At 35.7% G+C, this 72,089-nt stretch overlaps 3 protein-coding genes across 4 annotated transcripts in view; 2 read left to right on the plus strand and 1 right to left on the minus strand.

Annotated features, from left to right (window-relative positions):
• Window positions 1-11,246: 11,246 nt before the first annotated feature.
• On the plus strand, window positions 11,247-44,986 carry LOC131156140 (uncharacterized). Of its 2 annotated transcripts, none has more exons than XM_058109587.1 (6): window positions 11,247-11,552; window positions 16,176-16,254; window positions 16,333-16,391; window positions 18,711-18,760; window positions 44,116-44,243; window positions 44,571-44,986. In XM_058109587.1, the coding sequence occupies exons 2-6, from the start codon at window positions 16,235-16,237 to the stop codon at window positions 44,773-44,775; spliced, it is 462 nt and encodes a 153-aa protein (XP_057965570.1). In that variant the 5' UTR covers window positions 11,247-11,552; window positions 16,176-16,234; the 3' UTR covers window positions 44,776-44,986. The 2 variants fall into 2 exon arrangements, with proteins under 2 accessions (XP_057965570.1, XP_057965571.1); XM_058109588.1 differs by having other exon boundaries at window positions 11,265-11,552; window positions 44,119-44,243.
• Window positions 44,987-62,362: 17,376 nt separating this feature from the next.
• Window positions 62,363-64,186, plus strand: LOC131156141 (T-complex protein 1 subunit delta). Its single transcript, XM_058109589.1, has one exon. The coding sequence runs from the start codon at window positions 62,453-62,455 to the stop codon at window positions 64,052-64,054; it is 1,602 nt and encodes a 533-aa protein (XP_057965572.1). The 5' UTR covers window positions 62,363-62,452; the 3' UTR covers window positions 64,055-64,186.
• A 4,834-nt stretch (window positions 64,187-69,020) lies between these two features.
• LOC131156142 (ADP-ribosylation factor 2-like) overlaps window positions 69,021-72,089 on the minus strand; it is an 11,074-nt gene continuing 8,005 nt past the window's right edge. The window contains exon 5 of the mRNA XM_058109591.1: window positions 69,021-69,617. Within this exon, the coding sequence (XP_057965574.1) occupies window positions 69,527-69,617 (91 nt within the window). The 3' untranslated portion in view covers window positions 69,021-69,526. The remainder of the gene's footprint in view (window positions 69,618-72,089) is intronic.

Here is a 72,089-nt window from a genome sequence, read left to right on the forward strand (position 1 = left end):
ATGCACCAAATATCTTATGAGTTTCTACTGCATGCAATTCACAAGTCACTAAAACAACCATGCAGATGACATTCTGTTCAATCGGCATGCACTCCTAATCAACTACGAGCATGCATTTCATAATATTGCATTGATTATGCAGTTAACGTTTCAGATTAATCATGCCTACACAATATATTCAACTGTATATTCGTTGAGGCTCAATCGACGCTCGCCTCAACGTAAAGCATGTTTAAAACGCATTGAGGCTCAATCTAAAATACCATATTCGAAAAAGGGTAACACATTACATGCTAAGGCCACCGCATTTTTACCAAAAAAAAAAAACACTTTTTGCGCCTTTTTAGTTGAGGCTTATGCATCTTGGGTGTGTGATTCTCAAGTTAGAATTTGTTAGAAAATTTGAACTACATATTTGTATAAAAGAAATTTCATAATATGAGTTTATTTCAAAATAATAATTCATTTTCAATTAAAATCCAATCAATAATTCATTTTTTTCTAATACCAAATTTAAAACATTAGATTGCAGCATACTTGTCAATTATGTACATATTCAAGTTGCATTTTCCATAATTACAAAAAATTACATACATAGATTTTTAAATTATATATAATTTCAAATAATAGGTATAACTAATACTATGATTACATATCTAAACCAAACTAATCATGTATATAGATAAATGTGTAATTACATACATATTCAAACCAAATTATCCATAATTACAAAATTATGTACATAGTTTAATTTCAAATGTTAGATGTGGTATATACTTTAATTACATACCCATATAATTACAGACATTTAAATCAAATCAATTACAATATGCATATTAATTGGTTTGAGTATCGAACCAAACCAATTATGTTCATATAGGTATGTAATTACATATGTATTTCAAATAATCGGTCGTAATTACCTAATTACATATATAGATTTCCAAATTATAGTTTTAATTATACAAATAATTACATAATTACATAGTTTATTTTTAAAGGAGAGACACCAATACCATAACTACATTCATATTCAAACCGAGCTATCAACATTTACATAATGATGTAATTATGTATAAAGATATATAAATTATATTACATAATATAATAAAAGCCTTTTATTATCCACTTGATTTTTCTCCTACTACATTTTATTTCTACGTATGAATCGTTCATGCATGCTGATTTTTATCTCCAAGGTTAATTAATCAATCATTTTTGTCGCATGCTTTTGAAAAATTAATATAAATCTCTGTTTTAACTTATATTAAATTTAAAAATTTTACCATACACAACTGCAGACAAATTTGCATTATAAAAGTATCTAAGGAATTAATAAATTACAATTAATAAATATCCTACTGATCACCCAACAATATGTGTGTGTGTGTATCATATAAACACAGTTGTAGACAGATTTGTATTTTTTTTTTCATTTTTTTGTAATTTAATAAAAGACAAAAAATGAAATAAAAGCCTTACCTCAATGGGGTTTCGGATGCAGCTTCCAAACAACAAATCGAAAGCAAAAAACTAAATTGTGAATCTATAATTCCAAATCTTCAATATGTACTGCAAATTAATCTAGAAGATTCAATGAAAATAAAATACATTTAGGGTAAAATACATACCTCATTTCTCCAAGTTTTATAGCTTATTCACTCTCAAACAGTCACCTACCGAACAGTCTGCCACGACCAACGGCCACCTGCTGGCCTCCTGCTACTGCTGCCGTCCTCCTCCTTGCCAGAAGTTCTGCTCTCTCTACACCGTGCGCTCGCTAGTGAAGCAAAGAAGAAATGAGGAGTTGAAGGTAGTCAAGGCAAATCTCGCTGGGTCAAGCATCAAGATTTGCCATGCGTCACATATTGATCGGTCATTCCATTTTTCAGGCAAATCTCGTTGATTGGTCCAGCGAGATTTGTTTAAATTTTACTGGATCAATCAACGAGATTACGTGAGCATCATTCTGAAAAATATTTTTTAAAATAAAATATTATTTAATATATTATTTAAAAATAAATATAAAATCGGAAAAAACTCTTCCCAAATAACTTTCATATCTTTTTTTCTTGGTTTGTGCACATGAAGAAAGTGCACGTTGCCAATATTTTTAATTCGAAATTAAAAACCAGAACAACCAATTAAATTTGTAAGATATGTAAGATATTTTGATTAGGAGCACACCTGACACCGCGTAACAGCTATGAAGGAGATATAAGACGCAGGAATACTAAAAACAATTAAAAATTATAATGGTAGGCTGCCGGTTTCCCCATTTTTTTTCTTTTAATAATCCATCTCGGCAGATTGCGCGTCTCCCCCAGCTGTATAAATACCTGAACGGTGCTCGCCCACTGGAAACCGATCTACTGCGCGCTCCATCTGCAAAATGATAAAACTTCCGACCTTGTACGACTTCCCGGCCTTCTTCTTCCTCCTCTCTGTGCTCGCCGCGATCACCATCGTCGTCCCAGTGCAGCCCCGCACTGCGCCCTCAGACATCTCAGCCCTCAAAGACATCAAAGCCTCCATCACAAGAATCCGTCCCTCCTCCTGCCTCGCCTCCTGGGTTTTCTCCAATCAGGCCGCAGACCCTTGCTCTGCCCCCTTTTGCGGCATCGTCTGCGACGAGACCTCCACCCGAGTCACCCAACTCAACCTCACCGCCCAGCATTACCACGGCACTCTCTCCCCATCCGTCTCCAATCTCACACATCTCCAGGTCCTCGACCTCTCCTACAATTCCTTCAAGGGCTCCATCCCCTCTCTCTCCTCCCTCTCTAAGCTCCAAACCCTTTCCCTCCCAAACAATTCCTTCTCTGGCCCAGTTCCTACTTCCATACCCGACCTCAAATACCTTCAATATCTAGACATTTCCGCCAATAATCTCAGTGGGTCTCTCCCAAATCGCTTGAGTTCTCTACTCAACTTGACTATTCTAGATCTTAGCTCCAACAGTATCGGAGGGACCATACCGTCAAATTTGACTACTTTGCCTCGGTTGATGTCTCTGTCCTTGTCGCAGAACAATTTGACAGGCCCAATCCCGCCGGGATTCGAGAAGATGAAAAATCTAAGGAGGCTGTCTTTGGACGGGAACTTCTTGACCGGGACGCCGCCGCACGGGCTCTTATCGGCTATGCTTTCCGGCAGCATAGGAGATAACTGCCTGCAGAACTGCACGCAAAGAGATTCACGACTATGTGTTCCTAAACAAAAGGACCCTTCGAAATGTCCTAAAACACAGCCAGCTAGGGCAGCAGTAGGAGAAAGTTTTGGGCGGTACTGGACCACGTCAAGGGCATGAGTGCGAGTCAAAGCACCATTCCTGTCTCAACACATGCATAAATGATCTCATTTTCCATCTAAATTTAGAAGATAAAGAAGGTAACGAGATCTGGTAACACTAGTGTTTGACGTGATGATTCGAGATTATCTAAAGTTTTATCATACTACAGCGCGAAGTTGCTAGTGAAAAATAAATTGAAAGTTTACTTAATAACAGTTGTTAGTCCTGTCGTGGAAAAGTAGATCTATTTATTAAAGCAGGTGACTCATTTGTGATTCTGCTCATTTAAACATGATTTAGCACATTTATCAATGTATTTTCAAAAACAAAACATGCTAGAATTTCGTTTGAATCAAGATTTTTTTTTAAAAAAATTAATTTTTCATTGTAATTTCTTTCTATATCAAATATTATTAAGAATATATATAATTTTCTTTCTCAATTTCTTGATAATCATAAGTAAAATATAAATTTCTCTCTATTTTATTTTCCATTTCTTTAACATTTTTCAAGTTTCTAACAGGATATAATGATGTCCCACTTGTAGCTCAACTTTCAATAAAATATCATGAATAGTCACATGGTTGTGGGCTCTTGTGTGAGATTTATCACCATGTATATTTTGCAAAAAACAACAAACATTACCATTAAAAGAAAGAAATATTTTCATTTTTTTCTCCTCCATTTTTTTTTTATTTCATGATAAATCTTTGTGATCAATGACAGAATGCTAAGGTTTTTGTACATGTTGAATAATTATAACAAGGTAGAACCAATCAACATACAAATATATGCATTTTATGTTTTAACCATATTTTATCAAAATATAGATATGCAAGGTTGAACAAATTAAAGCATGTTTGCAGTCTAGATAGATAGACTTGTACCTAATATTAGTTCTAATGAAGGTAATATTGTTACTCTTTAAGAATTTTTAATTGTTAATTTTGTAAGAGTCAAAATTACTAAAAAGGAATTTGATGACAAAGGAAACTAAATTTTGGGGAAATATATTTTCGAGTTGTGAATTTAAATTTATTTTAATCGTTGTACTTCTAGTTAGTACAATTGTTAATGCGAACGCATAGCAGAAACCACACAATTGAATCCGGAACAAGCAATGCAAGCACTCAATGATGAATATACGGAAACAAATAATCACTCACAAAGAGAATCAACGAAAACAATAATTAAAAACACAATATTTACGTGGTTCGACAATGTGTCTACGTCCACGGAAGCAGTGACTGAATTTTCACTATCACAATGTGAAACCTACATGAAGGGTTACAAAATATGATTACAAACGAACCCTAATACTTACAGAAGTCTTAGAACCTATCTAAATCACTCATGTAGTAATCTCCGGAGGAAAATCCTCTAAAAATCTCAATCTATTGATTTCACGATTCAAATTTCGTGATCTGTGCCGAATGAAACCGTCGACGGTTTTAGCCAAATCGTAGACTGTTTAATATCGAGAGATGAATCCTACAGACTGAAATCGTCGACCATTTGATACCGAGAGCAAACCTTCTCTGATATTGTCCACCAATCTGTCGATAGTTTGATCCTACAACTAGTCTTTTTATTCTTTGCATCACTAAACTTTCCCCGGTGCATGTGTTCCACTCAAATATGAGCTAGATCTCCAATAATCTCCACATTGGCCAATATTCACCACTTAGGAGAAAACCGAAAGCATACCCGCTGCTCCACCTGGGGCATTAGATTGGGATCGTCTCTCGTCTAATACTTGGAGACGTTGATCAAGTCCAAGCAATGCTTGAACTTGTCCGTTGTGACTGGCTTCGTTAACATATCAGCTGTGTTGACAGACGTGTGAACCTTCTCAAGTAGAAGTTCACCTGAAGCAATCAGTTCGTTGATTCTGTGAAACCGCACATCAATGTGTTTTATCTTCGTATGATACACTTGATTCTTTGCCAAGTAGATGACACTCTGACTATCACACTATAGTCAAACTCCACCTTACTGGACACCCAACTCTCTGACCAATCATATGAACCACAATGCTTCCTTAGCAGCCTCAACCACTGTCATGTACTTCAACTCAGTATTAGATAAGGCAACGAGCGACTGTACCATAGACCTCCAACAAATAGGTCCTCCCACAACAGTGAATACGTACCCTGTGGTAGACCTCATGTCATCTAAGTATTTTATGTAATCAGCATCCACATACCCTACCACTGTGGATCACTCTTTTGTCTAGTGAATATGATGTCGTATTCGGTTGTACCCCTCAAGTACCGAAGAATCCACTTGATCGCATCCCAATGTTGTCGACCCAAATTCGAAAAGAACTTACTCACCATGCTGACAGCATGTGTCAATTTCGGCCTTGTACACACCATGACATACATAAGACACCCCACTAGACTCGCATAGGGGACCTTGGACATGTCATGAACCTCATCGTCCATCTTAGGGCACTGGGCGATAGACAGCCTGAAATGACTCGCCAACAGTATGCTTACCTGTTTAGCATTAGCTATGCTAAACCTCTCCAACACTTTCTTCACATAGCCGCCCTGAGACAACCATAGTCTCCTTGCAACTCTGTCCCTATGAATCTTGATGCCAAGAATCGTCTTGCCAGCACATGAGCCTTTCATGTCGAACTCTTTTTCCAACATAATCTTCAACTTATTCACATCATTCATGTCTTTAGTAGCAATCAGCATGCCATTAACATAAAGAAACAGAAATATAAAAGAACCGTCCTCAAGACTTCTCACATAGACGCAGAAAATCGTACTCACACCTCATGTAGCCAATATGGATCATATAGGCATAAAAAAATTTTGTACCACTGCCTCGAAGACTACTTCAGCCCGTAAAGGGACTCCTTCAGTTTACAAACTAAGTGCTCCTATCTAGGTTGGCAAAACTGTGTCATGTAAATCAGCTACTCCAAGTCACCATGGAGGAAAATCATATTTACGTCTATTTGCTTTAGATGCATGTTATATTGCGCCACCAGTCCCAACACTACCCTAATGAAAATGTGCCTGACCACAGGGGAGAAGATTTCATCATAATAAAATCCTTTCCTCTATAAGTATCCCTTTGCTACCAAGCGAGCCTTGTACTTATCTCTTTCATTTTATGAAACTACTTCTTTATTCATGTACATCCACTTGCATCCAATTGTCCGCTTCCCAGTTGGAAGCTCCACCAAGTCTCATGTCTGGTTCTTATACAATGATTCCACCTCCTCCACCATAGTGCCTATCCAATTGCCCTTCTCCTGGTTGTGCACGACCTCCTGAAAGGTAGTAGGATCTCTACTGTTAGTGATAAGTGTAAAAGACACTAGATTGTCAAATCTGTACCTGGAGGGTGGTCTGACGATGCGTTTGGGTCTATCTACAGCTAGACTACAATGCGGCTACTGGTCATCCGAGCTAGAACTCCCTGTGTTCTGAACATTGTCATCTCCACCCTGAGTTTCTTACTCCAACTGCATCGCCGACTAATCACTAGAACTCCCTACATTTCCACCTTGAGTCTCTAACTCCACCTGTTTTTCTATTTCCTCTTGAGTATGCCGCAACATGGCTTTCTCATCAAAAACCACATCTCTACTGATCACCACTTTGGTTGTCACTAGATCCCATAGTTTGAACCCTTTCACGTATTTATGATATCCCAAAGAGATGCACCGTCTAGACTTTGCATCAAGCTTTGATCTCTCATCACCAGGAATGTGTGCATAGGCTAGATACCCAAATACTCTCAATCTGGGGTATTCTACCTCATTATCTGTCTGCACCTTCTCATCAACTTTCCCATTTTGTGATGCCTTTTGTGATCTATTCACCAAGAAACAAGTCATACTAACCGCCTTGGCCTAGAAATTCATAACGAGCCCAGCATTCAACCTAAGACACCGAACCTTTACAGTTAGGGTCCGGTTCATCCTTTTCGCCACACCATTTTTTTACGGTACTATAAAATGTCTCTTTATGCTATGCTGCTTGCAAAACTCTATGAAACTCGAGTTCGTGTACTCAACTCCATTGTCTATCCTGAGGAACTTAATCTTTCTCCCGATCTAATTTTCCACCTCAGCTTACCACAATTTAAACTTGGCAAACATTCTGACTTGTGCTGCATGAAGTACACCTAGGCTTTCCATGAGTAACCATCGATGAAACTCACGAAATACACATGTCCCCCTTGTGATGCTATTCTCATCGGCCCCCAAATGTCTAAATAAATGTAGTACAATATTCCCTCTGTCTTGTGCGTGGCTGTCGTGAGTTGAACCCTATTCTGCTTCCCAAGCACATAGTACTTGCAGAAATCCAGCTTACATGATTTGACTCCCTTCAAAAGATTTCTCTTATGAAGTTCTTTCATTCCACACTCACCCATATGCCCTAAATGCATATACCACAAAACGGTACTGTCAGACTTAGACTCTGCGGCTGCAGCTCCATCTACAACCGTAGTTGTAAAGCCCCAGACCTGCCATGCGGGGCCCGATGCGTTAAGAGACCAACACGTGTCTTTGATACCATTCACACAGCGAAAACAATAAATATTTTCAATAGAAAATACTAGAGAGCTATATTTACATGCATTGTTCCATAATAATTACAACCAAATCCTTCATATTATAAATCCAGAATTAATACATATTAAGCATAACTAAATACATATTCGATATGCTATATTTAACTCACAAAACTACTCTGCCCTGGAGCTATCTAAGCTCGATCACCTGGGTAACTTGAAAAGATTTAGCATATGATGGGGTGAGACATCTCTCAGTAAGGAAGAAATAGTTTATAATAGTGTGTGACTAAAGTATTTATAATACAATTTAAAATATCCATCTTAGGTGTATACACAGTCCACAAGTAACCCAAGTTTCATGCCCATAATCACATAATGGTCAACGTCATTATCATCCATTCGCATAATCATAACCATCAGTATTTTATTGTTAATTTCCGAGAATAGGGAAATCTACCCGCCCATATAAGTAGGTTCCCTCTACTCTAGTACTAATATTAGGGCACTCACCTTTCTTAGTAAGTCATTAGGTTATGTATCTAGGTAAAGATACCGAGAATGGGGAAGATCACCCGCTCATACAAGTGACTTCCTTCTACCCTGGTATCTATAAATAATTACCAGAGTACTCGCCTTCCTCAGCAAGCTCTCGGGTGGAAAACTCTACTTTACCAAAAATAATTAATTAATTAAAAGTCATACACTGCTAACACAATCACTTCACGGAATTTCACAAATACACCCACATCATAACTAATCCACATAGGATCCATACAACACATATGTCCACACAGGACTAGTCCCCACAAGACTAATCAAACCACGACATAAATATCCATATAGGACTGGTTCACACAGGACTAATCAAGCACACTGCATCAATGTTCACACAGGACTGGTCCACACAAGACTAATCAAGCACAATATAAATGTCCACATAGGACTGCTCAACTACAACATCAACGTTCACACAAGACTGGTCCACACAGGACTAATCAAGCACAATATAAATGTCCACACAGGACTGCTCAACTACACAGATTACAAAACAAACACTCCGCTCATGATAAATAGGTAAACAACCTCCTCATACCACTACCAATGTTTACCTTCCAGTATAAACGTCCATATAACGACCTGTGTTTAAAATTATACCTATATATATATATATATATAAATATAATTTCATATGCAAAACTAGTCATTTAAAATTATAAAAAGACCATTATAAATATTTCCCCTTACCTAATTCTTGAAAAGCCTCCTAAAATAACCAGTCCTACACCCATAGGGTTCCCCGTTCAACGCCCTAAAAACAACATCTCTTAGAACTAAACTTCAGTATTTCTTCGCATATAATATTTCCAACAACTAGGGTAAAGCCAAATTTTACATAAAAAGCCTTACCTTAAATCTGGGATGAATTCCTAACTAGTCCCACAGATGATCCACTCCAGCAGATTTGTAGAGAACTCTTCGAGGAGTGTCGGAGTGGCCTCAAATTGTCGAACCGGTGAAAATCCGGCCTGAAATCGAAGAGAGAAGGTGATAGTGCTGAATTTTAGAGAGAGAAAGAGAGAAAACATATAGAAAATTCCTATAGAAATGAAAGAAATCCACTATTTATACGTAGGGACTCGTCGACGAGACACGTCGATTCGTCGACGAGTCCTGTACAATTAGTTTGTCTCAGAAATAGTATTTGAAGAAGGTAGTACAAAGTTTTGGCATGTCTGAGCAGTCAAAACCAGTAAGCACTCCTCTTACTCCTCATTTCAAACTTAGTGCGGGTTTATCTCCTAAATTAGACGAGGAACGTAAGTATATGCCATAGGTTCCTTATGCAAGTGCTGTTGGTAGTCTGATGTATGCAATGGTTTGTACTAGACTTGATATTTCACAAGCTGTTAGTATGGTAAGCAGGTATATGCATGATTCGGGTAAAGGATATTGGCAAGCTGTGAAATGGATTTTGAGATATATTATGAATACGATTGATGTTGGTATAGTATTTGAGATAAATAATACTATTGATCAACATGTTGTTGGATATGTGGATTCTGATTTTGCAGGTGATTTGGATAAACGTCGATAAATTACTGGATATGTTTTTACATTTACTAATGGTCCAGTGAGTTAGAGGTCTACCTTACAGTTTACCATTGCCTTGTCTACAATAGAAGCAGAGTACAAATCAGTTTCAGAGGCTGCTAAGGAAGTTATTTAGTTGTAGGGTTTACTTGAAAATTTGAGAATTGTTCAGAAGCACATTGTTGTATTCTGTGATAGCCAGAGTGCTATTCATTTGGCAAAGAACCAAGTTTACCATGCGCGAACGAAGCACATCGACGTTTGGTTTCATTTTATGCGGGATATTATTGATGGAGACAAGATACTTCTTCAGAAGATTGCTACACCTGAAAATCTTGCAGATATGTTGACCAAAATTGTGACAACAATCAAGTTCAAACATTATTTAGACTTGATCAATATCCTACAAGTCTAAATATTTTTGGAAGGCGCCGATGATGTTGAACTCCAGAAAATGTTAGTGATTGAAAAATTTGTTGAATTTATCGTCAAGGTGGAGATTTGTTATTTTTTGTCCCATATTGGTAGAATAGTTCCACATTAGTATAAAATGTTGTTTTGAATTTTTTATATTATTTGTCTCACATTTGAGAGAAATGTTTTTTAAACTTGAGGTTGAAGTTATATAAAGAACTCAACTCTTCATTTATAAAACACATCTCAAAGTTGTACTTTGTCAAGAAATAGTGGATTGATCATCGGCACCCGAAGACGTAGGTAATTTTATATCGAATCTCGTTAATTTTTTGTCTTATTCTTTTTATTGTTTTATTATTAGTTTCTGCATCACTTTAATTTCTTATATATTCAATATCAATAGTTGTAGTATTGGTGTTTGGCACAAGTGGGGCGTCCAACACAACACACTGATGGTTGTACCCATAGGTGGGAGACTATGTAAGGGTCACCTGCAGCCGTTCCTCACCCTCTGCTCGTTGTGCATTTACTACTCGTCATCCTCTCCTCTCGAATTTGTGTGTTCAGAGAGGAAGAAAAAGAGCCCTTTTAAGCCAACAAAAAAATGTTGGATGAACATAAGGTTTATTATTAAAAATAGTGATAAAACACGGTATTGCATAGTGTGTCTAGTAAACTTTAATCGCTTTGACTTGCCATTTCATCTATCAGCATGGTGCATATTTAAAATCATTTGTCTATTAGTTTTTTATTTATTTAATATATGTGGGATGGACCATCGATTTTTGAGACGCATCAATTTGGATAAAAAATTTGGTTCAAATTGTTTTTAAATAATTTCTAATAAAAATATTAAAATTGGAAAAAACAAAAGAAAAAAAACTCCTATTTGAGTATCGAGTTGTTACTTCGTGGATCGGGCCCGCCTACCTGCGAAAACCCGAAATAAAACGCAGAAGACGAGCAGCCCAACGCCAATAGGTTCGTCGAAAGACTGAAGATGGAAGCCTAGCTCCCATCGTTCCACCATTTAAACCTCTCTCTCAGCCTCCAGTCACTATAAATCTCAGCCTTCGACCTCTCTCCCAGCCTCGGCTCGCCGGACATCTAGACCTTCCTCCGAGCCTTCAGTCGCCGACTCACCGGATATCGCAGCACGCATTCGAAGCCTCTTCGCTCCTTTCCTCAACGGCTCAACGTAACGGTGAGTCCCTCCCTATCGGATTTTCCCTTCTCCTTACGGACCGTACCTGCTCTTTAGTAGGTCACATTATATAATTGAGTCGAAGGATTGAAGAAATTGATGTTTGAAACCTTCAGATGGGACTTTTATGTTAAAATAAGAACTACTGTGTGCCTTGGATGGATTAGGAAGATCAGAACACTCGTCAAAAATGCTTCAGAAAGTAGTAGTGCTATTACTTCCATATTGATTGGTGCGAAGGATTTAAGGGATTTTCTATTCCAACTCTGTTTCTTGAGTTCTCTAATACTAGTGTCGTTAATGATTATGCACTAATTGAGCATGAATAATGTCCATTACCTCAATATTTCCATTTAAAAGAAAAATATGCGTATACGAATATTATATATATTTAAAAAATTGGTGTCTGAGGTCCTTTGACACTTGACTAATTCACGGGATAATGAACTCACTCGCTTCGTTAATCTTCTCAATTTAAATATCAAGGTATTATCTTAAATGAAAAGCTGTAGCTTTCGAGACTCGAACCCAGGTGTTTTTAACCAGGAGAGCCTTGAGTGTATCACCTGATATATATATATAATTTTATAATAACTAACTGAAGTATCCTAGTAGTGTCGTATCATTGTTTCTACAAAATCGCCATATCACTCTATTGGTATTGTGTCCAAGGTTGTTAGAATCAAGATCCTACCTAGGATCGTTGGCAGGGTCCTCAGGATCATATCGTAGGATCAGATTGTGGATCGTAAGATTCTACTTACAATGTAATGTAAATTTAAAATTTATATATTTGGCAATTTATGACAACTCTCAATAAAATAATCCTAAAAACTTGATAGTAAGTTTAAGAAATCAAAACAAATTTTAGGAATGTAGTTACCTATCACCTAGCTGGTTTTCCCTTCAACAATTTTGACCCTAAAAAAGTCTGAACAGCCTAATGCAAAATGTTCTACAAAAGGTATCCTATTGCTAGCCTATTTATTTAATAAATAAAAGCAAAAAGAATGAAGAGAAGAAGGAAGAAGGAATTGCTAAGCTTAATTCAATGAATTGATGTAAATTTTTCAGTTTCTATGGTTTTGTCATTCGCCCGTAAGAAGAAGAGGAGGAGTAGCAAGGAAATAAAAAAAAAGGAAGGAAGAGGAAGAATATTTTGTTAGTTGCAACGAAAAGAAGAGGAAAAAGAAAGCTATATGCTCTCTGCTTTGGGAAAAAAATAGGTCTCTAGCTTGTCGATAATAAGAGAAAAAGAAGAGGAAGTAAGTAAAAAAAAATCTACAAAGATAATGCATAACTGCTACAAGTTTGCAACTTTAAGCCCTTAGCCTGACTGTGCAGTTCCCTATTTGTTGAAGCTCTCTGCTTATCTCAAAGCTCTTAGCTGGCCTCTACTATTTCTAGAAGAAGGAACAGTCCAAGCCTAGTGATAAACAGCCTTGGATCTGTCTATCAAGAACTCTAAGCTCCCAAAGAGCTTTCCATTTTGAAGGAAGACAGTGATCAGCTAATGTTATTGACTTCCAAGTGCAGAAGCTGTCAAAGTAATACAAGGGTGAGTCACAAGATCGAATTCACGGGGACAATGGGAAATATGCAAGCATTAAGGTATCAATTATAACACAAGAAATCAAATTATCATTTATGCTGACAGGAATTTCTAAAACAAATAATTAGCTAATTCGGATGCTTTTGGTGTGGTTTCGGTCGACTGAAATAACAATGTCAGTCGCCCGAGTTTTTGGGGAATAAGTCAGAATGGTTTTGGTTGCCCGAGCTGGAACTTTCGGTCACCCAAACTAATGCGTTAAAGGGTTTAAAATAATAAAAAGATAAAAATGAATGAGGTTCACACACAAGTAGGATCTGAAGGTGATGATGAGTCTAAAAATCTAAAATTACCAATAACGAAGCAATTCAAAGGGAATGTGTAGAAATTGAATTGCACTTGTAAAAGATAATTAGTCAAACACTTGAGATGCAAATTTCGTCCATTTCCGATTTGGAAATGGATGTTCCTTTAATTTCCCATTCTCTCAATCACTTTCTCATTCCGAGAGATTATGTCTGGATAATATAACATTCAGCCCGCAATTTTAGTATAATCCAAAACACTCAACAGATTGTATAACAAATCTAAACAATGAAAGAAAACCATCAAAATATTTTCACTAGTTCAAGCATCAATTGTGCCTTAATGTCTACAATTAATCAAGAACAAAAACATAGAATTTTAATTTTTTCTAAATATGAAGTGAAATACAACCCTGCAAGTTAAACATTAAAGTTCCAGGAAAATGAGGAAATCCAACCCAAAACGGTCATGGGTTACTCCTTAAATCTCAAGATAAAATTTAGCCTAACATGTTTGAAATTTGAAACTTCCAGAACAATTTAATCCATAAACAAATATTTATTACAATAAAAAGGAAAGGAAAATACAAAACAAAGGAACAAAGGAAGAGAGGGAGAGAGGAAGAAAGGAAAAGAATCCAGCTTTACCGAAGACAGCTGCTGCTGTTTCGGCCGAATGGTGCTGCCGAATGCGTCTGGCCGAGTGCTGCTGTTCCTCCAATTTTCTGCGCACAATTTTTGTGCTGCCTGAACACACTGCTGCCCTTCACGGCTGCCTCTCCTTGTGTTCTGCTGCCCTATTTATTCCCCAAAAAGAAACCTAGAGTGCACCTTGCTGGGCTGTTCTATTTTGAGCCCAGCTGAGAGCTGCATGGCTGGCCGAATACAGGCTCCTGTCCCCTTGATTATTCCCCCCAAAATAAACCTTATTCCACCAAAGCTGCTGCCCTAATCCTTTTGAGTGCTGGCCCACTTGTGCATGGCTGCTGCCCTCTCTTTGTTTCCTTCAAGCCCTGCTGCATGTGCATACACCAATGCTGTGCACGGCCTGCTCCATGCCGCCCCTTCCTCCTCAAAGACCCCTTTGCTGAATATACCTTGCTGGGCAGTTCTTTTTGGGCCCAGCCGAGAGCTGCATGGCTTTCAATGCTGATTCCTTGCTCGCCCTCCTTTTTGCTGTGCTTCCACTTTTATTTCTACACGCCCATGCTCACATCTAGTTGCTCATTTTATTTTATCATCCAACAAAAAAATACCCTGCAATAATTAAACATAAATACTCGTAAATTTAAGGGCAAAAATGGAATAATGGTCCTAATGTTATCAATTAAGCTCCATTGCTAAAATAATGTGCGTAACTAGGCTTTTAATCGAAATTGCAATAACCAATAAACACATTTAAACACCGAATTATGCAATTTTGACACTCAATCAGAGAGCTTCCAAGAGATGCTCAACTGCTCTTTGGACTTGAATCGAACAAATCCTAGAACATGCTCATTATTTGGCCCTAGTTTTAATGCATTTGAGCCAACTATACCAAATTTTGTGTCTATTGCAAAAGTAAAGTGTTTGGGTCAATATATATATTTTTGGCCTTTTTCTTTAAAATCCTAACTATGAAAAATTCTTATTCAATTGCAAAAGTAAGATCGGTAGGATAGCAAGTAGGATCACAATCCTAAGATCCTAACAATCCAGATATGATCCTACTAGGACCCTACTTTATTAAGATTCCACTTAAGATCTATACCGAATAGACAAGTATGGATCGTAAGATCGTAAAATCGCATGATCCATATCAGGATTTTGATAGTCAGTCATATCCATGTGCTGTGTTAGTATTGGTGCTCCCTAGGTGCATACTTGGCCATGTTGGGCTTTTGACTTTTTTTTCTGTGCTTTTAGATACCTCCTCTTTATTTTTTTCCTTTTTATTTTTTTTAATAAGCAAATCTTCTATTTATTGGTGCTGCTTTTGCACATAGATTAGGATCTCTGTTAGATCTGCATTGTTGGCCTTGCTACTTTTATTTTGGGTACTCTCTTTTGCTCTTTTGATTTGCTCTTTGCGACATGGGCTCATTTTTCTTCTTTGGGTGGTTTCATCATGCTCTATTGGTTTTTCTAGGATGTTTCTGTGTCAATTTTATTCACGCATTGTTTACCTCTCATCAATAAATTTCATTTTTCTGATTTTTTTTTATAAAAAAATCTTGAATTGTTTGGTTAATTTTAACCGATGAAACCCCTGGACATGATCGTAAGTGAAAATTCTCAAACAATAGGGAATAGTAAATTCATATTTTTGTGCAGAATTATAGACTCTTGGTATTTAGTTATTATGACATTTTTTTGTATATTATTTGTTATATGCCTTGTATTTTATTAACTAATATAAAGTAATAAAATTTGTTTCACACACATGACATTATGGTGACATCCCCAGTTCAACCACTTGGTTGACCCACTGGTTCACCCAATTTGAGTGACCCGGTGGCTTCACAAGGTTGGTCACAAGTTCTAGTTTTTAAAACCAGTGATCAAAGATTATTTCCCGACTGAATTGTTGCATGTGAGCTGAGAAGTAATTTTACATTGTTGAATCACTTTTACTCCAAATCTGTCCCAAACAAGCTCCTAGTTGCTTTGCAACTTCAATCTGATTTTCACCCTCTCCAAAACTCTCATCCTTTCTCTCTCTCTCTCTAAACCTATCATGTTTTTTCTCATGTTTTTATTATGTGTGGGTTTCACATTTTTCAGGCCTAGAAAAATTCTTTATTGTGGGTTTGAGTGCATAAAATACCAAAATCTCTTCCAAAATGGGATCAACAAGACCAAGGTAAAACGGTGTGATACTGATACTGGTATTCTTGTTTACTTATTTGCATTTTTTTTCTTATATAATTTTTTGATTCAGGCCAGAATCATCCACAAAAGCAGAAAGAAAATTTGAAAAGAAGCTCCAGTTTTATGCAAGTAAGTTTGATTTTTTACTTTTTCCAAATATTTAAGAGTGAATGAGGTTTCTCTGTAGAATGAAAGTGAGTGCATATGCTATATTTATTTGGAATATGTGCATGAAGTATTGCTTTAATCACTGAATGGAAGAAGTTAATATTTGCTATCTATGTTTGTTAATTTGTAGAATTTGTAAATCTTTCTTGCCATAAATTGGAAACATCTAGTTCCTGATGCTACTATGAAGGTTTAAAAGTCAGATGAGTGATATTGTATTCCCTGCTAGTTAACATGTACAACATTTTGTTAAAACACTTCTTCTGTTGAGTTTTGAGTGCTTACTAGGGACTTGCATGCTTAACATCACCATCATAATTGATGCAGTTAGTGTCTGTGCGAGTAGTTTGTTTCTATATTTTTGTTCATTTATGTTCTTTCTCTTCCCCTTTGTGAGTTATTGTATTCACGTGAAACGGTTTTTACTTTGTGATGACTGAACTTTTTACCTGATTTGAAGCTCATTCTGGGGGCGTTTGCAGTTTTGAATCTGTCATTTACATGCATACATATGTAAACACAAGCAAGCACATATTTTGTGAGTTTATTTGCCCAGTGGTCATGGGCATATTGCAGGACTCCTTCGTAATAAGTGGTCTCGGGTTTGATTCCACATTGAATATGGGCTGGCATGCCAAGAAGGGCTCATCCCATCCCCTTGTAGGGTGAGGGTGCAGGTATCCCAGGTTTACCTTCAAGGATGGGTTCTAGTGTGGCCCTCTGTTATGAAAAGATTGTCGCTAAACATATAAATATATATATCTATATATGATTTGTAATAAATTTTTGTTAATCATAACTATAGTCTGAACTTGCATTATGAGGGGGTTTGTGTAATCTGATTGCGATAGTTTTTGAGCTAGGGGTGTTTGTGGATCATGTTGGTATTTTTGGGCTCAAAATTCTGACTGAGCTGACTTGGTGGGCTTGAGAAAAAACCCAAACCAAAGTCAAACCTTGGATGCAATTTGGATTTGTTTGGTGCGAGGGTCGGTTAGGTTGGGTTTGTCGTTTAGTTTTCATTTTATTGAGAAACCAATAGCGTGGAAGAGTATGCGTTGGATTGAAATTTTGTATAACATCTGCAAGATCAGCAGGAAATAAGAAGTATTTGATCTATAAACACAGTTGTCGTTTGGAGTAGCAATAGGGTCAGCTATCAAATCTAATGTTGCAGGTAGTGCAATCTGGACTATTTCTAACTCAGACTCATCCATTGAAAACAAATATAACAAACTTAATTAATAGAGCTGAGTCTCTAATGGCTCAAAATATGTTGATTAAACTAGAAAGAGTTTCACTAAGGAGCCTTCGCCTCAGAGCTGTGGTCACTACATCCAGCATTGCAGCCTCCAGATTTCTCTCCCTTTATTTTTGTTTTTTTGTTTTTGAACTTTCCTGCTATTATATTTGGTTGGGTTTTATTTAAAAAAAAATAAAATAAAAATTTGCCATTATATTTGGTTGGGTGTTTGCACACTAATACCGTTATGCGACCCACATGTTCATTTTATTTGAAATTCAATCCAATACCAAACCCCAACACTTTGAAAACCATTCTCTATGTGCGGTTTTGCTTGGGTTGGGTGAGTTGGAGTTGGGTGATTCTGTGAACACACCTGTCTGGAATTGAAGGAGTCAGCTAATTGAAATCATAGTTTTTTTTTATTATTTTTAATATAAATTTTTCTTTTCAATTTTTATTGAATACTATGGCTTTTGCTTCATATCTCAAATAATTGTATTTGAGATCAATCATGGGCCTGTTTGCATTTTTATAAATGTCAGCCCTTATTGCTATTTGGTCCATCTATCAATGGACAGACCGTACCCCATTTCTCAACAAAGAAAGAGGGATAATATGCAGAGACATAAAAGGTACACATTCCTGCATGCACAGATGTTTCTGTGTCTTTGATGTGAGTCAAGTGGTAGAGAGAAGCAGTAATCCATCTCAAATTGGCTTGATGCAGAGGCTTTATTAACTAAATGTGAAGATATAGTTTGCCCAGTTGCCCTTTTATTACAATATCCGGTTTTGGGAACAATTTTAATTTTCTCTAGGATAAACTCTTTGCATATTCATTTATAATTCTTTTTGGCACATAGGAGTGGAAAGCCTGATCTTTCTTGCCTCAAATGTGTATTTTCATGCATCTCAAACTGTAACATGTAAAATACATTTTTCAATATGTATTCTTTATGCAATTTGTGAAGCTGCCTATGACTAATTTTCTTCTTCTTCTTCTTCTTCTTCTCTCTCTGCCTTTGCCCCCCCAGAGGTCAGAGATACTGTTGCTTCTTTAAGTGCGAAAAAGGCAATAAGTAAGGTGAGAACACTGCTTCAAATTGCTTTCCTTTATCAATCACAATACTGTAATTACTTTGGTTGAATATGCTACATATATATATTCCATATGAGAAAAAGGTTTATAATGGTAAAGAAGTTGTAGTTATGATGGAAGAGCAATACCCTCATCTCATATATTGATGTACTTAATGTTTCAAATCCATTTGATGAACAACAGTGTTAAATTAATTTGGTAATTTTGAACTTTTTTCACATGGATTGTTGGATTTGGAGGTGCATGTTAAGATTCGTATTCATTTTGTGGCAAGTATATTCTTGTTAGATATTGAATTGTGATTTTGAGTAGTGTACTTGCTGCCCTTGGATGCTTGCTATTGCTTTATGAAGGCCAATTATTTTGATAATAGAAGAAAGTATATGAGTGTTGATGGTTATTTGGTCATTTAGCATTATTAGTATGTGTTCGAGTTATGTTAGAATGAGTTAGTAAGGGTATTATGGTAATTTGCATTGCACTTGACCTATATTATAAATAGTGGGAGAGACCAATTATTGATTATTCCACGTGGTATCAGAGCAAGATCCAACCTAAACCCTAATTGCATGACCGCTGCTAAATCAAACCCTAAACATTGTAATACCACGCAACCTGCTCTATAGAAGGATCATCAGCATTCCCAAAGTCCAGGTTCTAGGAGCAGGTACAGGAGTTGCTGGAAAAAACTGCAGTCACTGGAAAAATCCTGGATGCTGCTTTCCTCTTCAAAACCTCAAGATACACCTCATATTTTGCAAAACTAACCACATAAAAGCCACAGAACATGCTGATCTGCCAGCCTGCAAATTTAACAGCCAGAGGAGCCTTCATGCGCCGACCGAAAGCTAGCAGTGCTGACCCCACCTGCAGGCGCATGAGAGTCTTTTGAGCTGCCATTTGCTCTGATTTCCTCCCAAATGTTTTGAATCCTTCCCCATACTATAGGACCAACTTGTTTGTCATCTTTTTTTTGTCCAAAGATATCACCTTCTTAGTTGCTCATGTGCAGCATTCTGGGAATGATTATTTGCTAATGGCCAAAGCTGTTGGTCATTATTTTTTATTGAATTCATTGAGGCCTGAAACAGTGGTATTGCTTGTGTTGGGATGGTTGTGACATGCTACTGTATAGAGGGCTGTTTGGTACTGTTAGAGCTGTGTGCTGATTTTTCTGACTTGCTACTGTATAGAGGCTGTTTGGTACTGTTAGAGCTGTGTGCTGATTTTTCGTGGCTGTGTAAGTTTTTTTGGTGCTGTGGAAGCCATATGTTGGTTTAGTTGTGACCCATAAGTGGTGGGTCCCCTTATTTGTGGGTGCTCCAATTGGTCCAGTGTTGTGTGTTTGTTTCTTGGGGCTGTGTCCAAGTCTCTTGGAGCAGTGGCAGGGTTTATACATTGTTTTTGTAGGACTGTGGTAGTGCTATGTCAAGTTGTTGGTGACTCTTTTGTGTTGGAATCAGTGGTTGACTTCTTTGCATTTCTTTCGGTTGGTTCGGAAGTTCACTTGTGGTTGTCTTGATTGGTCTAGAAGTTCACTTTTGGAATCCCAAGAGCATTTTGTTCAATTTCTATTTCTTATTTGCTGCTGTGTTGAGGTTGTGTGTGTGTTGGGATGGCGTCCCCAAATCCCAAAAGTGTGTTTCCCTCTTTAAGCATTTGTTCAAGTGAACAACGTACTATAACTGTCTCGGAGGAAGAGTATTCAAGGTCCCTACAGTATCAAGCATCCCAACAAGCATCTCATCGCATTGCATCTTTTGCTCGGAAGGGTAATCCTATAGTTTTGTATGTCATTTGGTATTTCTCCCACTAATGCATAGATTATCGACTGTATTGCTACTGGCAGTGTGATAGGTGTAACCAACTTATTTTTTGCCCTCCAATATCCTAAAGATCTACCTCAAGTTACCCTTGCTGATGGGCCCATGGCTACAATTAAGGGCATAGGAACAATGAATCTTACTCCTTCCAACTCTCTTTCTTTTGTTTTGCACATTCTCAAGTCCCCTTTCAATCTTATGTCAGTTAGCAAGCTTACAAAGGCACTAAATTTTTTGTAATATTCTTTCCTGCTTTTATGGTTATTCAAGATTTTAAGATGAAGAAGACAATTGGCATAGGACGTGAGGCTCATGGACTTTACTACTTTGAGTCGCTCTTTTCTCCTATTGCTTGCATAGTTGCTGCTACACCGCTTCAAATCCATTGTCGCCTTAGTCATCCGTCTTTGGACATATTGAAACATATAATTCCTACCTTGAGTTTTGTGTCTAGTCTTGAGTGTAAGTCTTGTCAGTTGGGAAAACGTCATCACATTCCCTTTGCTTCCTGGTCAACAAATGGGCTGATAGTCCTTTCATGCTTGTCTTTTATAATGTTTGGGGTCCTAGTTGTGTCATGTCGAGTTTGGGGTTTCGGTTCTTTGTTTCATTTGTTGATGACTACTCCAAGGTGTCTTAGTTGTATTTAATGAAAGATTGTCCCAAGTTGTTTAATATCTTTTGTGCCTTCTGTTCTTAAGTAAAGACCGAGTTTGATATGCTAGTCAAGATACTTTGTAGTGATAATGCTAAGGAGTAGAACGGGAAGAAAGCTTTTCCTACATGGTGATCTTCAAGAGGAGGTCTATATGGAGTAACTGCCTAGGTTTGTTGCTCGCCCAGGGGGGGGGGGGGGTGATTAGTGCCGTCATACTTGAGTTTGGCCTCCAATGGTGTGCAGTGGATCACTCTATATTTTATCATAATGGTCTATTTGATAGGATTTTGCATAATGTGCATGATGATCGAGGCATCTAGGATCTAAAGCTTTTCCTATGGACTAAATTTCAGACTAAGGATTTGCGACCATTGAAGTACTTCTTGGGTATGGAAGTATTGAGATCTCGTATGGGAATGGTCTTGTCACTGAGAAAGCATGTTCTTGATCTTTTAGATGAGACCGGGCTAATGAGATCTAAACCTGTTGATACACCCACAAATCCCAACAGTAAGTGCCAAATATGAGTAACTTGTTGCCTAACTTAGGATGGTACTTGAGACACTCAACCAAATATATCTTTTGTAACAAGTGTTGTGAGTCAGTTTCTTGATTCTTCGAGAACAAGTCACTGAGTTGCAGTAATTCACATTTTGAGATATCTCAAAGGTGCACTAGGGGAGAGGTCTCTTATATTAGGATCAAGGTCACACTCATATTTAGGGATATACAGATGCCAGATTGGATCGGGTCGCCTTCCGACTGAAGATTCACAAGTGAGTACTGTATCTTTTTTTTTTATCCGTAAATTATAAATTGTATTGATCAAAATGGATATGGACAGTAACACTGGGCATACTCAGGAGAGGGGAGCTACTGCTTCAATCAAGCATCCAAACAACCAGATACATCAAAAACCCAGGCATACCCTGGGGATTGCTTTAATAAGAAAATACAATCAAAATCAGACCATGTAAACAAAGTAAACCTGATCAATGCAAACAGGGAGCCCAAGTACAAATCAGGCATCAACATGTCTCGGGTTCCACTCAATAGAGAACAAGGAAAATCTGTTGTAAACTTCTCTGAAGTGTGCTTCTGAATCACATTGAACATAGCTTCAGGAGTGATGGTGTTACTTTCAAACTTCTTGTTCCTAAACTGCCAAATGAAATACACGGTGGCTGCCAAGCCAATCCTCTTGGCCACTGCCTGTACTCCAGTCCCCTTTGTCTCTTTACGAAGCCATTTTAGAGCTGCTTTCAAGGTTGACATGCATCTTTTCAGCCCAACCCACTTACGAACCAGATTCCAAACCATTGCAGTGTATCTGCATTTGAAAAATAGATGATCCACAGTCTCAATCTCAGATCTGCACAACGCACAGTTTCGATCATCTCCATCGCCCTGCAGCTTTCCATTGGTAAACAGATTCCACCCAACCAAAGAGCAAAGGAATGTTTGGGTGTGCATCCACTCTTCCAAACCTCCTTGTGCCAAGTGACCTTACAGCCCTTGTTGCGCCAAAAGCTGTAAACATGGGAGGAGTTAACCTAGTCATCCTGCATCCATTGTCCCATCAGGTTGTCTGCAGCCACCTGGTCACCACAAGACTGCATAATCGATTTTTTTTTTAATCTCATGAATCTTCTTTAAAAGGGGTGAGTCCTCTCGCTTTGGAGATGCATCCCATAGGTAGCCCCCTTTCAAGTAGACCTAATGAACCCACTTAGCCCATAAAGAATCCTTATTAGCATGAATATTCCACAGAGCTCTGGTTAGGAGAGCCCTGTTCCAAGCTGAAAGGTCCATCACTCCCAGACCACCTTCATCCTTGGGCATGCAGACCTCACTCCAAGCCACCAGAGGTCTTCTCCTTCCCCCCCCATAGGAATGTACGACAGCGTTTCACTATGTGCCCAAGGACATACCTTGTATGACTGAATTAATCAGCTCAAGCTTGCCTCCAAAGGAGATCGCGTTCCCTGGCCAAGCACCAAACAGCCCTGCAATCTTGTTAATTAAAGGAGCATACTGAATTGAATTCAGTCTTGTGGAAGCAAGAGGAATGCCTAGGTATCTAAAAGGAAATTCCCCATCTGAAAACCCAGTAGCCTTCCTGATATTCTGCAGACCCTGACCATTAATACCAGCTGTGTACGGATTAGATTTCAACCCATTTGCCTGCAGCCCAGAATAGGAAGAGAAGCAATTCAGGCACTCCATGATCAACTCAAATGAAGTGAGATCCCCCGTCGCAAATAGAATCAGATCATCTGCGAATGCTAGATGAGTGATCTTCAGGCTCCCACATTTAGGATGATAGTTGAATTCTGAATTGTCTTCCAAGGCCTTGAGCAGTCTTGAGAGATACTCCAGTCAGATAACAAAGAGAAGCGGAGAGAGGGGATCACCTTGTCTAAGGCCTCTCTTCCCTTCAAAAAGCCCATGAAACCCCCATTAAAGAATATGGAGTATGAAGTGGTGGAAACACACTGCATAATCCATGTAATCGTAGTACTTGGAAACCTTAGATTTTCCAACATACTTTTAAGAAAGCCCCAGGAAACTGTATCATAAGCCTTTCTGAGATCCACTTTGAGCATGCACCTGGGAGAAATTCTCTTCCTCGCATACTTCCTACAAGTTCTTGCACCAAATAGATGTTTTCAATCATGCTCCTTTTTCTAATGAATGCAGATTGAGCAGGGCTCACCAGGTAGTCCAGACAAGGCTTTATCCTATTAATAATAATCTTTGAAATAACCTTGTACATGACATTACAACAGGAAATTGGTCTAAAATCATGTACTGTGGAAGCATGGTTAGATTTTGATATTAATGCAATAACCGTATGATTAATCTGCCTCAACATCTTTCCATTGTTAAAGAACTCCTTAACTGCAAGAGAAAACTCACCCCCAATAGTAGCCCAAGCTTTCTTAAAGAAGCATGCTGTATAACCATTAGGGCTTGGTGACTTCTCATCCCCAATACCAAATAATGCTACTTTGATCTCCTCATCTGTTATGAATGAGTATTGTATCTTTGTTGGTGGTAATTTGGTTTCTTAAAAAAGTAAGAAACAAACTGTGATAGCTAGGTCAAGTGCGCAGTCAAAGTATGGAGTTATGGCTCACACTACAGAACATGTTGGAAGAACTAGGTTTTCCACATTCTAAGCTTGTAGAGCTGATGTGTGATAATCAAGATGCTATTCATATTGTAACAAGCTAGGAGCATATGATGTATATGCTCCTGCTTAAGGGGGAGTCTGAATGGTTATTTGGTCATTTAACATAATTAGTATGTGTTAGGGTTATGTTAATGTGAGTTAGTAAGGGTATTATTATCATTGGTATTGTACTTGGCATCTATTATATAAATAGAGGGAATGACCTATCATTGAGGCGAGGTCTTCCAGTTTACCCTACTATTCAAGAATTAGATAGGGAAGAAAAGAAGGTACAGCATGCAAGGACAAGGAGTCCACCAAAAATCCATGTGTTGATGTAAATTGTTTATTTAGTGGACTCCGAGACACTGCATTCAAATGAAATCATTAATTTTCTTAGTTTGAAGGCAAACGCTTGGAACCTAGGATGTAATCATTATGACAACAACAAACCAAGCCTTGAGTCCACTAGATGAGGTCAGCTACATGAACCCTTTTCTGCTAATTTACATTATTGCAGGCAATTTCTTCTTTCTTTTTAGGGAATCCTAAATTCTTACTATCTCATTCTAAATTATTTTAGGTCTATCCCTACTCCTTCTACTGCTACTAACAATAATTAGCTCACTCTTCCTCACTGGTGCAATACTTGGCCTATGCTACACATGTCCATACCACCTGAGCTGCACATCCCTTATCTCATCTTCTGCAAGTGCTATGCCTAACTTACCACGAAAATGTTCATTCCTTAATTTATCTTGGAATGTTATAACACTCATCCACCTTAGCATTCTCATTTTGGCAATATTTACTTTTTGTTTGTTGTTTCTTAATTGCCCAACATTCTGATTCATATAGCATAGCGGGTTTATAGTCATCTTATAAAACTTAGGTTATAGTCTAAAAGGGATTCTATGATCAAACAACATGCCCGAAACACTTCTCCATTTTACCCACCTTGCTTTAACTATATGCATAAGATCTCTCCTTTAGCTTGCATGATAGATGTAGGGTACCAAAATCTGGCAATGTTATTAATTTCATTAATCTTTTCTACAATATTGCTCCTACTATGGGTGAAATTACATTTCATATATTTTGTCTTATTTCTACTTATCCTAAAACCCTTAGGTTCTAAAGCTTTTCTCGATAATCCTAATTTAGGTTCTATTTCATCCCTAGGCTCACCATTCAATATAATATCGTCTACAAAAAGCATACACTATGGAACCTCATTTTGAATACTCCTAGTAAGTTCATCCATCACTAGTGCAAAATACAAGGGCTTAAAGCAAATTCTTGATATGCACTTATTGTGATTGGAAATTCCTAGATTCTCCATCCTAACACTATTGTCATACATATCAACATCAATACTCATGCATACTCCCTTTTATTTATTTATTTATTTTTTCTAATACCCACCATAGAACTTCCCTATGTGTCTTATCATAGCTTTCTCTAAGTCAATAACAATCAAATGCAAGCCCCTCTTCTTTTCCCTAAACTTTCCATTAATCTTCTTAAATGATATATAGCTTTGTAGCCAATCCAGAAGGCATAGCCTTAGTATTTGTTCAACTATCCTTTCCCGCAGTGTCGTTGTACGACTCGACTAAGTATAATTCCAAAATAGTTATTACAAATTTGAATAACTCCTTTACTTTCATACATAGGTCGTACAATACTTTTCCTCCATTTGTCTAACATTTTCTTTGTTTTTATAATTGTAATAAATAAATTATTTAACTATATAATTCCATTATCACCTAGACATTTCCAAACTTCAATTGGGATGTCATGCAGCCCTGTAGCTTTCCCTTTTTCATATTTTTTAATGCAAAATTAAAACCGTTAACTCAAATATTGCGATTTAAGCTCAAATTTTTAGCTTTTTCCTTGTTCGTCAATTCTAAGTTTAAGCCTTCTATTTTGTTTTCATTAAATATTACTAAAGTAACTTTGTCACCTTTCTTTTATGTCTTCTTCTACAAGTAAGATTCTCATTCTCGTTTTTTATACATTTGACATTACCTAAGTCCTTACTCTTTCTTTCTCTAGCTCTAGCAAGTGTAAATATGTTTCTTTCCCCTTCTTTTGTGTCTAATCTTTCATATAAATTATAATATGCTCAATGTTTAGCTTCACTAATAGCCTTTTTTGCATCTTTTCTTGCCTTCTATACTATTCAAAGTTTTCCATGTTTTATGCCAATTTTTTTGTCTTTGTCGCTGTTTGGACATCCTAATCGCACCACCAACTTTCTTTGCTAGCTCAGAATCTTTTTCTAGATTCACCTACTATCTCATTTGCTATCTTTTTAATAGGGCTGGCTATCTGACTCCAAAGAGTGTTTGCGTCTGCACTATCCCCTATTTTCCAATCACCCTCTTGATAATTTTGTCTTTAAATTTTACTATGTTTTATCCCTTTAGGTTCCACCTCCTAATTCTCTTGCATTGATTTATATTACTCTTTCTCATCCATTTTTTTAGTACATATATCTATGATCAGAACTCTATGTTGTGTAGTTAACCTTTCAATTGGGAAAACTTTACAATCCTTACCCTCCTAGTTAAGAAAAAAATTATTTGACTTATATTTTGTCCACTTTTAAAGGTTATTAAGTGTTCTCTCTTCTTTAAGCATGTATTCAATATATAAGATCATATGATATGACGGAGTCTTTCACCAGACTCATTTTATCTCCATACACCTCCATGTATAAAGCAGCATAAAATTAAATTAAAAAAGATGGATTCAACAATTCGAGATAGAAAACTGAAATGGATTTGACAATTATATAGTAATGGATTCAACACGTAAGAGTGGATAAACTGAATGGGTGCTTTCATTATCTTAAATTTTCCTCTATTTCTTGTAGTGGGTGCTGTTATTTAAATTTCAAACTCAGTTGAAGCCATTCAAGAATGCATTAGTATGATGTGCTTGTCTTTCCTTTAAGACTAATATATGATTGGGATACTTTCTACTCTTATGTGATAGTATGCCACATTTATATTGACTTTGTTAAAGCAATAGAGATAGGATCTTGTGGCTTCATCCCACATTAAAAGAAAAAGCCAGGACCCTAGTGAATCATGATTTGATATGAACACCTAAAATGTGGTACATTTTCATTTCAAAATGCTAAATATAACGATCCAAAGTTTTTTTATTTTTCTTTCTTTTTGGATAACGAACACTTCATTAATGCGAGAAAAGGAAAAAAAAAATTACAGGAAAAAGAGGACGAGGCATCCTCCTTTCCAGCAAAAGGAAAAAAGAAACAAAGTATTTATATCAATGCTGCCTTCCAATCCATTTGGATATCGGATAGTGAATATCCTTAAAAACCCCAAAAGAAATAGGCCAAAATGCAGCCAAAAATGAAGCTTCCACCCAAATCAAATGCGTTGGAGTCATCTGATCTCTGAATATCCTAGCATTCCTTTCAAGCCAAAGAGTCCACAATATAGCAAAAACAATGCAAAACCAAAGCCTTTTCTTTTTCCTCTTCCTTCCGAAGCCCCAAAACTGTTCCAATATGAAATCATAAGTAGTCTTCAGAGCCACCCAATCCTCACCACTTCAGGAAAGCAAATTATTCCACAGCACTCTAGCCACCTCACGATATAAGAATAAATGACAATTAGTCTTCACTTTCTATGCAAGTTATCAAGCATATGTCATGACTGAGAGCCCTAGAAGGCCTCCTAATTTGGAGCACATCATTTTTATTAACCCTAGTGCGAGCCAAAGTCCATATGAAAGCTCGAATCTTAGAAGGAACAGCAGTCTTCTGCTCTATTTTATTCAAATGAAAAGGACTAGAAATAGGTTTGTTCAAATGAACAAAAAAGATTTAGAAGAGAATGAACCCGAAGAGTCCATAATCTAATCCTTAGTATCCCCCCTGGCTTTGGGAATGAATGAATTCAAAACGCTCAATAGGCAATTGAGTTCTTCTACCTCTCTCCCATTGCGACTCCTAAAGAAAAGGAGTCCTAGGACACAAGACCCCTCTCAGAAGAGTAGAATTTAGAAATAGGAGCATTATGTACACGGATGAAAGTCTACACAATTGAGGTAGAAGGCATTCCAACGAAGTCTCTCCCACCCAAATATCTCCCCAAAAACGAATCCTATCCCCAATACCAACAGGAAAACGAATGAGAGGAAATAATAAACCAGAAACTTGAGAGATTTCCAAGGCATGCATGAGAACCCATGAGAACCAATTCCACTTTTAGTGCCCAACCCATTCCTCTGAATACCATTGTTAGATTACTTGATAGGTTGTGGGCCAACTATGTATATCAAGCCTTAGCACTTTCCTGCATATGCAACCCAACAGCACGTGGAGAGATAAACACACGATAGATAACACCTATTATCGGGAATACAATAATTTTTAAACACCACATCATAAATGTGGGCTATGAGATTAGAACCCAGGACCTCCTAGTAGTTAGCTCTGATACCATTTTAGAAAACCACTTTACTAAGAGCTTAAGCTGTTAGGTTGTGGGCCTACAATGTATACCAAGCCTTAACCACCAGACTTGCTCTTTATTACTTTATGCCATAATGAACCAAACTAGATGGGGAATCTCCATAACTATTTGCTTATTAAGAAATGTTTTGAGAAAAACTACTACTGATGCCCAGGCCTCCCTTAGACTTTGGTCTCCTAACCACCTCCCAACTAACAAGATGATCCCTCTTATCCTCACCAATGCCAGACCATGAAAAATCTCTCATAAGCTTCTCTAAACTCCTGGCTACTTTCATAGGATTTTTAAAAAGGAGGTAGTAAATAGGAGTATTTGAGAGACAAGCACTGATGAGAGTAATCTTACCACCCAAGGAAATATAAGCCTTCTTCCTCCTTTCTAGTCTTTTTCCTACCCTCTCAAGCATCGCGCCAAAAAGCGGTGGACAAAAGATTACCCCAAGAGGAAGGCCAAGATACGGAATGGGCCAAGACAACAAATCGCACCCCGCAAGAGACCTAAAATCCTCCAACTCCCTACTGGTTAAATTAATACTAGCCAAACCACTTTTAACCAAATTAATTTTGTCTTGAAATCTTCTAAAAAAAATTTAACTAGAGTGAGCACCTTGCAAACTATACTATTCTCTGAAAATAAAATAGTTTTATTAGCAAATTGTAAGTGAGACACCTCCACCTTATTCCTGCCTATCTCCAAACACACCATAATCCTAAGCATGCAGCACTAGCCTTTACTCAAACCGTCAACAACCAACGCGAACAAGAACGGAGATAATGGATCCCCTTGTCTTAACCCTTGGGCATTTGAAACCCCACTTCCTAGGTTTACTATTAATAATCACAGATAAATTGGTAGAACTAAGGCAACCTTTGATCCATTTATGCCATAAGTACCCCAAGCCATTCTTAACCATCACCTTTTCTAGGAATCCCCAATTAACCTTATCGTAAGCTTTATAATGCCCTTATTACCTATCCTTTAACACCCTCTACCACTTCATTAGCTACTAGAACCACATCTAGAATTCGTTTCTCTTTAACAAAAGCAAACTGAGTTAATGAAATGGTACCCCCTACCACCTCCTTATGTCTCCTTGACAATACTTCAATAAGAATCTTATAGTTTTTAGTGACTGGATTAATTGGTCTGAAATCTCTAACCTTCCTTGACCCCTCTTTTTGGGAATGAGTTCAATAAAAAGAGGAATTACTGCTCTCACACACTAGACCATTTTTATGAAATTCCCTCCCGAAAAACTCATTACATCATCCTAACTATCTTGGAAGAAAGCTAGGGTAAAACTATCTGGACCTGTGCTTTATCCTTATCCATCTCCATTGTTGCCATTCTTATTTCTTCCATTTCAAACGGCCTCTCAAGCCAATTAGCAGACTCTTATCCAATAGCTCCCCAATCAAACCCCACCATCAACTTATTCCCATAGTCCTCAGAGTCGAGGGATTTTAAAAAATTAGTAATCACTTCCTCAATTTGGGACTAGTCCCTCACCATTGTACCCCAGTCCAATTTCATTCTTTAATCGAACACTTCCTTCTCCTCCCATTAGCAATTCTATGGAACACTCTCCATACTTAGCCCAATGAACCCTAGATTTCTAACACCGACTTCTTTCTTCTCTAACAAAAGCGATTCCAATGCATTAGACAAATGAGCCCTCCTTTCACTCTCCTCCTCCTACTAATCGACAGTCCTCTAGTCTGTCTAAACCCGTTAAAGTATGCAAAATGTTATCCTTCTGATCCCCAATATTCCCAAACAGCTGTTTCCTTAAGCCTATCTTTAGCGAAACTCAGCTTCTTCATCACCCGAAAACCTGCCCACCCCTGAACCAAGCAATCCTTCCACCCTTCTGAATTCTTCCCAAGAAGTTGAATGAGCAAACCACATATTCGCAAATCTAAAGGGAATGGATCCCTATTAATGGCATTAGAATCCAAGAGAATAGTGTTATGATCAGTGGTAGGTCTGACCAGCAGCTCTTGTATAATGTTCGGAAACAATTCTTCCCAAACATGAAGAGGAATCTATCAATGCGAGAGCAAGCTCTATCTGCCAAGTCCATCCAAGTAAACCTGTCATTATTTAAGGGAACACATTTGTGACTACAATCACGAATAAAATCTCTTTTAGATTTCAAAACATTTCAACATCCTCTCCAAAATGTATGAATGCCATTACACAAAACTTCACCAATATATCTACAGAATTATGCCCCTAACTTTCCACATTTTAGAGCAAGTGCTGTACCGCAATCTCGTTCCCATTTCCAGAAGGTTCCACATTCTAGGTAACATTGCTTCATCCTTAAAACCTCAGCCTTCAATTAATCAATCATCACTTCATGTCTACCTTCAGTGATTAAGAAGCCTCAAGCCACAAATCATTTTTCTATTAAAGTCTTTGGAGATTGCCACACTGTTTCCCATTTATAAATAAATCTGGGATCCATTATATCTTATGGAATTTTTAAATAGTATTCCTAATTTTGGCTTGTAAGTTATCATCCATAACAAAAGTAGGGCTAGCTGTGTCACCAGTAGTAGTTTTGCTACATAAAAAAAGAAAAAGAAAAAAAATAAATTTACATTTGGTAAATTATGTGATTGTTGACAATGCTTTGTCTTGGCAGAATGATAGATTTTCAAGCAGAATATTTTTTATTTTTGGGATTACAGGGTGAGGAATAACCCCTAAAGCAAAGACTAATCAGGTACCTTTCCTATAGGAAGCCCTCATAGTATCACTATATATACAAAGACAGCAAGATCATCTCCTGAGTTGAGCCCAAAGTTTTCTGGCCAACCTGCTTGGTATTCCCCTTGTGCAGAAGCTCATCACAACCACTCATGTGAAGTCTGATTTGCTGCTTGCTGATTGATTTACTAAAACTTTGGAAGGTGCTCGTGTTAAATTCATTTGTAACAAGCTAGGAGCATATGATATATATGCTCCATCTTGAGGGGGAGTGTTAATGGTTATTTTGATCATTTAACAATATTAGCATGCTAGAGTTATGTTAGTAAGTGTGAGATAGTAAGGGTATTATGATCATTGGTATTTATTTGATATATATTATTGTTAGGATTGATAAGTATGACAATTGAGAAAATAACTGAATAATAAAAGAGAAATGCATGAAAATAGACACAAGATTTACGTGGTTCAGCTTATAGCCTACATCCATGGGAGAAGATGACTAGATAATTTCACTATTAGGAAGAGAGAGAATACAAGAGTGTCTAAGATATTGTGCTCTTTGACACACCTTCCCAAGACCCACAAAGGCACCTATATATACACTTTGTCAATAGTAACTCCCTCCCAATTCAAATTAACTCCCCCTCAAATCAGGGATGCAAATTAACTCTCCTTGAGGTCAACTCTTTAATTTTCATTCTTCCAATATAAAAAGAAAAAAAGGAAATTCCTTTCTTTAATGAGAGAATAAACTCTCAATTTATTACAAATAACTCCTATCTTGAGTGCGAGGTTTATTGTGAAGCATGAATGCATTGACCAAGGCATGGAAAAACAAGTAACTCATATCTTGAATGAGAGCTTAAATAAGAGACCATTCATATGGGGTTCCCAAGCATTTATATGGGGCTGGTCCATCATTAACAAATCTCCCCCTCTAGTCACATACTCACATATGAAGTTAATTTTTTGCTTCCATCTTCTCCATCTTATGCCCCTATGGGCTTATTTCACAAAATGCAAATTCCAACCAAGTCCAAGTAACGCTTGAACTTAGTTGATGCTAGAGACTTTGTCAACATATATGCAAGATTATCAACTGTACCAATTTTCTTTACAATAGTTTTCCCTTGTGAAATGATATCACAAACAAAATGATACGTAACATCAATATGTTCTATTCTTTCATGAAATATTTGATCCTTAGTCAAATGAATAGCACTTTGGTTTTCACAATAAACTATAATCTTGTCCCAATAAGATGTAAGTTGATCACTCAAACCGTTTAACCAAATAGCTTCTTTGTTTGTCTTTGTTATTGTCATGTATTCTGCCTTGGTAGTGGATAATGCAACATGTTGTAGACTTGCCTTCTAACTTATGACACATCATCTGAGAGTAAACACATAACTAGTAATGGATCTTCTCTTATCCAAATCCCTAGCAAAATCTGAATCAACATAACCATTAGCACTAGACTTATTTCTCACAAATTTTAAACAAGCATCATATGTACCTTTTAGATATCGAAGTATCCATTTCACTGCTTGCCAATTCTCTTTACCATGATTAGCCATATACCTACTCACCACACTATTTGTGTGTGAAATGTTTGGTTAAGACATTAGACTTCCAACTGCACTAGATTAAGGAACATGTGACGTGTAATCACTTTCAATGTTTGATTGTGGAGAGAAAATAGCTAATAGTTGGAAATAAGCAACAAGTGGAGTGCTAACTGTTTTGATATTTGTCATGCCAAAATGCTCCAGAACTTTTTCAACATATTTCTTGTGTGTCAAATATGACAATCCTTCCTTTCGATTCCTGTGAATTTCCGTGCAAAGAATCTTCTTTGCTGCTCCTAAATTTTTCATTTTAAATTCCCCGACAAGCTATTCCTTTAACCTGTTGATCTCAAATTTATCTTTGAAGCAATAAGCATGTTATCAACATATAACAAGTAAATAAAAAAAATCACTTTTATGTTTTGTGAAGTACACATGACTGTCATGCTTGCTCCTTGAATACTCATTGTCCAACATAAACGAGTCGAACCTTTTATACCACTGACAAGGCGATTACTTCAATCCATATAACGATATTTTTAATAGAAAAACTTGGTCTTCTTTTCTATTAATAATAAAACCTTCAGGTTGACACATGAAAATCTTTTCCTCAACTCTACCATGCAGAAAAGCTATTTTAACATCTAGTTGTTCCAATTCGAAATCATGTATAGTGACGAGAGATAATAATACCTGTATAGAGGCATGATTAACAACAAGAGAGAAAACTTTATTAAAATCTATTCCTGCAATTTGACTATTACCTTTAGCAACTAACTGTGCCTTATACCTTGCGTCTTCAACTCCTAAAATACCTTTTTTGCAACCTACAATCTTCTTTCTCTTGGGAGGCTTTACTAATTCTAGTCTGATTCTTGTGTAAAGACTCAATCTACTCTTGCATAGCCACTAATCATTTAGTAGAATCAACACAAGAAATTGCTTCTGAGTATGTTACGGGTTCTCCAGTTTCATTGGCTTCTTGTGCAACTACCAAAGCATAGCCAATAGGATTAGAATGAAAAACCTATACAAAATTACTATACCTTGAATATAATTTGATCTCTCTTCTAGGCGTGTGTTTGGCAGTGCTCTAAGATTCTTTGTGTGCATCTCTTCTACTTCACTAGTGTTCTCAATTGAGCCAGTCTAACTACGAGTTGTATCTTGCAAAGGGGTAGTGTCATCTTCTTTCTTGATGTTATTCTTGACTTGGTTAACTTCTGCAATGGTATTTTTCTCTTTCTTTGGGTTAAGCATTATTGTCTCATAGAAAATAACATCTCTATTGATAATAAACTTAGGTGACTTGGAATGAGGACACCAAAGTCTATAACCCTTTGCCCAGGTTGCATAATCAAGGAAAATACATTTCTTGGTTATTAGCTCTAATTTATTTTCACTAACTTGCACATAGGTAGGAAACCCAAGAATTTTATGATTAGAATAATCAACAAATTTGCCAAATCATACCTCTTTTGGGGTCCTGAGCTCCAAAGTTGAGGCTAGAGAACAATTTATTAAATGGCTAGTAGAAATAGCCTTTGCTAAAAATTCCTTGATAAATTAGCATTTGAGAGCATACGACAAACTTTCTCCAAGAGGCTTCTCTTCATGCGCTCGGTCACCCCTTTCTATTGTGGCATATGTCTGACTGTCTTATGCCTGATAATGCCTTCATTTTTGCAAAATTCTTCAAATTTGAATGAACAAAATTCCAATCCATTATCAGTTCTGTGTCACTTGACCTTCTTTCCAATTTGTTTCTCAGTCAATGCTTTCAATTGCTTGAGATATTTAAACACTTCGTTCTTATGCTTCAAAAAGAATACCTAAGTCTTTCTTGAGTGTTCATCGTTGAAGGTTTGCATGTATCAAGTTCCACCTTTAGAAGGAACACAAGAGGGTCCCCAGAGGTCAAAATGTATGTAGTTCAGAGTATGTTTGGTTTTGTGGATGCTAGTGTTGAAAGTGACTCTCTTTTGCTTTTAAAACACATCATGTTCGCAGAATTCTATCTTACTTGTACTTTGGCCGCAAAGAATACCTCTTTTGCAAAATAACATTAGCTCTTTCTCCCTTATATGTCCCAACCTAATATTCCATAGTTTGGTAATATCAGAATCTGCATAGAGGATTGAGTAACAATGGCAACATCTGAAACTATGGCACCTTGCAAGGCATAAATTAGGAGGTAATTTTTTGCTTTAAGAATAATAAGGGCACCTTTGCTGACTTGTATGACTTCTCCTTTAGTGGAGTACTTGTACCCTTTGGAATCAAGGGCTCCAAGAGAAAAAAGATTCTTCTTCAAATTTTGAACATGCTGAATTTCGGTGAGAGTTTTCACAACACCATCATACATTTTGATTTGTATCGTTCCAATCCCAACAATTTTACAAGCTACATTGTTGCCCATCAATACAAAATTTCATTAGAGATTGATTCATTCGAGGAAAACCAATATTTATTAGGACACATATGAAACGAGCATGCTGAATTCATCACATGATCTTTAAAGCATGCATCGCTGGTAGTGGAGTGAACAAATTTAACATCTTCAAATTTGTTATCAGCAACATTTGCCTCAACATCTTTCTCATTCTTTCTTTGGTTTTGGCCTTGTTTGATTTCTTTATTCTTGTTCTTCAGCTTGTAGTGGTCTGCTTTGATGTGTTTTTTCTTCTTGCAGTAATTGCAAAATTTATTTGCATGTCTTAATCTTGATCTACATATATGATCTGAATTTTTTTCTCTTGGTCCTCCTCTTGGTTACCAAAGCATTTCCCAGTCTTTCACCCGTATTCTCTATAATATGTTTCTCAAGCAATTCTTTAGAGAATAATGAAGCTTTAACATTCTATAAATAAATGGTATCTCTACTAAATAAGAAGGTTTCTCTAAAATGCTTGTATGAAAGGGGTAATGACTGTAACAATAGAAGGACTTGATCTTCTTCTTCAATTTTGGAATCAATTGAATTCAGATTTGTAATGATGGAATTTAATACATCAATGTGGATTTTCATAGACATACCTTCTTCAAATATAATTTGTTGGTGAGGGAATTTGTCATGCTCAATGACTCCAATTAAAACCATAAATTGGCAACAATCTTTTCTGAGAAAACTTCTCTCAGAATAGTATCTGAAAGGCATAATTGGATTGTTGTCAAAGCCTTTCATCCATCTCGTCCTTTTGATCTTTTTTTAAAGTACTCGATATTTTCTCTTTTCCTAGCAATACTTTTAGCAAACCCTTTTGGGTCAAGACCACGCGCATTTTTACTTACCAAAGATTAAAACTACTAGAACCATCAAATTTCTCAATGTCATACGATGTCAAAGCCATTGGGAACCTAGCTCTAATACCACTTGTTAGGATCTATAGGTAATTAGGTACTATAATTAAGAAAATAAGTGAATAATAAAAGATAAATGCAAGTAAATAGACACAAGATTTACATGGTTTGGCTTATAGCCTATATTCGTAGGAGAAGATGACAAGATAATTTCACTATTGGAAAGAGATAGAATACCATATCTTAGATATGATCTCTGATACACATTCCAAAGACTCACGAAGGCACCTATATATACACCTCATCAAGAATAAATACCACTTGTTAGGACTGAGAGAGTCCTTATGAGCAAGCTTGATATACATGGGTAAGCACCAAGTTGACCCAAAAGCTTAAGTCATTAGGTCTTTGGGCCCAACCATTTGTATAAGCACTCCTTTACTATATTTTGCCAATTTTGGACAAACTCACAAGTGGAATTTTCAACAATCTCCCCCTCACTTATGAGTTCCAACAACTCTCCTTTGAACGGAAATCATTACTTTTCATGCAACCAACTTGCAGACTAGCAGCCATTACTCAACCATGGGAAATAGTACGAAATGATAAGAGTTCACTCATCCACAAGATTAGTATCTGTAAGATCCACCCCTCTTCTTCTATGACATCAATATCTGCATGAATACTTAAGCCCAATTCGAACCATCGACTCTGATACCACTTCTTAGGACTAAGGGAGTCCTTATGGGCAGGCTTGATATACATAAGTGAGCACCAACTTGACCCAAAAGTTTAAGCCATTAGGTCATGGGCTCAACCATGTATATAAACACCTATCCTTCACTATATTTTTTCAATGTGGGACAAACTCACAAGTGGAGTTTTCAACAAGTGGAACAAAAAAGACTTGTTAGGATCAATAAGTGAATAATAAAAGAGAAATGCAAGAAAATAGACACAAGATTTCGTGGTTCGCCTTATAAACTACATCCACGGGAGAAAATGACAAGATAATTTCACTATTGGGAAGAGATAGAATACAAGAGCATTTGAGATGTTATGCTTTTGGACACACCTTCCAAAGACCCACAAGGGCACCTATATATACACCCCGTCAAGAATAACTCCCTCCCAAATGAAATTAACTCTTTCTCAAGTCAGGGATGCAAATTTACTCCCTTTGAGGTTAATTCTTTAATTTTCTTTCTTCTAATACACCCAAAAAAAAGAAGAAGAAAAAAAAAAAAACGAACGAACAAACAAACAAACAAACAAAAACAAACAAAACCCCCTTATTTTTAATGAATGAACAAACTCTCAATTTATTACAAATAACACTTATCTTGAATGAGAGATTTATTGTGAAGCATGAATGCATTGATCAACACATGGGAAGACAAATATCTCCATCTCGCCTCTTGAATGAGAGAGCATTCATATGGGGACTAGCCAAAGCATTTCTATAGAGTTGGTCCATTATTTAACAAAACTCCCCCTTCAGTCACATATGAAAGATGATTTTCTTCTTTCATCTTCTCCATATTATGCCGCCATGGGCTTATGTGAAGAACTGCAAATTCCAATCAAATCCAAGCATGGTCCATTATTTAACAAAACTCCCCCTTCAATCACATATGAAAGATGATTTTCTTCTTTCATCTTCTCCATATTATGCCTCCATGGGCTTATGTGAAGAACTGCAAATTCCAATCAAGTCCAAGCATTGCTTGGATTTGGCTGATGCTTGAGACTTTGTCAACATATTTGCAAGATTATCAATAGTTCCAATTTTCTTATAATAATTTTTCCTTATGAAATAATATCATGAACAAAACATGCCAAACATCATATGTTTTGTTCTTTCATTAAACATTTGATCTTTAATCAAATGAATAGCACTCTGGTTGTCACAATGAACTATAGTCTTGTCCCAACAAAATGTAAGCTCACCAATCAAACCCCTTTACCAAATAACTTTTTGACTAGCGCTATTATTGCCATGTATTCTACCTCAATAATGGATAATGCCACATGTTGTAGACTTTCCTTCCAACTTACGGCACATCCTCTGAGAGTGAACACATAATTAGTAATGGATCTTCTTTTATTGAGATCCCTAGAAAAATCTGAATCAACATAACAAATAGCACTAGACTCATGTCTCCCAAATTTTAAACAAGCATCAAAAGTACCTCTTAGGTATCAAAGTATTTATTTTACCGCTTGTCATTGCTTTTTACTTGGATTAGCCTTATACTTGCTTACAACACTAATGGCGTGTGGAATTTCTGGTTAGGTACAAATCATAGTATACATTAGACTTTCAATTGCACTAGAATATGGAACATGTGCATGTAATTACTTTCAATATCTGATTGCGAACACAAAACAGCTGATAGTTGGAAATGAGCAGCAAGTGGAGTGTTAACTGGTTTGGCATTTGTCATGCCAATACAATCTAGAACGTTTTCAACATATTTCTTTTATGTGAAATACAACAATCCTTCCTTTCAATTCCTGTGAGTTTCCATGTCAAGAATCTTCTTTGCTGCTGCTAAATTTTTCATTTCAAAATCCTTGACAAGCTAGTCCCTTAACTTGTTGATCTTAGATTTATCTTTAGAAGCAATAAACATGTCATCAACATAAAACAAGAAGTAAATAAGAGAATCATTTTTATGTTTCTTGAAGTATACACAACTATCATGCTTGCTCCTTAAATAATTATTGTCCAACATAAACGAGTTGAACCTTTTATACCACTGACGAGGAGATTGCTTCAATCCATATAATATTATTTTTAATAAAAAAACATAGTCTTCTTTTCCATTAATCATAGTAGTCCAACGCGCAAGGCGCACCGAGGCTTTAGAGGATACTTAAAGCTGAGGCGCGAGGCGAAGGCGCATGCCTCACAAAGGTGAGGCACACAATTATTAAAATTGTGTACAATGCCTCTTTGGTGGGTAATTGATATAAAAAAACATCAACAGTAATATTAGTATTTAAAATGCCAAAATATTCAATAGTAATTATGAAAACCAAGTACCTAGTTCCAAGTGAAACAAACATAGTTTCAACATAAGTAATTACGCATGCAAGATTTCAAGCTTCAAATTTGAAATGAAATAAAATTGCCAGGCTGAAGGCCCAAAAGCATCTACAATATCAAAAGAAAAGAGTACAATAAAACAGCAGCTAAATTCAGTAAAAAAATGTTATATATTATTATCTTTCAGAAAAATGTTTAGTTTGTATACTGCATTTCCAAACAAATTAAAAAACAGCAGCAAAATTCAGTAAAAAAATGTTATTTATTAATTATAGAGTATAAACTTGCATTAAACTACATAATTAATTACACATTATATAATATTAACTTAGAGGCTTAATGCAAATTAATATTATAAGAAGAAACAGCCGGAAGGAGGCAGCAGAACTGAAGAACTGAAAAAGAATAAGGAGGAGTAGAAGAACTGAAAAAGAAGAAGATGAAGAATAAAAACTGAAAAAGAACTGAAGAAGAAAGGAGGAGAAAAAGAAAAAGAAGAAGAACTGAAAAGGAAGAAGCAGAAGAAGAATTGAAGAAGAAGAAGAAGAAGCGGAAGAAAAACTGAAGAAGAAGAAGAAGATGACGACGATGACTTACTAGTCTGAAAATCGAAGCAGCCTGACAACTCACGAAGGCTCGAACCAGCATCGTGCTGGTTTGAACTTCGAAAGGTTGAAGACAAAGGGCTCCTGCTGGTTTCATACTGCTTCGAAGGATCGATTGGTCGAAGACGAACTTCTCCTGCTGGTTTTGTGCTGCTTCAAAGCCAGATGAACTGACAATTCTTGAAGGCTCAAAGGCGAACTCATGAAGCTCCTGCTGGTTCGAATGGTCGAAGACGAGCTCGTGAAGGGCTCCTGCTAGTTCGAAGGCTCGAAGACGAACTCACGAAGCTCCTGCTGGTTTGAAGGCTCAAAGATGAACTTGCGAAGGCTTCTGCTGGTGTCGTGCTGCTTCAAAGGGTCGAAGAAGAAGGGTTCCGGCTCGTTTCGTGCTTGCTTGAAGAGTTGCAGATGAATCCTGTTGGTTCGAGTTGAACGAGGGCTAGGGTTCGTTCTGGTTTATTTCTTTATTAGTAGGCTAATAGCTTTAAAAATTTCAAGGCGCGACTCACGGCTCCTGGAGCATCAGTGTGCCTCAGTGCGCCCTCTTGCGCCTCTTAAAAGTCGGCTCGCCTCACCAGTGATGAGGTGCTGGCCTCGTCGCCCCTGCGCCTCACGCCTGAGGCGCGCTTTTGACTACTATGCCATTAATAATAAAACCTTTAGGTTGACGCATGAAATCTTTTCCTCAAATCTACCATGTAGAAAAGTTGTTTTAACATCTCATTGTTCCAATTTCAAATCATGCATAGCAATGAGAGATAACAATACATGTATAGAGGCATGATTAACAACATGAGAGAAATTTTTATTAAAATCTAGTCCTGCAATTTGAATATAACCTTTAGTAGTTAACTGTGCCTTATAGCTTGCGTCCTTAATTCCTAAATACGTTCTTTTTTTCTTTAAAACCCATTTGCAACCTACAATCTTCCTTCCCTTGGGAAACTTTACTAATTCCCAAGCATGATTCTTGTTTAAATTCTTTTTTTCTTTAAAACCCATTTGCAACCTACAATCTTCTTTCCCTTGGGAAACTTTACTAATTCCCAAGCATGATTCTTGTTTAAAGACTCAATCTCCTCTTGCATAGCGACTAACCACTTAGCAGAATCAACACAAGAAATTGCTTCTGCATATGTTACAGGTTCTCCAATTTCATTGGTTTCTTGTGCAATTGCCAAAGCATAACCAGTAGGATTAGAATAACAAAACTGTACAACATTACTATACCTTGAATGTAATTTGATTGTGCTTCTAGGCTTGTGTTTGGCAACGCTATAAGATTCTTCGTGTAACATCTCTTCTACTTCACTAGTGTTCTCAACTAAGCCAATCTAACTAGGAGTAGTCTCCTGCAAAGGGGTGTTGCCCTCTTCTATCTCGACTTTCTTAATGTTATTCTTAACTTGGTTAACTTCTGCAGTATCTTTCTCCTTCTATGGGTTAAGCATTACTATCTCATAAAAAAATAACATCTCTATTGACGATAACCTTGGGTGGCTTGGAATCAGGACACCGAAGTCTATAAACCTTCACCTAGGTTGCATAACCAAGAAAAATGCATTTCTTGGCTCTAATTTCCCTTCACTAAAATGCACAAAGGCAGGACACCCAAAAATTTTCAGGTTAGAATAATCAACAAGTTTACCAGACCATACCTCTTCTAGGGTTTTAACTCTAAAGCTGAGGCTAGATAATGATTTATTAAATGACAAGTAATAGAAAGGAGCAGAAGAGCATTTGAAGGAACAGCTGTCTCACTTCCAATCCTTGAAGATGGATGGGTTACAACTCTTGCTAGCTGGTTTAGCAGATTGTATATTTTGGATACTTAAGGATAGCTTGGAACCACTTATTAAATAGTGCTTTTCTGAAGTGCTAAATTTTATGAATGTTGATAATAAGTTTAGTGCTGAAAGTCATGAGTGTTGTTTGGTTGTGTTTGGAAAAGAGTGTTTAATTGAGAATCTACATTATTGTCATATGAATAATATTACTATATTTTAATATAGAATTAACAATTGTATATAATAAAATAAATTATGATTATTAAATTATGTTAACAATATTATTAAATAATTAAAATTTTAATTAATATTTATGGTCAATTTATGGTCATTAACATTTTGCTTCACATCTTTAACATTTTTTATTAAATACAATAATATATTATTATAATTTTTTAATTAACAATAATCTTGTTACTAATTTCTGTTTAACAATATTCTTTTTTTGAAAAATAAAAAAATAAAAAATCAGGCTCTGGTTAAGTTGCACCTAGTCATCATGGTCGTAATGTTGGGTTATGTTCTTGTTCCTAACCAAAGTTACCAAACACACCATCCAAACTTACAACTTTAAAGAAAAAGATTTAGCAAACAAAACCTCATCAGTTCTACTCCTCATTACATATTCTTCAAACTCTAAATATATAAACACACACCCACCCTTTTCTCCATCTTCAAATAAAGATTTCCTCTCCTTAATTTCAAATTTTCAATACATTCCCAACCCAAAATGCCCAATCCATTCTTCTTCAGAGCCCCAGGGCCTGACAGCACCAGCATCATCTTCCTGCTGGTCATCACCGTTCAATGTTCCAACTCAGCTCAGACCTTGACAAAATGGATCCCCACTAGCTGCATCTTCCTGATCAGCACCCAAGTCTCGCTGGTGAATGGAAACAACAATGGCGCCATTAGCAACAACAATGCCTTGTTCCTTGATGGTCTTAAGAGGCTGCAGCAGTGCAACCAGAAGTCTATAGGGAATGAGCAAGCAGAAAGTGGTGACATTGCACAGGCCAGAGAGAGAGAGAGAGAGGGGCATTCCTACCCAGTGAGAAACTGATTGGGAAGAGATAAGAGAGGAAGGCAGAAGAGAGGAGAGCGCGCATGTAAAAATTTACATGATTCCCACCGCCTCTCTGCAGTGGCACTGATACGAGTACCCAATAGACAACCCAAGATAGCTTCTCAAATCCACTTTAAAAAGTCAATTTTTCAGCACTTTTTTTAGATATGCATTCATTTGGGAACATGCCAAACACCACTTTGTTGCAAAAAGACTTATTTTAATTGATAGTGTTATACCTGCTTGTGCAACAAGTGCTCCAAACAGGAGTTTAATATTTTTTGGATACTATATCGCAAATGATACTTCTTTTTTGGCCTCTTTTTCTTGTAAGCCGGCAGCACCCTCTTGATGCCTTTTAATGAGTTCTCCTTTTGCTGACATCATCATCATCATCATCATCGTCATCACATCATCATCATTATCTTTATCATAATAATACTTGGGCAAATCCTTTTCCACCATATAATTTATATCAATGTGGTCCTTATCTTCTTTTTATCAGCATATCATCAATTGAGGTATATATTTGTGAAATTAAGGTTCTGTCATGTCTTCTTTTCCCACATTGAACTTGTATTCTTCTCCTTTTTTTTTTTTTTTCGCATTTATTTTCATTCTGACACTGAATTGAATAGGATTACTTTACCTTCTTGGTGCATTCATGGCCTTTTATTGTTCAGGACTAGATCATATTAGTTGATGTTTAATGTTCTCCGCAATTAGTGCCGCCTCGAGCTGCTTCTGTATTTTGATGTCATTTATGGGAAATGAAGATACATCTGGCTGTTCTTGCTATATGTGTGGGGTTAACAATGAATCAATTAATAATAATAATAATAATAATAATTGGAATATGCATCTCATAATGTCGAGCGCAGTAGTTTTCTTGCACTCAGGTAACCAATTCCTTGCACTGTCATGGTTGTCTTTATTGTTGTCATTGTTATTCCACAACATTCTGATTTTTAACTTAAATATGGAATTTGATTATCTGTCCAAGAATTTATACATCCTTTTGAACGTCCCTATTTTATGTGTTATGAGATGAAATAATTGCTGTTCTACCAGAAGAAAAGGCTTAGAAGTCGACAGAAGAAACTGAAAGCATATAATCTCTCTTCCCTCTCAGAGTCCCTTCCTGAGTTGAAGGCTCCACAGCAACTTAAACTGAACAGCAAATCTAGGCAAAAGCTAGTGTAAGTGTTTTAATCTTTAATTATTATTTGAGTAGAAAACACTGACCTCTCGATTTCAAGAATTTCACAAGCCTTTCCTGAGATTTAGACAAAAAGACTGACCTTCAAGTTTCAAAAAAGGCTTGTTTTTTGGGTTAATTTTCAGGGAAAGTTTACATCTTTTTAGGGAAGGTCCATAAAATTTTTGGAACCTTGGGAGTTCTCCGTGTTTGTGTCTTTTCACCCAATCTTAGGAGAGTTTATTGTCTTTTATCATTATTATTCTTCAAGACTTTCTTCAATTGATTATATCGTGTTGCTTTATATTAATGCGATGATTTTAATCAGAACGAAGGAAGCAAATCAATTAAGGACTGTTCTTAGCCATCCTGCTTTCCTATCGGATCCATTGGCTGCCATTCATCAACACCTAAAGAATACACAGCCTATTACGAAGGACGAAACGAAGAAAAGGTCTAGCAAAAAAGGTGAAAAAAAATCGAAAAAGAAAAGGGCAAAAGATGCATCTGGGCTTCAATCTATGGCTATCTGATTTTCTGTTCGGGTGAATAGTTTCAATATTTATATTTGGACGTATTGTCTGCAGAAGCATGCTACCCAACTTATGAATATAAATCTTCTTTTGTGAGGTAGAAACAGTCTGCTGTTAAGAGTTTTCCCCGCAAACAGCAGTGCGTTGTTTAACTAATTAATTCATTCTATGAGAAAAGTTTAGGCAAGTCGTGCCTCGACCGTTTGACGAAGATGCTCAAATAGAATAGCTATTGTATGATGGGCGTATGCAATTTTAGGTACTCAAAAAAAAAATCAGAAATATTGAACATATATTTGTCCACTATTTACACATTGGTGTTTTATATATGATATATATTTCTAATATAATGCAAAAGATAAAAAAAAAAAAAATTTGTAATCAGGATTCTCTAGGTCTAGCTCTGTCTGGAATAGACCTAAAAATTTTAATGCATAAAAGATTAATTGGTAAATGGGCCAAGTTGAGCTTCAGCACAGAACACGATCAGGGGACGTAGAAGCAAAAATTCATGAGAATAGAAGGAAATGATTTGGTACATGATTGTCCGAACTGAGAAATTATTACATGTAACATGATTTCGCCATGTCTAATATTTTCACTACATTAAGTATTTTTTTTTTTTTTTGTATAGATGAAGAAATTATGTTAGATTTAGTGTATACACCTAATTTACTTAATATTTTCTCAAGATTCAAAGTTGAAACTAATCTCCCTCCAATGAAAAAAAAAAAATGTTCAAGGATACCAGTTGTATCTACTTTTTCCTTAAGAATAAAAATGGAAAAGTAAATTTTTCCTTTTACCAAATTGGACATGGAAACATATTTGATCAAGTCAGACCAATTTTAAGAAAATTAAATGTTATCCTTGAACACTTTGATGTCTAATCGATTTACGTATTTAGTAAATCAATTTAGGTATAATGTTAGGATCTTAGAATTATGCAATCCTATAGTAAATTAATTTAGGCATAGAGTTAGGATCTTAGACTTCTACGACCCTAACATATGGTTTTGGTGTTTGATTTTTGAGTTAGAGGTATGGTTAGTTTAATTGGATGCGACTATGCTATTGTCATGGGGATAATTTTGGTATGTCTTGGTGACGTTGTGGTTGGTTCGGATAATTTTTATGGTGGTATTATCGAATCTAAGATGTATGATCATTAGATCCCTGGTGGTCATTTATATGTTACCAAAAATATTTCAGAGAATTACTCGTAGGGGTACACTAGATGAGCGTTCTACCTACCCCCAGTATCTTGATGGATACTAAGTAAGCAACCTTGAGGAGTGCTTAGGGATGGGCTTTTGAAATTCCTTGAGGGCTGTCATGGGCGGATTGGGAGCCCCATGGACAATCCATTTAGAAATGGGATCACATGAGTACTCTCAGCCCGAAAGTTTGGATGTACGTATTTCCTAGTCTTTGGTTATATAATTGGGCAATATCATCTAACACCCCTAGTTGTGCTAAGGGGATGAGAGTTATCCTCAATATTGGTGGACTATGAGCTATTTCCCTTACCGTTTGATTCTAGGTTCTTTAGTAATGATTGTAGTTGGTTCAAGGGTTGTTATGTTGTGAGACTTGACCTCTACGTTGGACAGTTGAGGGTTTCCATTGGATGAGGATGTGTACGGCTGGGCTGGATTTGGTGTAGTCTTGTCACTGCATATGTGTGACTCCTTGACATCCTAAAAGGATTTTTTCAAGGCTAATTCCTTTTGGCCATTAAAAACTCCATGTCCGTGACAATTGATATCAAAGTGGGTCTTTTGATCTTGAATGAGGAATGAGATGGAAACTGCTGGCATCAACTCAATTGTGGGTATTCGGTTTGAAACATTGAGTGGGGGAAGGAGCAAGTTAACTTTGAGTAGGTTCTTGTCTCGTGCTCACCTCTTGTCATATAACCCATTGCGGGTAATGAAATGAAAGTTATTCTTCAATGAATATCTTGCAAGTGTTAGGTTACTCGATGGTGCCCTACACCCTTGGTAAGGGATGAGGGTTAATGGTAGACACACTGATATTTTTCCTATTGTGGTTGGCATTAGAGTCGGTATGGTTACCACATTTTGGGATTTGCCGTATTGTGATTGGCACTAAGACCGGTATTGTTGCCACACTTTGGGAGTCGTCCTATTATGGTTGGCATTGGAGCTCTGATGGTTTATCTGTTTAGACAATGTTGTGTCCTTGTTCCATAGGCAGAAGCGATACTCAACGATTTGGTGGAAGTGGACAATCAAATGAGTTTGTCCAAGGATTATCTTTTACAGAACGTGAGAAGTGTGTACCCATAGAGCGAGGTGAAATTTCTTAGATCTATGGGAAATAATGAGTTATGTGCACCTTAGATTGACAATGCTCGAACCACGAATGTGGCTCTATGTTTGTCATAATGGTGACGTCCTTTGAGACTGGGTAGTGTCCTCCTTCCACAGGAAAAGGTGATGCTCTTAGATATGTTGGAAGTGGATGTCTAAAGGGTGTCTCTATGAAATGTGAGAAGTTTGTACCCATAAAGAGAAGTGAAATTCTTTGATCTATAGGGAAGAATGAGATTCGTGCCATGTTGCTAGCAGGCACACGTGTCGTTGTGGCCAAAGGGCCTTGTAATGAGAATTGCTAGAGGGCATTTGCACAATGTTTCCAATGAGCACATGTGTTGTTATGGCCAAAGGGCTTTTCTTGTTTTTTGTTGTCATGTAGATTTGTGTAGCAACTAAATTAGAGGATTTCCTTTCAATTGAAAGCTTGAGTTCAAGCCAGAGGGCAAAGATGTTAGAATGGTAACCATGACGGATTATGGTTAAGATTTGTTCTGTCAAAGGATAAGATATTATGAATCATTGAGCTTCGAGTTGGGTGATATATCTATGTCTAAGGGCATAGAAGATTGGTTTCAATATTGAGAATTATCATTGGTGGTGTGACTTAAGCTTGAGCCTTAAGGACTCGACAAAGTTCTTCTATTGATCCTGTGGCCGGAGTTGAGCTGGATAGTCAGCTTCAAAATGGTGATATCTTGGATATGTTGGTTATCTCACGAGGGCTTAGGTTGTGAACCCTAGATGTCAAGTTCGATCATGTTTTTGGAGTTTGGGGTTGACTTAACCTTGGAGTTGTGTTCATAAGACTCTTTGGGTAGGGACTCGCTTTGGAATGACTTGTCAGATTTAAGCTTGGGTTGGGCTTATCCTTGGAGTTATGGTCGTAAGATTCCGTGGGTGGGGACTTGAGCTTGGTTGGCATGCTAGACATGGAAAATCTATGGTGTTGAGATTGATTGTTTGTGAAGAGACTCCAAGAGGCGTAGGTATAGGTTTATGATTAAGATAATAATGATTTAATTTGGTTATGGATGATTAATTAGTTAGTAAAATTTGGAGGACGAAATTCTTTTAAAGGAGGAAAAAATGTAATAATCTGAAAAAAAAAATAATTAAAATTATTAATCAATTAATTAGTTAGACATTATTAAAATAATATATTAAATAAACAAGTAAAAATAAATAGTATGAAAAAAATTAAGAGTAATTATTATAATTAATTAATCAATTAAACATTATTAAATTAATTATTTAATTAAAAATAAAAAATATTATGAATTAATTGATTAATTAAGTATTATTAAATCTGATTTATTAAATAAATAATATGATATATATATATATAAATAAAATTTAATAATAATATAATAATATATATTATGTTATACTGAATCCTAAATCTTCCTCAGGAAAGACGGCCTCTCTCTCTAATCTCGTCGTCCACTCTTCGTCTTCGCCTCTGTCTCTCCCCTCATTTCTCGATGAATATTCGATCGATCAGGAAATGGAAGGTGTCGTTGAATTCTTAACTCCACCACTGACATTTTTACTAAAACGGATTTGTTATGGGAGCAGCGTAGGTACCATTCCTAGGGTAAGACAATTTTCCTATAATTTCTCAATTTCTCGTTAAATCTATTGTTGAATCGACGATCAAACACCACCATGGGGTCCTAGTCATGATCGTCGTCATTTTGACATGAGTAAATTTTCAATTAAGGTTTTTTAGGTCCCACTCCAAAGCGAGAGTGGGATTTAAAAATTTTGGTAATTTGACTATATTTAAGGGTATAATTATTTATTTAAAATTTAAGGGCCTAAGAAATATTAAAATAATTTTTTATTTAAGATTAATTTAATGAAATTAGGATTTTTGATTCAAGGTTAGGGTGAGCGCCGCAGGTTATTTTCGGGGTCCCTATTGGCATAGTTCAAAAAATCAAGTAAGGGGAAAAATATATATTAAACCAGAATTTTTATGATTTTAATGAAAAATAAATTTTGTTATATATGTGTGTATATGTCTCAGCATGAGTTTAAAGTGCCAACCATTTAAATTATGTTTTTTTCCAGTTTAGAGCTATTTATTATATAGGAATATGTGAAATTGAACTGATGGAAGTGAAACATTTTTCAGAATAATTATTTTAAGAAATTAAAGGTATTTTTCTACTATGTGAACGTTAAATGTTGGTTGACTTATTTTTCAGGCAATGTATGATTTTTACTGCTAAATTGTGTGGCATGAGTAAATAGGAATGTTGTGTGAAAATATGTTATATGTATGAGATGCAAGATATTCAGAAAATAAATTGAGTATGAAAATATTATATGAAATATGTTACTTGTGTGTGTTAATGCAATCATGTAAACATCTGAAATATACTGGGTAAAACAACTGAAAGATGCTGGGTAAATGTATGACAGCTGAAAGATGTTGGGTAAAACAACTGAAAGATGTTGGGTAAATATATGACAGCTGAAAAATATTGGGTAAAACAGTTAAAAGATGTTAGGTAAATGTATGACAACTAAAAAATGTTGGGTAAAATATCTGAAAGATTCTGGGTACAAAATGAAATGAAATGAAAAAGAAAATTGATGAAATGGAAATAAAATGTGAACAATGTAAAATAGGAAAGAGTCACGTAAAGTGAAAAAAAAAATAGAAAGTAAAAGATGAAAACATAAACAATTGAGAGATACAGAATAATGGCAAACAAAATAATGTATTATGGTATTAGTAATATTTATGCTAGTAGAACATGTTACGTTTGTGCGAGACAAACTCTTTGCCCGAGGGCTTGCTGAGAAAGGCGAGTGTCTGGTTGCATCAGGTGTAGCGGTAGGCTGCATAAAGTGTGAGGGCGGAGTGAAACTACTTGTATGGGCGGGTAGATTTCTCTATTCTTGGGAGCCTTTACCGGTAAACTTTTGTATGAACTGTGTGAGTACGAGATTAATTTATCACTTGAGGGCTTACTGAGTAAGGTGAGTGTCCTGGTATGCTTTAGTTGTGACCTTTGGGTTGCCAAATGTATCAAAGTAAAGGGGTGCTACTTGTATGGGTGGGTAATCACCCCTATCCTTAGGTAATCTTGTGGGTTAAACCTTTACATGTGTTTGACTTGGTTCAGAGAATGATTTTAGTGTTTATGGAAGTCTTTTGTAAATGTTATTAATATGTTGTTATATAAATTCATGTTAGCCACACACTGTTTTAATATATTGTTTCTTCCCTTACTAAGATGTGTTTCACCCGAATATGAATTTATTTTTTTTCAGGATTTCATCGAGATCGAGCTTAAAGAGCTTGAGGTTTTATAACATTTTTGAGGAAAGGGTTTTTTTTTTTACGTTAATTTTATATGTATAATTCCAATTGGGATTTTCTAGACCCTACTCCAAAGCGAGAGTAAGATTTGTAAAATTTGGTAATTTGGCTATATTTAAGGGTATATTTATTTATTTAGAATTTATGGGTTTAAGAAATATTAAAATAATATTTTATTCATGATTAATTACATGGAATTAGAATTTTTGATTCAAGGTCTGGGTGAGCGCCGCAGGTATTTTTCTGAAATTCTTGTCGACGTAGTTCAAGAAACCAGGTAAGGGAAAAAATAGATATTAAATCAGAAATTTTATGAATTTAACGGAAAGTAAATTGTGTTATATATACGTATTTATATCTCGATATGAGTTTAAAATGTCAACCATTTAAATTATGTTTTTCTGAGTTTAGGACTGTTTATTAGATACATATATGCGAAAATGAACTGATGAAAGTGAAAAAATACTTTCACAATAATTATGTAAGAAATGAAATGTATTTTCAGCATATAAATGTTAAATGTGGGTTAACCTATTTTACAGAAATTTGTATGAATTTTCCTGTTAAATTATGTGGCATGAGATTCTATGCAAATATATGTTAAATGTATGAGATGCAGGCTAAGTAAGTAAAACATTGAGAATAAAATATGAAATTGACTATGTTGCTTGTGTATGTTAAATGCAACCATGTAAACGTAAGACAGCCAAAAGACAGTCATGTAAGCAGATCTAGCACACTTATGTGTAGACTAACTGATGACAGTTAAAAGGAGTTGTAGACTAACTGATGATGGCTAAAGACCAGCTGTAGTACGAAGGAAATAAAATGAAAATGTTATGCAATGACTATGAAATGATCATGATATGAAATGACAAATGTGAACAATGAAATGTTGAAGGTCACGTAAAGTGAAATGCAGTGAAATGTAGATGTTATGAACATGAATAGATGTGTATGATTGAATAATAATAAAAAGAATAATGTATTATGATACTAAAAGTACCTATGTATGTAGAACATGTTATGATTAGGCAGGGCGTACTTTTTGCCTGAGGGCTTGCTGAAAAAGGCGAGTACACTAGTAGCTTCAAATGTGACAGTAGTTGCATAACGTACTAGGGCAAAGGAAATTTACTTGTTTGGGCAGGTAGATTTCCCTATCCTTAGGGCCTTTGCCGAAAATCTATTGTTGAACGGTATGAGTACGAGATCAATTTAACTTGAGGGTTTACTGAGTAAGGTGAGTGCTCCAGTATGCTTCAATAGTGACCTTCGGGTTACCTAAGTATCAGAGCAGATGGGTGCTACTTGTATGGGCGGGTAATCACCCCTATCTTTGGGTAATCTCATGAGTTAAACATTTACATGTGATTGTTTAGATTTAGATAATGATTTCAGAGTTTATGAAAATGCTTTACACTTGTTCTAAAAATGATATTTATATACCTCATATTACCTACATGCTGTGTTTAATATGTATGTTTCTTCCCTTACTCAAATGTGTCTCACTCGAATATAAAGACATCTTTTTCAGGATTTCTTCGAGATCGAGCTTTGAGAACTCGAGGTTTTTATAGCATTATTGAGAATTAGAAAAAGAAAATGGTATATTTCTATGTTAATTTTAGGGAATGTAAATATTTAAGTTTTATGTCTTTATGTTTTAAGGCTGTTGAGTAAGGAATGATTGTGAAAATACTGAATTGTTTTGAGAGTTATGTAGATTTATAGAAATGCAGGTGATGGATGATTTATTATAGATTATAGTTAGAATTAATAAACTTTGGTATTATGTTATATGGAGATTATGCTTATATTTTCCGCTGCGTATATTATGAACTATGAACTATCAAGATTTTATTAGGTATAACGCACCGGACCCGGGTTTAAGGGTTTGGGGTGTTACATTATGATATCAGAGCAATGTCCAGTCGGAAGTGTGATTAATTTCACATCGCCTGGATATGGAAATGTTAGAATATTTAAGTTAGATATGATTTATACTAGAGTATAGGAATCAGTTAGAATGAGGCTGCTAGATGGATAGGTTAGGTTAGGTGTTGAGAAGCAGGTATGGTGTAGGGAAGTATAGGATTTTGTCTTATAACTTGGAGGCAAAAATCCCTTGGCTGACTTCTATAATTTTCTGATTCAGTTGATAGTTTCAGGAAATCATGGTAAATCCATTGATGGTGATGTTTTTTAGCCGTGAGACTGGTCTTTAAATGGAGAATTTGGATGTATATTGGATTTAAAGTATATAATTGTGTTGTTAGAATTATGGTGTGGGATATGGTGAATCGTAGAATTATGAAAATGAAAGATCGGGTAATAAATTTCGAGGTCGAAATTTCTTAAGGAGAGGAGAATGTAAAGATTTGAAAAATTAAAATGACTAAAATAATTAAAAATAATAATAAATAAAATAATAAATGAATAGATAAAAGGAATAGTATGAAAAATAATAATAATTAAAAAATTAAATTAAATTAAATAATTATTATTTAATTGAATTAATAAATTAACTAAACGATATTTAATTGAATTAATTAAATTAAGTAATTAACTAAGTAATGTTAATCATTAGTTAAATTACATAACATAACATATTAATATATATATAGATATATATATATATATAAGTATAACCTTCCTAAAGCTTAGAAGCTTCAGGAGATGGGTGAATTTTTTTAAAAAAAAAAAAACGAAGTTTCACGCCTCTTCCCCCCCCCCCCTCGAGATTCTGCTACTTACCACGCTTGCTTCTGTCTCTCTCTCTCTCACTCTCTCTCAATTTCTTGACGGATTTGCGGCAGATCGGGAAATAGAAGGTGCCGTTGGATTCCTGATTCTGCCACCAACATTTTTACTAGAGCAGATTTGTCATGGAAGCGGCCTAGGCATCATTCCTGGAGTAAGACAATTTTTTCCTAATTTCCTAATTTCTTTCTAAATATGCTGTTAAATCGACGATCGAGTACCACCACATGGTCCTAGTCGCGATTGTCGTCATTTTGACATAAGTAAAGTTCCAATTGTGGTTTTCTAGACCCCACTTCAAAGCGAGAGTGAAATTTGAAAAATTTGGTAATTTGACTATATTTAAGGGTATATTTATTTATTTAGAATTTATGGGTTTAGGAAATATTAAAATAATATTTTATTCAAGATTAATTACATGGAACTATAATTTTGATTCAGAGTCTGGGTGAACGCCGTAGATATTTTTCTGAAGTCCCTATTGGCATAGTTCAAGAAACCAAGTAAAGGGAAAAATATACATTAAACCAGAATTTTTATAAATTTAATGGAAAATAAATTGTGTTATATATACGTGTATATGTCTCGATATGAGTTTAAAATGTCAATCATTTAAATTATGTTTTTCAGAGTTTAAGACTGTTTATTAGATACGTATATGCGAAAATGAACTGATGAAAGTGGAAAAATATTTTTAGAATAATTATGTAAGAAATGAAATGTATTTTCAGCATATAAATGTTAAATGTGGGTTGACCTATTTTACAGAAATTTGTATGAATTTTACTGTTAAATTGTGTGGTATGAGATTTTGTGCAAATATATGTTAAATGTATGAGATGCAGGCTAAGTAAGTAAAGCATTGAGAATAAAATATGAAATGGACTATGTTGCTTGTCTATGTTAAAAGCAACCATGTAAACGTAAGACAGCTAAAAGACAGTCATGTTAGCAAATCTAGCACACTTCTGTGTAGAATAACTGATGACAGCTAAAAGGAGCTGTAGACTAATTGATGATGGCTAAAGACCAACTGTAGTATGAAGAAAATGAAATGAAAATGTTATGCAATGACTATGAAATGACCATGATATGAAATGACAAATGTGAACAATGAAATGTTGAAGGTCACGTAAAGTGAAATGCAATGAAATGTAGATGTTATGAACATGAATAGATGTGTATGATTGAATAATGACAAAAAGGATAATGTATTATGATACTAAAAGTACCTATGTACGTAGAACATGTTATGATTGGGCGGGGCGTACTTTTTGCCTGAGAGCTTGCTGAAAAAGGCGAGTGCACTAGTAGCTTCAGATGTGACAGTAGCTGCATAACGCACTAGGGTAGAGGGAATCTACTTGTATGGGCGGGTATATTTTCCTATCCTTAGGGCCTTTGCTGAAAATCTATTGTTGAACGGTGTGAGTACGAGATCAATTTAACACTAGAGGACTTGCTGAATAAGGTGAGTGCTTTGATATGCTTCAGTAGTGACCTTCGGGTTACCTAAGTATCAGAGCAGAAGGGTGCTACTTGTATGAGCGGGTAATCACCCCTATCCTTGGGTAATCTCATGGGTTAAACATTTACATGTGATTGTTTAGATTTAGATAATGATTTCAGAGTTTATGAAATGCCTTACACATGTTCTAAAAATGATATTTATGTACCTTATCTTAGTCACACGCTGTGTTTAATATGTATGTTTCTTCCCTTACTGAAATGTGTCTCACCCGAATATAAAGACATTTTTTCAAGATTTCTTCGAGATCGAGCTTTGAGAGCTCGATGTTTTTATAGCATTATTGGGAATTAGAAAAAGAAAATAGTATATTTCTATGTTAATTTTAGGGAATGTAATATTTAAGTTTTATGTCTTTATGTTTTAAGGCTGTTGAGTAAGGAATGATTGTAAAAATAATGAATTATTTTGGGAGTTATATAGATTTATAAAAATGCAGGTGATGGATGATTTATTATAGATTATAGTTAGAATTAGTAAATTCTGGTATTATGTTATATGGAGATTATGTTTATGTTTTTCGCTGCGTATATTATGAACTATGAATTATCAAGATTTTATTAGGTATAACGCACCGAACCCAGGTTTAAGGGTTCGGGGCGTTACAATACACAATAGAAAATATAGATACAACAAATGATGCTCCTTCTTGAGCTGATAATACAAATAAATATCCTCACACTACTCTCTTTTAGCAAGTGATGTATAACAAGATATAGAACAAGAGAACCTTGAGCAAGTGAACCCTAGAATGAAATGCACAAATGTAATATTAACAATAAAAATGCTCAAAATGATGTTCCAAAGTTATTTATTTCATTCATATGGGTCATATATATAGCTCCAAATATCGACCATCTATCCATTGGGCATTAATGGAGACAAGATAAGGAAAAAATTAGTCGTTATTGCACAATTAATGCTATTAGCTCAAAGTCGCTGGTCGACCATACACCTTCAATGGTCGACCATACACCTGCAATGGTCGACCATTCCCCTGCAGTGGTCGATCATTCACCTGATCTGTGAAAAGGTTTTAGCTACTGGAAATGATGGTCAACCATTACCCTGTAGTGGTCGACCATTCCCCTCATCTGTGAAAAATTTCAGCTACTGGAATGTTTGGTCAACCATTCACCTGGTCTTTCACTCTAATGAGCCTCTAAAGAGCAAACTAATGCAAGGACAAGTGCCAATGAAATATACACTATCTAATGATGATAAAAACTTGTCCAAAATGAATTTGAGGATGTCTTGTTTAGAAAAACAAGTTTGATAGCTCGTTTGACATCTCAAACACTAAAAGTGATCCAGTATGTGCTATACTATATGAACTACATGCATATGCACTTGCTCAACTCTTTGCTAAATAAACTTACCAACATCACAAGCAAAGAGTTACAAGAGTGTTCTACCTCACACACACAATCTAGTAATACATATAAGACTTTCATTAAGCTCCGATTGGTTGTGCATTGTGTGTTTCTTATATATGCTTTGACCATGACTCATCCATATTGCTTCTTTAATGATTCCTTTGCTTATTGCCTTATCAAAACTTGTTTAGTCATTTTGCTTTCTGTTAGCTTTACCGTGATCCCAAGAGAGGGGGTGAATTGGTATTTTTAAAATTTATCTTCTAAGTATTCCACCTAACAGCAGTATGTTTACAAGCATATGGTCAATCTAGTGCAAGTAATATAAATATATCAGAATTTAAGCAAAACAGTTTAATTACTCACACACGTACCAGAAAGCAATAAAGAGAGTGTGACACGTAGATATGTTATTGAGGTTCAGCCAACTGCCTACGTCCTTGCCTTGACTAACCAGCATAAGGATTATCACAATAACTTACTCACTTAAACGGGTGGAGCGGCACCTATACAAATCAGGTCAAATTAACACAGGGCTGACCTCAACCTTTACACTAATCCTTACCGAACTAGATTACCGCCCCCTCAGGCCATGCCTAGAATCTCTCAGATATACAATCAAAAGGTACAATATAAGGGTGTTTTCATGTAAAGCAGATTTGTACCCCAAATGCGCACAATCACAAACACCATAGATGATTTAAAATGTAAGCTCAATGTGATCTAAATATTTCAACTCTCAAATATATTTTCTATCAGTGTAATGCGTACGTGAGAGTATCAATAACAATCTGTGTATTTCAAAATGTTTCAATCAAATGTGTTCACACAGAATACCAAGCAAGCCTCAAGAATATGAATCAGAGAATATCTCAATCACATGAATATGTGTATGCTTGGATTGCAAAATAGATAATCTTTGTATTCAGCAAATGATATATATACTTGAATAAATATTGCCATAAAGATTAATGTAACAAACACAAATATCTTTTCACAAATAGTTCAATAAAAGTTCCACACAATATTTGAGTAAGTTTGAAAGTATTTTTGCAAGCCAAAAACCAATACAAACTTCCTAAGATGTTGCAATGAGAATGCAATACTCGGAAGTTCAACACAAGTCTTCTTAGAATAGGCTTATCAGAAAAGCCTCCTAAGAATACTTAGGTTATGCTCTCGTGAAAAAATTGATTCACACACTCATGAAATGAGAGAGCAAACTTCTAACCAATAACACTCAAATACACTTACAAATGATACTAAGATGAAGTAGGTAAGTTTGAGTGGATTTGGATATAGTATGAGCAGTAGAAAGTATTTAGCTTAAGAGAGAAATTTGATTTTTGTTTTTGTTAATCAATGTTTAATTCTCCCAAATGAAAGGGTATATATAGACATACCAAAATATTTGACCGTTGGGGACCTATTAGGGATTGTTAGAAAAGATTAATGACATTTAAAACATTTTAACCCTGTTTAAAAACTTTAACTGCGGTAAAAAATTAAGTGCAACCCGAGAGGTCCGGTCGACCAAAACAAGTTCAGTTGACTAGGAGAATATTGAACTAAGGGCTCGGCCGACCAGGAGAGAGCGATTTCTCAATTTTCCGAGGTTCGGTGGACCAAGCCATTTTGAACTGGCTGGTTCGGTCGACCAAACCGTTGGGATTTTTCCCAAAAACCCTCGGTTGACCAGGTAGTTGGAGTACAAAACTGGCTCGGTCGACCAGATGGTCAAAATGTTGACCCAAGGAGGTTTCGGTCTACCGGGACTTTTTGAAATGTTCTGGTTTGGTCGACCAGGGCCTTGGTCAATCAGTTAACCCAGGGACGCTTCGGTCGACCAAGCCAAAATGAACTGACTTGGCTGATCGACTGAAAGTGCACCATGTGTGCATTTTGGTCCCGTTTCGAAACATACAAGCCCTATTCAAGTGCCTAACAAACATATGTGTAAATGTGTGTGTCTTAAGGTCACTTAGGATTTGAAGACACCGAAAAAATTCGATGTCGATCGACCTTTGATAAGCCCTAAGGTCTTTCTATGGTCATTTTTGGTTTGTATCTGGTTGATCTTACAAAATAAATCATACATGCAATGTGTGTGCTTATTACAAACCGAATACCCTAATTACTATTACAGACAAATTTCACTACAAAAATATTACAATCAAGAGTATGAATTTGTCTTCAAACTTTGAGCTTTCACGTGTCATTAATGGTCTGCTAATATAGACCTGCACATGAACTAGATATTTATTAAATACATGAGTATTTGTCATTATCAAAATCGAGCGTGACCTATAAGGTCAACACTTTCTTTGGTAATGTCTTGTTTACTTGAACTGAACTGAGTAAACAGATTAGATAACCTGAGAGACACTAATGAGCTGATATCATCAAAAACCAACTAGAATGGAAAACTTTAGCCACTAGGGCTTATTAAATGATAACATTTTGTTAATATAAAATTATTATATATTTTTTTTATCGGAAACTTTTGGTAGAAAGTTGGTTAAAAAATTGTATTGTATTGCATATATTGTATTGTATATTTTTTTTAAAAAAATCAACCATTTATAATTTTAATGTATATAAATGTTAACTTAAGATCGTGTACATAATTCTATAACTTCTCTACTACTACAAAGGGGATTTCCCCTTTCATGTCATTTTTCATAAAGGTCAAATTTACTATTACATATTTTTTTCCAAAAAATTAATTATTAAGGATATTAATGTAAAAAATAAAAAAAAGAAAATCCAACCTTAAAGGTATCAGGCAATTTGAATTTCAAGTCTCTAACTAAAACACATTTGTAACCATATATAATTATCCTAAAATGCCCTTATAATTCATCATAACTACTTTAAATAAATTTAAATACCTTTAAGCTCAAATTATTTTTTTACAATAATTTTATCAAAATAAATATAATTTTTTTTTAAAAAAAATAACCCACCTAGTGCATGTTCATGACTACTTTTAATAATTTAAATTTGAAATAATTTTATAATTTTAAAAATACTTTAAATTAATTTTATAATTGTTAAGGTGTGTAAATTGAAATGTAACGTGGAATATATTTTTTTTTAATAATATAATTTTTGAATTAATTCTATAATTCTAGTATATGTAAATATAAACAAAAGATAAAAAAAAAGTGGGTACTACTAATTTATATTAATTTTATAATATAAAAATATTGAAAAAAATTGGGAACCATTAAACAACTATATATACTGTAGTGAAACCTATTTGGGGCGTTTTTTAAATTTTATTTAGGAAAGAAAAAGAGAAAGAGGAGTTTTAAAAATGAATAAAAATATTTAATGGGACCAAATGTTGAGGGAGAGAGGAGTTTAAAAATAAATTTAAAAAATTGTGTGGGCCGAAAAGTATAGAGAGGAAAAAAAATTAGAATTTCTACTAAAAATAAAAATATGTTAAATGTTTTGTTAGGAAAAAAACATTCTTTTAAATAATGATGTCCTTTAATTTTCAGAAAATAACTTCCGCACAGGACTATCAAATTATAGCATATTATGTATATATTTTTTAAATATTAAATCAGCTATTAGTATATTAAGGCTTATTTTGGCTCCTTGTGACTTTTTAAAAAGATTTAAAAGGAAAAAAATAACTGATGAGAAAAAGTTTATTAATATCTGCTTGAATGTTCTATAGAAAAGTTATAAGATCTTTAAAAGTATTTAAGACTACTAAAACATACATGTACTTTTAAAAAATATAATAAATATTTTGATAGTTTTGTAATATTTAAAAATAAAATCAAAGACAACAATAGAATTGAATAATTTATTGTAAAAAAAGTTAGAAAAAAGTTATTTACCATGTTCTATTCAACTTTCCTTTTAAAAAGGTAAGTTGAAGTAAGACTATAGGTGGCAAAATGGGTCGAAACCCTATAGTTGACCCGTGTCTCGTATGTTTAAACCAGGTTTGGGTTTAATACAAGGCAGCCCATTTATAAACGGGGTCAACCCTAATCCGACCTGTTCAGGTGACCCGTTTATGACTTGTTTAAAAATTAAATGAAAGAGTGTTTTTTTTTAAATGTATAAATAAATTATATTTTTTAACGGGTAACCTATTTATTAAACGAACGGATTTGGATTTACATAATAGTCACCCGTTAATAAATGGATCAACTCGAACCCGAACCCGTTTAACCCCGACCTGTTTATGACCCCACCGAACCTGCCCCGTTAACCCATTTTGCCATCCCTAATCAAGACTCATCTTTGTACTCTTAATTTCTTTATTTTAACGAGGAATGTCTTTTTTTTCGTTTATTTTGTATAAATTTTTCCTTTTAATATGTAGTTTGAAGAATAATATGATATATTGGTGTTGTATTATAAATACCAAATTAAAATAAATATAACAACATGAAGGTATATTATAAATTTCTTTAAAATATACAAATTAATATTAGATAAATATATTGTAATTTTATGCAGTAAGAATAAAAATTTTCTTCAAAACTTAGGTAAAGAAACACTTGTTCTTTGAAATTTTAATTTCATAATATATTTTTAATATAATATATTTGTAAATATCATATTTTATTATTATAATTGGCACTTCTATAAGGCTGTTATGTATATTTTTGAACATTTTTTATTGCATGCCTACTCCAAAATACACTTCTCTAGCGAGTGCTCCTTGGATCTCTCTCCATTTTTTTTTTCTTTCTAGAATCATGGTTAAAACATATAATTTCATTGTAATATAACTTTATATTATAATGTTCATTAAAAAAGTCCTTTTTACAAAAGAAGAATGATACAACTTATAGTTTTTTCAAAAACAACAATAAACTTAGAAATATTTTCGATAGAAGAAGTTGTATGTGTGCACACTACTATAAAAAATTTTACGAAGTATTTTTTTTTTTTAAAAAAAAGGACAAAAGAAGAAGAAGAAGAAGATGCATATTTATTTATTAACATTTTAATATTTGAAGTATTATGAAAATATTATATTTTAATTTTTGATATAGATTTAAATGCATAACTTCAATTATGATGTCTGATATTTTAATGCTTTTTCATTCCCTCTTTATCTGTATTTTATTATAATAGTGATATAAATTGGTTTACTCTATAATTTTTTTTAAAAAAATAACTTTTTTATTTAAAGGTAAAATAGATTTCATTAAAGCCTCAAGCAAGAAGCTTGAAGGGAAAGGGGAACAATAAGGAGTCTTAACAAAAGTTATAAGCCACGGAGGCAAAAGAGATGCGAAATTCCTCCCAATTTGAAGAGTGGAAAGAAGAACATACACGACTCTAATGAAATAAATTTGTAATAACATTGTTTAAGACTAGCTGAAATGAGATGTTTTTATCTTGGAAAATTTGCAATGTCTTATCCTCCGTATTTTCCATGAGATGGCAGTTGGTATGACGTCTCTCAACCTCTTCAAGCTACCTTTTGTATTTTAGTGGTTTTGTGACAACAGCTGAGTACTAAAATTTTTTAGGAAAATTTAATGCAAGTTTAGTAAATTTAGTGTATGACGTCAAATTTGTTTGCTAAACTTACAATATAAAAGAAGGTGGTCAAAGGTCCAATCTTTCCTTTGAATATCATCATGTGTTACAATGCAGTTCTTGTCAAACAACCGAAGAAAAAGAAGACCATTGATAGAACCAAAGGATTCCATAAAATGTTCTTGTAAAAAACAAACTCTAATCCAAATTTAAGGCTCAATGACTTATTATAAAAACTTTTAATAGTAAACATACCATTGATGAATACGATCTAATTACAATTGTCTACCGTTGATCTTAGAGTTTGAACTCGATATATGACTGCAAAATGCACCAACATTACCTCTTAATCAAGACTCTTGGCCGACAATTAAAAAATAACTTTTTATATATATATAGCTTTAAATGTTCATATTTTAATTTATAAGTAGGAGGCTCCATTGGTATATTAAGTGACAATTTTACCTCCTAATATATTTTTATAGAGTAAAAAGACAATAAAAAAAAAGGGTGGGGGGTGTAAATTATTAATTTTACATTGTGTGAGTTATATTGATTTCTTAAAAAAAAAAAAGTCTTAACATATTCAAAATTGTCTCGTGGAAGAGACCGGATGAAGTAGGAAACAGGTGGCTTTTTTTTATTGGATGTAGTTATCAGTCAGATCGGTACCCCGGGGCACCTGATAAATTCTTCTCCTACTGGACACTTCCTCATAATTCTTGTAGTCATTTCCCCGCTTCTTTATTTTAGAGACTCCTCTGCTCTGCATCTAGGGTTAGGGTTTTGAAGCTTCGACTTCCCATCTAGTATGGCGGCTTCTGCAGTTCAACCGGCCCGCTCCTCCAAGACGGAGAGCTACGTTGACAATAAGCGCAAGGACGACGTACGCATGGCCAATATCGTGGCGGCTAGGTCTGTAGCGGACGCCGTCCGCACCAGCCTGGGCCCTAAAGGCATGGACAAGATGATCTCCACTGCTTCGGGCGAAGTTATCATCACCAACGACGGTGCTACCATCCTCAACAAGATGGAGGTGCTCCAGCCGGCCGCGAAAATGCTCGTGGAGCTCTCGAAGTCGCAGGATGTTGTGGCAGGGGACGGCACGACCACTGTTGTCGTCATTGCTGGTGCTCTTCTCAAGCAGTGTCAGTCCCTCCTTTCCCACGGGATTCACCCAACGATAATTTCAGATTCACTCCATAAAGCGTCCCAAAAGGCCCTCGACGTCCTCGCCGCCATGGCAGTTCCTGTTGAGCTCTCCGACCGCGAATCGCTTACCAAGTCCGCGAGTACTTCCCTCAATAGTAAGGTTGTTAGCCAGTACTCTACCCTCCTCGCTCCCCTCGCTGTTGATGCTGTGCTATCCGTTGTCGATCCTGCAAAGCCGGACCTGGTGGATCTTCGTGACGTCAAGATTGTGAAGAAGCTCGGTGGGACGGTGGATGACACTGAGCTTATTAAGGGGTTGGTTTTTGACAAAAAGGTCAGTCACTCTGCTGGGGGACCAACGCGCGTTGAGAACGCAAAGATTGCTGTTATTCAGTTTCAAATCTCACCCCCAAAGACAGATATTGAACAGAGCATTGTGGTTTCGGATTATACCCAAATGGATAGAATCTTGAAGGAGGAGAGGAATTACATTCTCAGTATGATTAAGAAGATTAAGGCGGCCGGTTGTAACGTACTGTTGATTCAGAAGAGTATATTGAGGGATGCTGTGACTGATTTATCATTGCATTATCTTGCCAAAGCTAAGATTTTGGTGATTAAGGATGTTGAGCGTGATGATATTGAGTTCATTACCAAGACGTTGAATTGCCTGCCCATTGCCAACATTGAGCATTTTCGTGCAGAGAAGCTGGGACATGCAGATTGTGTTGAAGAGTTTTCACTTGGGGATGGGAAGATAGTGAAAATTACAGGAATTAAGGATATGGGGCGGACTGCTACAGTTCTTGTTCGTGGCTCAAATCAGTTGGTATTAGATGAGGCAGAACGGAGCTTGCATGATGCTTTGTGTGTTGTTAGGTGTTTAGTGAACAAGAGATTTTTGATTGCCGGTGGGGGTGCACCGGAGATAGAGTTGTCAAGGCAACTTGGCGCATGGGCAAAAGTGTTGCAGGGAATGGAGAGTTATTGTGTGCGATCATTTGCAGAAGCCCTTGAAGTTATTCCATACACGCTGGCTGAGAATGCAGGTTTGAACCCGACAGCTATTGTCACTGAGTTGAGGAATCGGCATGCGCAAGGGGAGATCAATGCTGGGATAAATGTGAGAAAAGGACAGATAACAAACATACTGGAGGAGAATGTTGTGCAGCCGCTGCTTGTCAGCACCAGTGCCATAATGCTGGCAACAGAGTGTGTGCGGATGATTTTGAAGATTGATGATATTGTTATGGTGAGGTAGTTCCTATAAGAACACCAAGATGTTTTGACACATTTGCTGTCTCGTTATCTATTTGTTCCTGTCTCTGCTTTAAATTGGTGGCTTTTTGTTCTAGAGATTAATTATGGTAAAAAAAAAAAAGATGTTCTTGCATTTGTTTTTTTGAGCATGTCTGATTTCGGATGTCATGGTGGAGTTGTATCTTGAATTTGTGGTTTTGTGTTGCCAATATCTGTTCTAAGTTCTAATTTTAACCGTTTCTCATTTTATAAGCTTCTTTTTGTTGTTACTGTTTATAAGAAATGTTGCATAATACATCTATGCATGGTATTTTTTCTCTAGAATAGCTGAGAATAAGATACCTCTAACATATATTACTAATGAACTTAATTTAATTAAACTTCTTTATTAAAGTTTGGCATGTGTTGCAGAATTTTGGAAGAAAAAAATTCAATTTCATAATATGATGGAATTAACTTACATTATGAAAATAACTATTTAGTGTCATTTTTGTACATAACATATTGCCTCCTATGTAAGTCATGCTTTTGATTTGCAGAAGTTGAAATAATGTTTAATTTGCATAATAGAGTGGCATGTCGTTTAGCCCAATTATTTACTTGTCCCATTAGTGTAGAATTCATCCATTTTTGTGTGAACATCCTACTCGGAAGTTAATTATTAAGTTTTAACTTTTAATTTTTACTTATATTTGGCTTAGCTATCTTTAATTATTTACTATTTGCATCAATGTTTTAAAAGGTGATGGCATATATGTCTACAAGGTATTATCAATTTGTTTAAAGTATATATAAATTATATATTCATTGAGGGCTTCTTGGGGTTAAGGCAAAGGTATCCCTTGTCTCCTTTTTTGTTCACTTTGGAGGTTGATGGTTAAGTTGGATGATTTCACATGCTCAATATTTAGGGGTGATTAGAGGCTTATCAATTGGGAGGGATGATTTCAGTTTGCAGATGACTCCATATATATATATATATATATATATATATATTTGGGATGACAATGTTGGGAAACCTAATTTTTTTAGAATTCTTGAGAAGATTTCATGGTTGATGGCAGGCATTAATTTAGATTTTAGCGGTATAGAGGGCTTTAGGGCTTCTTTGACTTGGCCTTTATTCTACCTGGTTCTTCCTTTAGGAGGCAACTGCCCTTTGACATCCTGTGGTTGAGAGTGGGAAAGAGTTTGAAAGGGTGGAAGCGGGCATACTTTTCACTAGAAGGTTGAGTATAACTCTCATTAAGCTTCCATTGTTAACAGTCTCATTTATCTTTTAACCCCTTTTAGAGTTCCAGTCTTCCAGAGAGAGTGTGGTGAAGGTTTTGGAGAGGATAGTGAGAGATTTTTGTGGTCTGATTGTGGTGAAAACAAGAGGGATCAAGCACTTGTGTCGCAATGAGAGATGTGGATCTGAGCGCCATTCATTTAAGTTCGAATATGATTGACGTCTTGGCTATGGAAGGTACTTCTAATGGTTTGTTTTCAGTGAGCAGTGACAGTAACTGGGAAAAACTTTTATGGGAAAATTTTAAGTAAAGAAAGGTGGAAGAGAGGTTTTTGCAAATAATGCTGGGTGCATTTATGTGGGGTTTAGGGAATGAAGATGTTCTTCATGTCTCATACAATTGTGAAGTCCCCAAAAAATTCTTGGCTTGGATTGGTCCATCGTTCAAATTAATGGATATTTTTTAGTGGAGATCTTCGTAGTTGGATAGTGGTTGGCAATGGTCATAGCATTGGTGATGCTTGCCTTAGGAAGAGAAAAAGGTTGTCAATCAAGCATAGTTCTAGTGGAATAACAAACAAGGTTGCCGATGATTATGGGATTATGGGTGTTGATGGAGGAGGAGGGAGGTTTCTATTATTTATAAACAAAGGAGGGATGCTTTAGTAGAAAGAAGGGGACTAACAAGGTAGGATGCCAATGCAGTTGGGTGGTTGTTGTTACTTGCTCCTCCAAGTAGGCACACGAGATTAGGAAAATAAGGCACATGCATTTGTTTTGTTTGTTGAATTTTTTGTTATGAAATGAAGTCATTATGGTTTTTTCTTCTCTCTTCTTTTGGAAAGAAGTTAAGAAGACTATATTAGCTCAAAGAGGAAAAGTTATATTTAGGTTGCACACCCCAAAAAAACAAACTAGAGAACAAGCTTGCATTAATATAATCTTGTTTATATCATAACATCTACTTTTAATATCAAACAAAACACTAACATACAGTAATCAAATCGTAATTGTGAATAATATGCTCAAATAAAATGGCATCCCTTATCGTCCAAAGATGATATATTGAAAGCTATCCAAGCCAGCTTGTTGATTTCTGGATATTGAGTATTTCCAAGAGATGATAGCCAAGTAAGATCCACATCCTAGTTTGAGTAAGTTCCTAGGATTTTAAGAGAGAAGAACTTTGTGGAAAATATTTTCAGTAAAATTCCAAGCAAAGAACCAATGGTCCTTGATTTTAGTGCAAATTTTGCAAACACAACTTGAATTGATATGGCTATTCCAACTTGATATTTTGTCAGGATTATATTATATGCTTGAACTAGATTGAAGAATGTCGGGCTTACTTGAGCAACTCTAATTGTGAAATGATTTTATGTTCAATTAGAAGTAAAAGAACTAGAAGTGATAAGAATCTATGTTATTGAATCTTCCATAACAAGGTGGGAAGAAACTCAACCCTATTTGTTATTTTAGACACTCTGAAGATTGTCTTCTTAGCCATGTCCACTCTACATCTGTATGATTTATGAAACCTTTGGATTAGAGGGAATCCAAGCTCATTAAAGATGCTTAGACTTTAGACCCGGTTTAACTGCCAAAGGGCTTAATGAGTGCTAATTATCATAAAAAGAAAAGAGTGTCAATTATCATAAAAGGGAAGATGTTTTTTACATTGCCGGTATTATATTTAAAACAACCATAAATAACTACTTTTGATTTAAGAATTCTTTTCCAAGTCATAATGTGTTTTGTCATTGCCAATTCTTTTCCTTTTTGTTGGAAGGTTTTTAACAAAGAAATAGTCGAAATTTCAAAATAATTCCAATGAAGTATATAAAAAAAATGAGGAATAAAAAGTCTTAAAATGAAAAAAAAAAAAAAATTGTCATATATTTATTTTTAAAACAATCATTTTTCTTTTACTTGTGAGCCTCCTATGGTACTATTAGGGTATTTTTAATGGTAACCATCAAACAAAATGGGTGTCAATAACTGAAAAATACATCTACTTAAACTCTATTCCAATTTCCAATGGGATCATTTTCCAAGGAATCAAGAAAGGGGTTGCATCAATTTCCCTTGTATTTTTTGTTTTTTAAAAGCAGACTCTGCTATCTTTTGTCAGTGGTATCCTAAATCATGTTTCTAAATACAAAAATCTATTAGTATGGCGAGTAAAAGAGTTATGTCATTTGCAATGACTCGTTCCTCCAACATCTTCTTGAGGCAATACATATGTTTGCGGATTAATTGTAGTTTTTAGTAGCTAGAATCAAATCAAAGTCCAATATTCAAACCAATTATGTAAATTCAAACAATTGTTAACTTGTTCATTTGCTTGAGTTACAAATCTTTTGTTAGAAAATTTCAAAATCTTTAGGTCTTTTCAACACACTAAACCTTGGAGAGATATGCATGGAAAGTTGTCCCTATTGAAAAATTAAGAAAAGAGAAATATGTTTTATGTGTTTCCCACCTTATAACTTATGGGCCTATGCAAGGATAGCTCACTTGATCTCTTCAAGGAGGAGGGGGCGCAATTAGTTGGCTTGGCTATAAAGCATTGGTAGGGCATTGTTACCACTTCGGTAGATAACTTTATGTCTTTGATGCTTTAATCGTACGAGGATTAGGTTGGTTTCAGTCTATATCATTTTGGGCCACAATTTTACTTGTAATCTAAGTTATCAATTTATAATTTATGATATCTATTTTATTATGTTCCATCTAGAATCCAAATATAAAAATTTGTGGCAAACTCAACAAAAAAATTATTGTTACTATCTAAATTCATGGAGAGAATGAAATCGTGGAGTGAAAACTTATTCCTATTTCCATTTAAAAACCTGCAAGTAAATACAGTAAAGCTAAAGTATAACACGGTAGCAGATGACACTTATCCCATTTATGTGATTTGCTTCTCCTCTTTTTCTCTCAATTTTAACAACAATTCTACCAGTGACGTTAATATTCTCCACTTTGAGAAGTAGAATATGCAAGGGCCAGCATTATAATGAGGTCCTCTTAGAGCATCTTAAAATCAATCAACCAAACTAACCGATGTTTCTTCAAATGTGTTTTCAAGGCTCGTTTGTCCCTATTTAGGTTTATTGTAAAGGCTTTCAAGCTCCTTTTGCATATATGTTTTATGCTATTCTCATTATACGCAAATGATTTAAATTTTTTTTTCTCATACCTAGCATTTGTTACACATCCAATGCCTATTGTTGCCAACAACTATCTTGTCCATAGAAGAATGTAGGCTTCAAGTTGAAAGCCTTGAGCATCTTCATAGAGGGCTACAAATTTCAATTTGATGTTCTCATTCCTTGGACAACAGATTTTTCAGTAAATACTGTCTTCTAGCTCGAGGGGCTCCCATGAATTCTTAAATTTCTTCCTTGCATTCTTCTTTTCTAGTTCTCCCACTACAATCATCAACTTGTTTGCAACAAAAATTAATTCTTTAATTATCCTTGGTAAAAATTAAGGCATGGAGTGATGTTTAAGTCAATTAGATTTAATGAAAAAGAATGTGTTTGGTGTCAATTAGGAGGGCTTTAATAAGAAAAAGTAATAAAGTAAATATATAACCAAGAACACTTTCTTTTATTCAAGCAACCACTTGAATAATTCTACTTGTATAAGATGATTAAATATACCTACTTCTATTCATTAGCAAAACAAGCCTGCGTAGAAGGTAAATTCCTTCTTCAATTTGAACTCACAATTTATAAACCTAAACATAAGTATAAACTCGCATTAAAGTTCAACAAGGATAAATTACTGTATGGATAAAATTCAAAGAAACTAGAAGCCCCCCAATAACTAACTCAAGACTAAAACTGGAATTCCTTATTCAAAGTCTAGATCCTCTCTTTGACATTTCCTGTCCTTACCTATGTTGGTTAGCTCTTCGAATCAACTTGTTAAGGCCTTCGATGCATCTGCCTTTAACTTCGCCACACGCTTGTATCGCTTCAAACTGTTTTCGACAAAATAGACTTTTTCTGCTTATTTTCAGGAATTTGAATGGTAGCCATCACTCGAATTCCCTTCTTTTCCCCTTCATTTCACGTGTCAACTCCTACAATTTCCATGTCATTTGATGGCTAATACACTTCTCAATGCTTTTTAACCTAATTTTGTGGTTTAGAACAAAATCATTCTCAACTAATCATATTTACACTTCCTCAAAAAATACCTAGCTTCAAAAGACCAAGAAAAGGGCCCAGGTTATGTTGCCCTGTTAGGAATATTGTTCAAAAGCCAATCAAGCCCTTGATAGAGTCCTCTGCCAGAGGTTGCAGAAGTTCCCTGGATGTACCTGTGCAAAACAGTTCACCAAAACCACAAAGCAAACAATCATGAAAGGAATTGCATGTATAGCCAAAACCAACATGGCATCAAATGGGTGAGGTGGTGAGAAGGAAACTAATATAGACTCACTGCCTTTTTATATTTCTCAAAATTCTGGTAAATAATATGTGTGAATATCAATCACTAAAAATGTACAACAAAGAAATCCAAGAATCAATATCTTAGAGAGCAGGAAAAGCGTTCCAATCACCATGCTTGTTATTAAAAAAATAATAATTAAAAAAAATAAAAAATAAAAAAATCACCATGCTTGTTATAATAATAAGAATAATAATAATAATAACAACAATAACAACAACAACAACAACAATAAAATAATAACAATAATAATGATGATAATAATAATAATAATTCAGAAAACTTGAATGCCTGAAATTATACATATATTTTTTTGCATCAAGTATGAGAATTTTGCCTTCACAGGTCCAGATTGGAGCATTTGTTGATATCTATGCATCAAGGATGAAAGTAGATGCAATATGAGAATTTTCCAATAAAAGAGCTAAAGGGTAAGGAGTAGAGGTCATGCCACACTGAATAAGGACATCCTCTTTGTTAAAACTAAGAAACTTTGTATTATTTTTTTTGTGTGTATAAAATTGTATAAAGGTCATCCTTTTATAGGTGAAGGAGGTAGACTACAAGGGTAACTTAGTAAGTACACAGATGTGCCTAAATGAGGGAGATTTATAACTAGGGAGATATTCTAACATCTTCCCTCAAACTCAAGGTGGTATTGAAGATGTCAATTGGAGTTTGCAGATTAAAGCACAATGGTGACCAGGTGGATGAGCCTTCGTGAAGATATCAGCCAACTGATCAGCCGAAGGAACTGACAAGAGGCGAAGTGTCCCTTCCTGAAGATGATGATGCACAAAATGACAGTCGATCTCGATGTGTTTGGTGCGTTCATGAAAGACATCGTTGTGAGCGATGTGGACAACACTATGATTGTCACAATAAAGTTGAGTGTTCGAGGGCTGAGGAACATCCATATCTTGGAGAAGCCAATGAAGCTAAAGAAGCTCAGAAGTAGTATTTGCAAGAGCCCGATACTTAGCCTCAGTGCTAGAGCGAGCAAGTAACAGTCTACTTTTTGCTCTGCCAAGAGATAAGAGAGTCACCAAGTAGAAAAAGAACACCAATGGTAGATCGACGATCAGTAGGGTCCCCTACCCAATCAGCATCTGAATAAACCTGCAACATCAAGGATGAGTGAGAGGGAAAAAAAAAAAAAAAACCCATGAAATAATGTTCCCTTCACATATTATAAGATGCAAAGAACATCTGCATAGTGAACGGAATGAGGAGCTGACATAAACTGGCTAACAAGGTGCACTGCATAGGCAATATCTGGTCTAGTGATAGTGAGATAAATCAAGCTCCCAACAAGCTGTCGGTAACGAGTGGCATTGGGGAAGGAGCTCCCCATCAGTAGGATGAAGTTTGATGTTGGGCTCCAGCGGACTATCAGTTATCTTACAATCTGTGAGACCAGCACGTGTGAGAAGATCAAAAGCATATTTGACTTGGGTCAAAGAGTAGCCATCAGAGGTAGGGGACACTTCTAAGCTGAGGAAGTAGAGAAGAGAACCGAGCTCTTTCATCTTAAACTGCTGACATAGGAATTGCTTAAGCTCATGAATACTAGAAGTATCATCACTAGTAATGATCATATCATCAACATAAAGTAGTAGAATAGTGATGTCAGTAGCAGTGTGACAGGTAAAAAGGGCTGAATCATAGGGGCTAGAAGCAAACTCAAGTTGTGCAACAGTGGAGCTAAACTTGGCAAACCAAGCACGGGGAGCTTGCTTAAGCCCATATAAAGCATGGCGGAGACGACAGACCTTACCAGGAGGATAAGGATACCCTGGAGGGGGTTGCATATATACCTCCTCAGCCAAATCACCATGTAAGAAGGCACTCTTGATATCCATCTGAAATAAAGGCCTTGAGTAAAGACTTTTGCCACTAAACGAGCTTTATGTCTTACTTCAGAACTGTTGGAGTTCGTTTTCCGTTTATACACTCATTTGTTCCCAACTACAGTCTTTCCAAGAGGCAAGTAAACCAGGTCCCAAGTATGAGTTTTGTGAAATGCGTCAAGTTCTTCAGACATAGCTTGCTGCCAAACAGGAATAGAACAAGCTTTGCGATAATTGCGAGGCTCGTGAAGGGAGTCAAGAGTAGAAAAACAGTGATAATCACTAAGATAGGTAGGAGGTTCCCTTACCTGACTAGAACAACGGACATCCAAATCAGAGGACTCAGGCGGAGTGGATGCGATGGCATGATCATCATACGGTCCAGTTTCGGGAAAGGCAGACATGGAGTGATCACGTGATGAGCTGTCATGACCTGCATTAGAGGAAAAATCGGGAGAGGGATCTATGGCAGGATCAGTGAAAATGGGAGA

The sequence above is a fragment of the Malania oleifera genome, chromosome 5, assembly GCF_029873635.1.
Source record: "Malania oleifera isolate guangnan ecotype guangnan chromosome 5, ASM2987363v1, whole genome shotgun sequence".
NCBI lineage: Eukaryota > Viridiplantae > Streptophyta > Magnoliopsida > Santalales > Ximeniaceae > Malania > Malania oleifera.

Coding starts and splice junctions, on each gene's coding strand:
- LOC131156140 (XM_058109587.1), top strand. CDS start 16,235: ATGGGATCAACAAGACCAAG. Junction 16,392..18,710: donor GAAGCTCCAGTTTTATGCAA/GTAAGTTTGATT, acceptor TTGCCCCCCCAG/AGGTCAGAGATACTGTTGCT. Junction 18,761..44,115: donor CGAAAAAGGCAATAAGTAAG/GTGAGAACACTG, acceptor CTGTTCTACCAG/AAGAAAAGGCTTAGAAGTCG.
- LOC131156141 (XM_058109589.1), top strand. CDS start 62,453: ATGGCGGCTTCTGCAGTTCAACCGGCCCGCTCCTCCAAGACGGAGAGC.